Source organism: Zea mays, chromosome 9 (genome assembly GCF_902167145.1).
Source record: "Zea mays cultivar B73 chromosome 9, Zm-B73-REFERENCE-NAM-5.0, whole genome shotgun sequence".
In the NCBI taxonomy this organism is placed as follows: Eukaryota; Viridiplantae; Streptophyta; class Magnoliopsida; order Poales; family Poaceae; genus Zea; species Zea mays.
In genome coordinates this window covers 38664799-38736887 of record NC_050104.1, presented here as the reverse complement: position 1 = coordinate 38736887, position 72089 = coordinate 38664799, and the positions used below count along the sequence as shown (strand labels likewise).

General features: G+C 47.8%; 1 long non-coding RNA gene across 8 annotated transcripts; it reads left to right on the top strand.

Moving 5' to 3' along the window:
- The first annotated feature begins 56016 nt into the window (after positions 1-56016).
- LOC103638269 (uncharacterized) lies at positions 56017-60268 on the top strand. 8 transcript variants are annotated; one of them, XR_004852601.1, is made up of 9 exons: positions 56018-56292; positions 56841-56955; positions 57049-57239; positions 57345-57699; positions 57898-58151; positions 58232-58443; positions 58810-58902; positions 59508-59612; positions 59695-60265. It is a non-coding gene; the product is annotated as an uncharacterized lncRNA (long non-coding RNA). The 8 variants fall into 8 exon arrangements; XR_004852599.1 differs by having other exon boundaries at positions 57898-58156; XR_558662.4 differs by having other exon boundaries at positions 56017-56292; positions 57345-58151; positions 59695-60268.
- Positions 60269-72089: the final 11821 nt, after the last annotated feature.

Sequence of the window (72089 nt, the reverse complement as noted above, 5' to 3'; positions counted from 1 at the left end):
GACCTCCCGACGCTCTTGCTTGCGGTGCCGAGCCGAGGCGTTCGCCGCTGCCCACCGTAGATCATGAAGCAGTCGCAGACCTCGGGGAACTCTCCTGCCTGGTGATCTTCCTTCTTATCGTCGTCGTGAGCCCTGCCACCCTCCGCGGGTGGCCCGGCCTTGTGAAAGTGGCGCCGAAGCATGGCGCACTCCTCAAGGGTGTGTTTAACGGGCCCCTGATGATAGGGGCGCGGCTCCTTGAGCATCTTGTCGAAGAGGTTGGCACCTCCGGGAGGTTTCCGAGGGTTCTTGTAATCGGCGGCGGCGACAAGGTCCGCGTCGGCGGCGTCGCGTTTCGCTTGCGACTTCTTCTTGCCTTTCTTCTTGGCGCCGCGCTGAGTTGACACCTCAGGGGCATCTTCCGGTGGACGGCCCTGGGGCTGCTTGTCCTTCCGGAAGATAGCCTCAACCGCCTCCTAGCCAGAGGCGAACTTGGTGGCGATGTCCATCAGCTCGCTCGCCCTGGTGGGGGTCTTGCGACCCAGCTTGCTCACCAGGTCGCGGCAGGTGGTGCCGGCGAGGAACATGCCGATGACATCTGAATCGGTGATGTTGGGCAGCTCGGTGCGCTGCTTCGAGAATCGCCGGATGTAGTCCCGGAGAGATTCTCCCGGCTGCTGTCGGCAGCTTCGGAGGTCCCAGGAGTTTCCAGGGCGCACGTACGTGCCCTGGAAATTGCCGGCGAAGGCTTGGACCAGGTCGACCTAGTTGGAGATCTGCCCCGGAGGCAGGTGCTCCAACCAGGCGCGAGCGGTGTCGGAGAGGAATAGGGGGTGGTTGCGGATGATGAGGTTGTCATCGTCCGTTCCACCCAGCTGGCAAGCCAGCCGGTAGTCCACGAGCCACAGTTCCGGTCTCGTCTCCCTCGAGTACTTTGTGATAGTAGTCGGGGTTCGGAACCGGGTCGGGAACGGCGCCCGTCGTATGGCGCGGCTGAAAGCCTGCGGAACGGGTGGTTCGGGCGAGGGACTCCTATCCTCCCTGCTGTCGTAGCGTCCCCTACGCCTGGGGTGGTAGCCTCGGCGCACCCTCTCGTCGAGGTGGGCCCGACGGTTGCAGTGATGGTGCTCGTTGCCGAGGCGACTCGGGGCCGCAGGCGCCGTGTTGCGCGTGCGCCCGGTGTGGACCGAGGCTTCCCGCATGAATCGGGAAGTCGCGGCGCGATGTTCCGAGGGGTACCCCTACCTTCGGGAGGCGGAGCTTTCGGCCCGTCGGACCGCGGCGTCCTCCAGGAGATTCTTGAGCTCTCCCTGAATTCGCCGCCCCTCGGTGGTTGATGGCTCCGGCATCGCGCGGAGAAGCATTGCCGCTGCAGCGAGGTTCTGGCCGACTCCGCTGGAGGTGGGTGGTGGCCTTACCCTGACATCATCGGCGATGCGGTGCTGGATACCCTAGGGTAGATGACGCACTTCTCCGGCCGGAGGTTGGCCCGCCCATTCCTGCCCGACGTCCCGGCGGATCGGCTCAAGTGTTCCTGCTCCCTCGTCGAGCCTGGCCTGCACCCCACGGATTTGCTCGAGCTGTGGGTCATGACCCCCCGCCGGAACGGGGACTACAACTAGCTCCCGTAGGATGTCAATGCGAGGCACAGGCCTAGGGAGATCACCGTTCTCCGGCATACCAAGATGGTTGCCTTCGGAGGGACCCCTTAGATCGATGTGGAAACATTCACGACTTGGGCCGCAGTCCTCGTCGCCGAGGCTGCGGCTACCGTCGGAACAGTCGGAAAGGCAGTAGTCACACGCGGTCATAAAGTCTCGCATGGCACTGGGGTTACCAAGTCCGGAGAAATCCCAACAGAAGTCGGGCTCGTCATCTTCCTCGGACCCCGAGGGCCCATAGGTCGAGACGTCCGTTAGTCGGTCCCAGGGTGACCGCATACGATGCCCCAGAGGGTTTGGACTCGCCTCTACGAGAGCGTCCACCAGAGCGAAGTCGCTTGGCGGGTCGAGGCTGAATCCAAAAGGCGTGAGATGGGAATCGGTTGGTACCTCTTGGTCGACGGGCAGTGACGAAGTCACGTCAGGGACTGACTGCACCGTCGTCTCAGGTACGAGGGTGACGCCCAGCATGTCCTTCGCGAGCGTGCTGGCGTCGTCCGTTTGCTTGGGATTGGCGTGTTGCGGGGAGACGGCGTTCGTCTTCGCCTCAGACGCGAGGTCGATGCCCGATGTGCCCCCCGTTGGGGCGCCGGCGCCGTCGACTCGCTCGACAGCCGACGAGGTGCCGCCTTCTGCTTGGCCTTGGTTGCCCCGCCTCCTCCTCCGTCGGCGGGGGAGGGGACGGGGTGAGCTCGAATGTTGTTCTTCCACCACGCGGGGAAGACATCGTCGATTCCGCCGCCGGTGGGCGGGCTGTCGGCCGCCATTGTCGCTATCGCACGACGGGGGAAGGAGTATCATGTCGTAGCTGCCGTCGAGGGACATGAACTCAAGACTCCCAAAACGGAGCACCGTCCCGAGCTGGAAAGGTTGCTGGAGACTGCCCATCTGGAGCTTGACGGGAAGCTGTTCGTCAACACGCAGCAGGCCCCTACCTGGCGCGCCAAATGTCGGCGTTTCGAAACCCGGGGGTCCCTGGACCGACGAGTAAATTGTCGCCGCGTGCCCCAGCCCAGATGGGTCGGCGCGAGACGGAGCGCGAAGGGGGGAGGCAGCCGGAGGGAGACGGGCGTGAGAGGTGGAATCCCGCGGCCTTCGTGTTTGTCCCGCGCCCATGTCGGGTGCGCTTGCAGTAGGGGGTTACAAGCGTCCACGCGGGAGGGAGCGAGCGGCCTCACGCGAGCGCCGTCCCGTCCTTCCCTGCGCGGCCAACCCTCTGTAAGAGGGCCCTGGTCCTTCCTTTTATAGGCGCAAGGAGAGGATCCAGGTGTACAATGGGGGGTGTAGCAGTGTGCTAACGTGTCTAGCGGAGGAGAGCTAGCGCCCTATGTACATGCCATGTGGCAGCCAAAGAGGTTTTGGCACCCGGTTCGTGTGGTGTCGTGGCCGTCGGAGGAGCGCTGGAGCCTGGCGGAAGGACAGCTGCCAGGGCTGTCGAGTCCTTGCTGATGTCCTCTTGCTTCCGTAAGGGGGCTGAGAGCCGCCGTCGTCATCGGGCGTGCGGGGCGCGATCATTACTTGTCTGGCGGAGCGAGCTAGACGGCACGCCGGTCTTGTTCCCCGTAGCCTGAGTCAGCTTGGGGTAGGGTAATGATGGCACCTCCTGTTGACGTGGTCAGTCCGTGCCCTGGGTTGGACGATGTGGAGGCTCCTCCGAGGTCGAGGTCGAGTCTGTCTTCTGAGGCCGAGGTCGAGTCCGAGCCCCCGGGTCGGGCGAGGCGGAGACCGTCGGCTGAGGCCAGGGCTGAGTCCGAGCCCTGGGGTCGGGCGAAGTAGAGTTCGTCGTTCTTCGGGGCTGAGCCCGAGTCTGAGCCGTGGGGTCGGGCGGAGCGGAGTTCGTCGTCTTCCGGGGCTGAGCCCGAGTCCGAGCCCTGGGGTCGGGCGGAGCGGAGTTCGCCGTCTTCCGGGGCTGAGCCCGAGTCCGAGCCCTGGGGTCGGGCGGATAGGAGTTCATCGTCTTCCGGGGCTGAGCCCGAGTCCGAGCCCATGCCCTGGGGTCGGGCGGAGCGGAGTTCGCCGTCTTCCGGGGCTGAGCCCGAGTCCGTGCCCTGGGGTCGGGCGGAGCGGAGTTCGCCGTCTTCCGGGGCTGAGCCCGAGTCCGAGCCCTGGGGTCGGGCGGAGCGGAGTTCGCCGTCTTCCGGGGCTGAGCCCGAGTCTGAGCCATGGGGTCGGGCGAAGCGGAGTTTCCCATGGAACCTAGGGCCGAGCTTGGCCGCTGTCAGCCTCACTCTGTCGAGTGGCACATCAGTCAGAGCGGCACAGGCGGCGCTGTCCTTTTGTCAGACCGGTCAGTGGAGCGGCGAAGTGACTGCGGTCACTTCGGCTCTGTCGACTGGAGGGCGTGCGCAAGTATAAAGGTGTCAGGCCACCTTTGCATTAAATGCCCCTGTGATTTGGTCGGTTGGCGTGGCGATTTGGCCAAGGTTGCTTCTTGGTGAAGACTGGGCTTCGGGCGAGCCGAAGGTGTGTCCGTTGCTGGAGGGGGGCCTCGGGCGAGACGTAGATCCTCCGGGGTCGGCTGCCCTTGCCCGAGGCTGGGCTCGGGCGAGGCATGATCGCGTCCCTCGAATGGACCGATCCTTGACTTAGTCGCACCCATCAGGCCTTTGCAGTTTTGTGCTGATGGGGGTTACCAACTGAGATTTAGGAGCCTTGAGGGTACCCCTAATTATGGTCCCCGACAACTTGCTACCAAGTTCCTTGTCAGCCGACGCCAGTGCAGATCCCACTGCCGCACGCCCGTCATACCTGCTCTGCTTGCTGCTTCGTGCGTCGCTCGCTAGTGCCACACCGTTGAGCCGGCGTTCGTTCCCTCAGCTGCTGCCGCGCCGATCGCCGTTGTCGTATCTCTTTGCATGCTGCTGTCATGATACTACGCCGAGGTCCCTGCTGCGCGCACGATCTCGCCTACGACATTTCTCACGTCGCGACTCGCGACATCGTTTGTTCAGCTCACCATTACTGTCGTGTCGTGCTGCTCTCCATTTGCGCGTCGTGCCATCGAAGTTGCGCCTAGTTCGTCGAAGACCTCGCGGACATTCTCCTCTACGCCTAGGCTCATGTCTGCCTGCTCGTCGGTGTCTCGCTTCGCTTTGTCGTCGTTCAGCTCGCCTCGCCATCGATATTCTTTGCGCGCCAGAGCTCTCTGTTCGCTCGCGTGACGAGCAAATCCGCCCTCGCTCTCTACTGCCCAGCATCGAACGACGTCCGTGTTCGACGCTAGGAATCCTACGTCCTGACTGTGACTTCGCATCGTCATGACCAAGGTAGAAGACAAGATTTATTTTTGCTATCTACCCCTTTGTCGACCCCTTTAATTTTGATCTAGCCCCGCACTAATTTATTTTAAATAAAATAATATTTAGCAAATTAATAATTGTTTTGTTAACCTTTATAAGTATGTGATAAACCTATTTAATTATGCGTTTTTAGTAGTTTGCGTGCTCTCGTAAATTAATTTAAATTATGTTTTCTGTAGTCAATTTATGGGTAGTTTTCTAATTATGAAGCTAAAAAAATTGTAGTTCACCTTTTTTAATAAACATACTAGATAAATAATTATATAATTATCTTTTTAAGATTTGATTTCAAGTATTTCATATTAAATATGTGTACGCTAGATATGGATCTCTAATATAGCTTTATCGGCGTTTTGACCCCGGGGGGTCCCTGGACCGACGAGTAAATTGTCGCTGCGTGTCCCAGCCCAGATGGGTCGGCGCGAGACGGGACACAAAGAGGGGAGAATAGTAAGGGGAACCCGCGGCCTTCGTGTTGTCCTGCGCCCAGGGCGGATGGATGCGCTTGCAGTAGGGGGTTACAAGCGTTCACGTGGGAGAGAGAGAGAGCGAGAGCCTTATGCGTCGGCTCGTTCTCCCGCGGGGCCAACCTTCTCGTACGAGAGCCCTAGACCTTCCTTTTATAGGCGTAAGGAGAGGGTCCAGGTGTACAATGGGGGGTGTAGCAGTGTGCTAACGTGTCTAGCAGAGAGGAGCTAGAGCCTTAAGTACATGCCGTCGTGGCAGTCGGAGAGGTTTTGGCACCCTGTTCATGTGATGTCATGGCCGTCGGAGGAGCGCTTGGGCCCTGTGGAAGGACAGCTGTCGGGGCTGTCGAATCCTTGCTGACGTCTCCTTGCTTCCGTAAGGGGCTGAGAGCCGCCGTCGTCATGGAGCACGCGGGGCGCCATCATTATTTGTTTACCGCCAGATGGGACGCCGGTCTTGTTCCCCGTAGCCTGAGCTAGCTAGGGGTAGGGTAATGATGGCCCCCCTGTGACGTGGTCGGTCCGAGCCCTAGGTCGGGCGAGGCGGAGGCTCCTCCGAGGTTGAGGTCGAGTCTGTCTTCCGAGGTCGAGGCTGAGTCCGAGCCCTGGGTCGGGTGAGGCGGAGACCGTCTTCCGAGGCCGAGGCTGTGTCCGAGCCCTGGGGTCGGGCGAGGCGGAGTCCGTCGTCCAGCGTCGAGGTTGAGCCCGAGCCCTGGGGTAGGGCGAGGCGGAGACCGTCTTCCGAGGCCGAGGCTGTGTCCGAGCCCTGGGGTCGGGCGAGGCGGAATCCGTCGTCCAGCATCGAGGTTGAGCCCGAGCCCGAGCCCTGGGGTCGGGCGAGGCGGAGACCATCTTCCGAGGCCGAGGCTATATCCGAGTCCTAGGGTCGGGCGAGGCGGAGTCCGTCGTCCAGCGTCGAGGTTGAGCCCGAGCCCTGGGGTCGGGCGAGGCGGAGCTTCCTATGGCGCCCGAGGCTGGACTTAGCTGCTGGCAGCCTCACTCTGTCGAGTGGCACAACAGTCGGAGCGACGCAGGCGGCGCTGTTTTCTTGTCAGGTCGGTCAGTGGAGCGGCGAAGTGACTGCGGTCACTTCGGCTCTGTCGACTGAAGAGCGCACGTCAGGATAAGGTGTCAGGCGATCCTTGCATTAAATGCTCCTGCGATACGGTCGGTTGGCGTGGCGATCTGGCCAAGGTTGCTTCTTTGTGAAGACTGGGCCTCGGGCGAGCCGAAGGTGTGTCCGTTGCTTGAGGGGGCCCTCGGGCGAGACATGAATCTTCCGGGGTCGGCTGCCTTTGCCCGAGGCTGGGCTCGGGCGAGGCGAGATCGTGTCCCTTGAGTGGATTGAGCCTTGACCTTAATCGCGCCCATCAGGCCTTTGCAGCTTTGTGCTGATGGGGGTTACCAGCTGAGATTAGGAGTCTTGGGGGTACCCCTAATTATGGTCCCCGACAGTAGCCCTCGAGCCTCGAAGGGAGTGTTGATACTCGCTTGGAGGCTTTTGTCGCACTTTTTTGCAAGGGGACCGGCCTTTCTCGGTTGCGTTTCGTTCTGGTGGGTGCGCGCGAGCGCACCCACCGGGTGTAGCCCCCGAGGCCTCGGAGGAGTGGTTTGACTCCTTCGAGGTCTTAGCGCGTTTCGTGGTGCTTCGGCCGGTCTGGTTGTTCCCTCATGTGAACTGGCCGTAGCCCGGGTGCATAGTCGAGTCCCAAGTTCTCGGGCTGGTATGTTGACGCTGTCAACGGTTTGGCCGGAGCCGGGTTTGCGAGAGCAGCCCCCGAGCCTCCGCACAGAGCGAGAGGACGGTCAAGGATAGACTTAACTTTTTTCATACGTCCTTGCGTCGCCTTTCCGCAAGGAGGAGGGGGGGGGGAAGCGCCATGTTGCCCTCGGAGGGCGCTGAACATGGTGTCTCCAGTGAGTTGCTAATGGGTAATCCGAGTGGACGCCCGTGCCCCATTCGTTAGGGGTCGGCTAGTGGCCCGGAGGCGCGCTCCAAAAGTACCTGCGGGTGATTCGCCGGACCCGGTCCCCTTTTGACGGGGTCCGAGGGCTCGATGCCTCCCTCTGGTGGGATTCCGTTACAAAATCGTTCCCGTCGGTCTCGGAAATGTCCTAGGGTACCTCGGGAGCGTAGCCCGAGCCTTGGTTATGTATCGAACGTACCCAGGGTCATCCCTCGCTCTGCGTGCTCTGAGGCGGCTGTCGAACCCTTCGGGGGCCAGCCTACGAACCCCTGATCAGTAGTGGGCGTGGAGCCCGAGTGGCCTGAGGCGGCCGTTGAACCCTTCCGAGGGGCTAGCCTTCGAACCTCTGACCAGTAGTGGGCACGAAGCCCGAGTGCTCTGAGGCGGCTGTTGAACCCTTCCGAGGGACCAGCCTTCGAACCTCTGATCAGTAGGGGGCTCGGGGCCCGCTTCCTTCGCAGAGAAGGATCCCTTTCGAAGTATCCCCTTTCCCGGTCCCTGTAGCAAGAGAGAGAAAGAGGAAGTGGAAAAGGATACGAAATCGAATGACGTTGCGCACCTTTTTTGACGCGGTCATCATGGCGGAGGTGAAGCGTCGCCTGCTTTGCCTGCCAAAGGTGCCGCCTATCCTGCCGCAGAGTTAATGCGACGGGACGAGTGGTTCGCGGGGCAGCCATTGTGCGTGCGCGAGCCGTTCGAGGAACAGAACACGGGCGCGTCGTCTTCTCGCCGTGGGAGAGGGTTCTCTCGCTGTCCCAGGAGGGGGCGTGAGCTTGCTGAGGACTTGACTGCTGCTTCCTCCCGCCTGCCACCGCCATTACTGCCGGCCCATTTCTGGCCGTATCGACCATCGCGCCTTCTCCTGCGGCTGACTGACCCATGACCGATGTGCTTGGTTGGCACTGTCGGGTCATGCGCAGGGTCACCTCGAGTCATGGCACCGGTTCCGCAGTCAAGGAGGCACGGTATTGGCGCGAGTGGCGGTGTAGTTTCTCGCACGTAGTAACCGGCTCGCCGGTTACATGACATGTGGGCCTAGGCCTCCATGCTGGACGCGTCGAAGTCGAAAGGGTGCGCCCCCTTGGTGCGGTTGCATGTCGCCTGCATGGCGGTCCGCCCTTTCACCCGCTGGTCCGGGCGATAGTGGAGGAATGCTTGTAACCGCTGGGCTGTTGTGCGCTCCGCGCACGGCGGTTCGGCTTCTTCTGTCCTAGGCCAGCTTGCATGACGCGTGGGACCCAGCCCCCGTGTCGTAGGGGGAGGACCTTGGAGCGTGTTGGAGAAGACTCAGTCCGCGCCGGCTGAGGACGCAAGTGGGGAGAGTCGCCTTTAAAAGGAGGGTGACCCCCTTGGATGGCAATCATGTCTTCGCACTCTCCTCATGCATCGCGCCCTTCCACCTTCCGAGCCCCCGGATGGGGAGCGCTCGCGTTGCTTTCGTCTTGTCGTCGTTGGAGGAATGCAACTTCGCGGAAGTTGGTACATTTCAGCCATCGTTCGGCTTCAAGGATTTTCATCAGGCAGCCCGGCTACATCCCCTCGCCGGTGGTCACCCAAGACGGTGACCACCAGTTTGATGGTGGGGAGAAGCAAGCCGGGCTGCGGCCTCTGCCCCTCCCTCAGCTTCAAGGATGTCCATCATCAGTGCTGGGGAGGGGAGTGCGCTGAGTTGGGGCCCGTCTCCGCGCGGGCAGCGGCCCGCTCCTTCCCTCAGTGATCGGGGGGAAGGGCGTTCGCCGTCCGTGGCGCTGGCAGCTGCCGCGTGTCTGGCCCTCCGGCCTGAGCGGCTTCGACGCTGCTTCCGGTGCCACCTCCCACCGAGGCATCCGAAAGAGGTTTCTCCGCCAACGAGATAGTTGGTGCCACCCGCGGACTGACCTCCAGCTCTACGGCCTTGGTAGCTTGTCCTCGCCCCTCGAGTGGGGACATGGGCGAGGGCCTTGTCGCAGCAGCGTTTGCCCTGAGGTCATCGCTGCTGCTGTTTGGTCGCCCGGAGCGGAGGTCGTTGTCGCTGCTGCAGGAGCGGGCGTCGGCGAGCCATCTGGGGTTTTGTCGCCCCACAGGCCCTCCAATGTTGGGGGTTGTTCGTACCTGCGGGGGTGGAACCGGAGTTCCGTTTGTAATGGCACCTTGAGTGCCAGGGTTTGTTCATTGTGGCTGTCGGGGCCTGAACATGTAGGTATTTTTGGGTGTAATACCATGTCGTTTCCTCATTTTGAGCACTAGAACTCGCCTGTCGGCTAGCCGAACCGCTTGACCAAATGTGAGTTGCTCTGTGCGGAAGGTGACGAGTGAGGTATCCGTATCCCGGAGGCGTAGGAATCCCTCGGCTCAGTCGGCCTTACCACCCGAGGCTTCACTTACTTAGTCTAAGAAACCCTCGGCCGCTCTGCGGTGAGCCGGGGCCGAGGGCAGTAGTGTCAGCGTGGACAGAGACGGAGTTGGCTCGAAAAAGGAAGCTTCGTCGGCCGGGGCTTGGCCAGGTCATCCACTGGCGGGACCAACGCCGGAGTGGAGTTGTCGAGGCCACGAGCCGGGCTGGTGTCCTCGGGGGACAGTTGGCTGAGGCTTCGGGGCGGCCGGCCGAGCCGTCTGCTCGGGCCGGGTTCCTGGAGGAGACCCTGGCGGCGATGGCCCGGGCGTGGTGCTGACGTCGTCCTTCGGAGCGGAGATCCTTCGCTCGTGTTGCCGTCCGAGGCTCGATCGGACTTCGTCGAAGGTGGAGTTGACGCCGAGGGTGCTGCTGCTCCCCCTCCATCGACGTCTGAGCCTGTAGGATCGGTTCGCCTGTAGTATGCATATGTTTTTTGCGGCCGCCGAGGCCCAAACATACTGTCGTCACGTTGTAAAGCTGCGTTTCTTTTCCTCTTGTTTCGAGTATCAGGGCTTGCTCGTCGGTAGCAGAATCGTTTATCCGAGATAGAGTTACTTCTCACGGAAGGTGATGAGTGAGGTATCCGTATCCCGGAGGCGTAGGAATCCCTCGGCTCGGTCGGCCTTGCTGCTTACGTGTACTCTTGCTCGTCCGCGGGATTCTATTATCGACGTAGCCGAGAAAACCAGAAAAACCGTTTCGGCAGAAAGTCTTTTGAGCGTTAAGGCTTGTTCGGTCAGCAGGATCGCTCATCCGAACGCGAGTTACTTCTCGCAGAAGGCGATGAGTGAGGTGTCCGTATCCCGGAGGCGTAGGAGTCCCTCGGCTCGGTCGGCCTTGCCTGCTTACGTGTACTCCGTCGTTTTCATGATCCCACTACCGAAGTAGTCGAAAAGCACGAAAGATATTCTGGCAGAAAGACTTTTTCCGAGGAAAATTTTGACGCGGAGGGGGTTCCCCCCTTCTAGCCCCCGAGGGAGGGTCGGGCTTTGCCGAGGCAAGACTGACCCTTCCTTGATGGTTAGACTTCATATGTAAATGAGGTATATGAACGACTTGAAAACATCTTAAGGGTAGAAGCGACGTAGCTGTCGGATGTTCCAAGCGTTGCTGTAGACCTCGCCTTGACTGTTGGCCAGCTTGTACGTCTCGGGCTTCAAAATCTTGGCGATGACGAACGGCCCTTCCCAGGGAGGCGTGAGCTTGTGCCGCCCTCGGACGTCTTGTCATAGTCGAAGCACCAAGTCGCCCACCTGGAGGTCTCGGGACCGAACCCCTCGGGCGTGGTAGCGTCGCAGGGACTGCTGATACCGCGCCGAGTGTAGTAAGGCCATGTCCCGAGCCTCTTCCAGCTGGTCCAGTGAGTCTTCTCGGTTGGTTCGATTGCTTTGGTCGTCGTACGCCCTCGTCCTCGGGGAACCGTATTCTAAGTCTATGGGCAAGATGGCCTTGGCCCCATAGACTAGAAAGAACGGTGTGAAGCCCGTGGCTCGGCTCGGCGTTGTCCTCAGAGTCCAGACCACCGAGGGGAGTTCTTTCATCCATCGATTGCCGAACTTATTGAGGTCGTTGTAGATCTGTGGCTTAAGTCCTTGCAGAATCATGCCGTTAGCACGCTCTACTTGCCCATTCGTCATGGGGTGAGCCACGGCGGCCTAGTCCACCCGGATGTGGTGATCCTCGCAGAAGTCTAGGAACTTTCTGCCGGTGAACTGGGTGCCGTTGTCGGTGATGATGGAGTTTGGGACCCCAAAGCGATGGATGATGTTGGTGAAGAACGCCACCGCCTGTTCGGACCTGATGCTGTTTAGGGGTCGGACCTCGATCCACTTCGAGAATTTGTCGATGGCGACTAGCAGGTGCGTGTAGCCCCCGGGTGCCTTCTGCAAGGGACTGACGAGGTCCAGACCCCACACAGCAAACGACCAGGTGATGGGTATTGTTTGCAGAGCCTGAGCGGGTAGGTGCGTCTTCCTTGCGTAGAATTGACACCCTTGGCAGGTGCGGACAATTCTAGTGGTGTCGGCCACCGCGGTCGGCCAGTAGAAACCTTGTCGGAAAGCGTTTCCAACAAGGGCTCGAGGCGCTGCGTGATGACCGCAAGCCCCCGAGTGTATTTCTTGTGAGAGCTCCTGACCTTCAGCGATGGATATGCATCTCTGGAGGATGCCAGAGGGGCTGCGGTGGTAGAGCTCCTTCCCATCCCCTAGCAAGACGAATGACTTGGCGCACCGCGCCAGTCGCCGAGCTTCGGCTCTGTCGAGGGGTAGCTCTCCTCGGTGGAGATATTGCAGGTACGGGGTCTGCCAGTTTCGATTAGGCGTGACCCCATTCCGCTCTTCCTCGACGCGCAGTGCCTCACCCTCGGGGGCCGAGGGTGCCTCGGGCAGGGCCGAGACCTTCTCGGGCTCGGGCGTGTCGTCGGTCTTGACTGAGGGTTGATGTAGGTCCCGGGAGAAGACGTTCGGGGGAACCGTTGTTCGTGCCGAAGCTATCTTCGCCAGCTCGTCCGCAGTCTCGTTGTACCGCCGGGCGACGTGGTTGACCTCGAGCCCGTAGAAGCACAGGGTTGGCAAGCCATTCGGGATGGAATACCTCTTTAATGAACCCTGCGGCCATCAGCTTGTGGATCTCCTCGCCTATGGCTCTGCGCTTTTCTTCGTCGAATCGGCGCAGAGGCTCCTTCACGGGTCGGGCTCCAGCTCGGATATCCAGCGAGTGCTCGGCGACATCCCTCGGTATGCTAGGTATGTCCGAGGGACTCCACGCAAAGACTTCGGCGTTCGCGTGGAGAAAGTCGACGAGCACTGCTTCCTATTTGGGGTCGAGCTCGGAGCTGATCCGTATCTGCTTGGAGGCGTCGTTGCTGGGGTCGAGAGGGACGGATTTGACCGTCTTAGCTGGCTCGAAGTTGCCGGCGTGGCGCTTCGCATCTGGCGCCTCCTTGGAGAGGCTCTCTAGGTCGGCGATGAGTGCCTCGGATTCGGCGAGGGCCTCAACGTACTCCACGCACTCCACGTCGCATTCGTACGCGTGTCGGTACGTGGGACCGACGGTGATGACCCCGTTGGGGCCCGACATTTTGAGCTTGAGGTAGGTGTAGTTGGGGACGGCCATGAACTTGGCGTAGCATGGCCTCCCCAGTACTGCATGGTAGGTTCCTCGGAACCCGACCACCTCGAACGTGAGGGTTTCCCTTCGGAAGTTGGAGGGAGTCCCGAAGCAGACGGGCAGATCGAGTTGTCCGAGGGGTTGGACGCGTTTCCCGGGGATGATCCCGTGAAAAGGTGCCGCACCTGTCCGGATCGAGGACAGATCGATCTGCAGGAGCCCGAGGGTCTCAGCGTAGATGATGTTGAGGCTGCTGCCTCCGTCCATGAGGACCTTGGTGAGCCTGACGTTGCCGATGATGGGGTCGACAACGAGCGGATATTTCCCCGGGCTCGGCACGCGGTCGGGGTGGTCGCCCTGGTCGAAGGTGATGGGCTTGTCTGACCAGTCTAGGTAGACTGGCGCCGCCACCTTTACCGAGCAGACCTCCCGACGCTCTTGCTTGCGGTGCCGAGCCGAGGCGTTCACCATTTGCCCACCGTAGATCATGAAGCAGTCGTGGACCTCGGGGAACTCCTCTGCCTTGTGATCCTCCTTCTTGTCGTTGTTGTGGGCCCTGCCACCTTCCGCCGGTGGCCCGGCCTTGTGAAAGTAGCGCCGAAGCATGACGCACTCCTCAAGGGTGTGCTTGACAGGCCCCTGATGATAGGGGCACGGCTCCTTGAGCATCTTATCGAAGAGATTGGCACCTCCAAGAGGTTTCCGAGGGTTCTTGTACTCAGTGGAGGCGACAAGGTCCGCATCGGTGGCGTCGCGTTTCGCTTGCGACTTCTTCTTGTTCTTCTTCTTGGTGCCGCGTTGAGTGGACGCCTCGGGGACGTCTTCCGGCTGGTGGCCCTAGGGCTGCTTGTCCTTCCGGAAGATGGCCTCAACCGCCTCCTGGCCAGAGGCGAACTTGGTGGTGATGTCCATCAGCTCGCTCGCCCTGGTGGGGGTCTTGCGACCCAGCTTGCTCACCAGGTCGCGGCAGGTGGTGCCGGTGAGGAACGCGCCGATGACGTCCGAGTCGGTGACGTTGGGCAGCTCGGTGCTCTGCTTTGAGAATCACCGGATGTAGTCCCGGAGAGACTCTCTCGGATGCTTGCGGTAGCTTCGGAGGTCCCAGGAGTTCCCAGGGCGCACGTACTTGCCCTGGAAGTTGCTGGCGAAGGCTTGGATCAGGTCGTCCCAGTTGGACATCTGCCCCGGAGGCAGATGCTCTAGCCAGGCTCGAGCGGTGTTGGAGAGGAACAGGGGGAGGTTGCGGATGATGAGGTTGTCATCGTCTGTTCCACCCAGCTGGCAGGCCAGTCGGTAGTCCGCGAGCCACAGTTCCGGCCTCGTCTCCCCCGAGTACTTTGTGATGGTAGTCGGGGTTCGGAACCGGGTCGGGAACGGCGCCCGTCGTATGGCCCGGCTGAAAGCCTGTGGACCGGGTGGTTCGGGCGAGGGACTCCGATCCTCCTTGCTGTCGTAGCATCCCCCACGCCTGGGGTGGTAGCCTCGGTGCACCCTCTCGTCGAGGTGGGCTCGACAGTTGCGGTGGTGGTGCTCGTTACCGAGGCGACCCGGGGCCGCAGACGCCGTGTTGCGCGTGCGCTCGGTGTGGACCGAGGCTTCCCGCACGAATCGGGAAGTCGCAGCGTGATGCTCCGAGGGGTACCCCTGCCTTCGGGAGGCAGAGCTTTTGGCCCGTCGGGCCGCGGCATCCTCTAGGAGATTCTTGAGATCTCCCTAGATACGCCACCCTTCGGTGGTCGATGGTTCCGACATCGCGCGGAGTAGTATTGCTGCTGCAGCCAGGTTCTGGCCGACCCCACCGGAAGCCGGTGGCGGCCTTGCCCTGACGTCGTCAGCAATGCGGTGCTGGATGCCCTGGGGTAGATGACACGCTTCTCCGGCCGGAGCTTGGTCTGCCCATTCCTGCCCGATGTTCCGCCGAAACTGCTCAAGTGTTCCTGCTCCCTCGTCGAGCCTGGCCTGCATCTCGCGGATTTGCTCGAGCTGTGCGTCCTGACCCCCCGCAGGAACTGGGACCACAGCTAGCTCCCGAAGGATGTCAACGCGAGGCGCAGGCCTAGGGGGATCGCCGTTTTCTGGCATACCAAGATGGTTGCCTTCGCCGAGACCCCCTAGATCGACGTGGAAACATTCACGACTTGGGCCGCAGTCCTCGTCGCCGAAGCTGCGGCTACCATCGGAACAATCGGAGAGGCAGTAGTCGCATGCGGTCATGAAGTCCCGCATGGCACTGGGGTTACCGAGCCCGGAGAAATCCCAACAAAAGTCAGGCTCATCATCTTCCTCGGAACCCGAGGGTCCGTAGGTCGAGACGGCCGTCAGTCTGTCCTAGGGCGACCGCATATGGTACCCCGGAGGGTTGGTACATGCCTCTATGAAGGCTTCCACCGAAGCGAGGTCGCTTGGTGGGTCGAAGCTGAATCCAAAAGGCACGAGATGGGAATCGGTCGGTACCTCTTGGTCGACGGGCGGTGACAAAGTCGCGTCAGGGGCGGACTGCACCGTTGTCTCAAGTATGAGGGCGACGCCCAGCAAGTCCTTCGTGAGCATGCTGGCGTCGTTCGTCTGCTTGGGGTTGGCATGTTGCGGGGAAACAGCGCTCGTCTTTGTCTCAGACGCAAGGTCGAAGCCTGACGTGTCCCCCGCTGGGGCGTCGGCGTTGTCGACTTGCTCGACAGCCGACGAGGTGCCGCCTCCTGCTTGGCCATGGTTGCCCCGCCTCCTCCTCTGTCGGTGGGGGAGGTGACGGGACAAACCCGGATGTTGTTCTTCCGCCATGTGGGGAAGACGTTGTTGATTTCGCCGCCGGCGGGCGGGCTGACGACCGCCATTGTCGCTGTCGCGCGGCGGAGGAAGGAGTATCATGTCGTAGCCGCCGTCGAGGGACATGAACTCAAGACTCCCGAAACGGAGCATCGTCCCGGGTTGGAAAGGTTGCTGGAGACTACCCATCTAAAGTTTGACGGGAAGCTGTTCGTCAACACGCAGCAGGCCCCTACCTGCCGCGCCAACTGTCGGCGTTTCGACCCCGAGGGGTCCCTGGACCGACGAGTAAATTGTTGCTGCGTGTCCCAGCCCAGATGGGTCGGCGCGAGATGGGACACAAAGGGGGGAGAACAGTAAGGGGAACCCGCGGCCTTCGTGTTGTCCTGTGCCCAGGGCGGATGGATGCGCTTGCAGTAGGGGGTTACAAGCGTTCTCGTGGGGGGGGGGAGAGAGAGAGCGAGAGCCTTATGCGTCGGCCCGTTCTCCCGCGCAGCCAACCTTCTCGTACGAGAGCCCTGGACCTTCCTTTTATAGGCGTAAGGAGAGGGTCCAGGTGTACAATGGGGGGTGTAGCAGTGTGTTAACGTGTCTAGCAGAGAGGAGCTAGAGCCCTAAGTACATGCCGTCGTGGCAGTCGGAGAGGTTTTGGCACCCTGTTCATGTGATGTCGTGGCCGTCGGAGGAGCGCTTGGTTCCTGTGGAAGGACAGCTGTCGGGGCTGTCGAATCCTTGCTGACGTCTCCTTGCTTCCGTAAGGGGCTGAGAGCCGCCGTCGTCATGGAGCACGCGGGGCGCCATCATAATTTGTTTACCGGGGCGAGCCAGATGGGACGCTGGTCTTGTTCCCCGTAGCCTGAGCTAGCTAGGGGTAGGGTAATGATGGCCCCCCCTGTGACATGGTCGGTTCGAGCCCTAGGTCGGGCGAGGCGGAGGCTCCTCCGAGGTCGAGGTCGAGTCTGTCTTCCGAGGTTGAGGCTGAGTCCGAGCCCTGGGTCGGGCAAGGCGGAGTCCATCTTCCGAGGTCGAGGTTGAGTCCGAGCCCTGGGTCGGGCGAGGCGGAGACCGTCTTCCGAGGCCGAGGCTGTGTCCGAGCCCTGGGGTCGGGCGAGGCGGAGTCCGTCGTCCAGCGTCGAGGTTGAGCCCGAGCCCTAGGGTCGGGCGAGGCGGAGACCGTCTTCCGAGGCCGAGGCTGTGTCCGAGCCCTGGGGTCGGGCGAGGCGGAGTCCGTCGTCCAGCGTCGAGGTTGAGCTCGAGCCTTGGGGTCGTGCGAGGCGGAGACCGTCTTTCGAGGCCGAGGCTGTGTCCGAGCCCTGGGGTCGGGCGAGGCGGAGTCCGTCATCCAGCGTCGAGGTTGAGCCCAAGCCCTGGGGTCGGGCAAGGCAGAGACCGTCTTCCGAGGGCAAGGCTATGTCCGAGCCCTGGGGTCGGGCGAGGCGGAGTCCGTCGTCCAGCGTCGAGGTTGAGCCCGAGCCCTGGGGTCGGGCGAGGCGGAGCTTCCTATGGCGCCTGAGGCTGGACTTAGCTGCTGTCAGCCTCACTCTGTCGAGTGGCACAGCAGTCGGAGCGACGCAGGCGGCGCTGTTTTCTTGTCAGGTCGGTCAGTGGAGCGGCAAAGTGATTGCGGTCAATTCGGCTCTGTCGACTGAAGAGCGCGCGTCAGGATAAGGTGTCAGGCGATCCTTGCATTAAATGCTCCTGCGATACGGTCGGTTGGCTTGGCGATCTGGCCAAGGTTGCTTCTCTGCGAAGACTGGGCCTCGGGCGAGCCGAAGGTGTGTCCGTTGCTTGAGGGGGCCCTCGGGCGAGACGTGAATCCTCTGGGGTCGGCTGCCTTTGCCCGAGGCTGGGCTCGGGCGAGGCGAGATCGTGTCCCTTGAGTGGACTGAGCCTTGACCTTAATCGCGCCCATCAGGCCTTTGCAGCTTTGTGCTGATGGGGGTTACCAGCTGAGATTAGGAGTCTTGGGGGTACCCCTAATTATGGTCCCCGACAAGCTTAATTAAGTGCCCACATAACTAAAATGATAGATTAAATTTAGTTGAACATAATTTCCTTTCAAATGATTTAGATCATATGTTCCTAAATTGATACTAAATATAATCAATAGATTAATTATCTTTTCTTATAATTTATTAATTAGACTTATATTTCAGTTTGTCCATAACTAGTAAAATAAGCGTGATTAATCTGTTCATCAAATTGAATCCATATTATTTGTATATATCACTTAGTTTTTCCTAAAGGATAAAATAAAGGAATTAGTGCTCATTTTCTTTTTATAATTCAAATGTTAGTTTATGTATTGATTATAAATATAGCTTTCTTGATAATAACATAGGCTATGTAAAAGTGGAGATAATTAATTGTTTCATTATCTCTTACATAAAATATATTTAAGCCATTTGTATTCTTAATAAAAATATAAAGATAATATTTGGTTTAATCACATTTTTCACATAAAACCTAGTTAGGCTTATATCTTAAAGTTCTTTATAAATAAATGTTTTAGAATATGTTTCATATTGCTTCATAAATTAATAATGTATTTCATAATGTATTAACCTCATATATACAACATATATCTTCTCAAAAAGGTTTAATATTGTTATAACGTGTTTTATCATCCTATAAACCCTTAATCTTAGTCATATCACATATGACGTTTTATAAAAGATTAAATTGGTGAACCTAATATTTGTATATTTTAATTAAGATATTTATAAACTCATGTCTTGTTTTATAAAGTATAGATCACACATTTTTTAAAAGAATACCTTTTTAATTCTAACATTTCGTGTAATGTTTTTGAAAAGTGAATACTCTTTTCGTTAAGCTTTCTTTTAGCTTTGCGTATGGTGAATGTTGTATGTTATTGAGTGGTGTTTGTTTCCTCTTGTTTGTTTGTGTGATATTCAGTGGTTGATCTAGTAGTTAAGAATCAAGATCTATTCCGTGGAAGAGTCTCAAGTTATCAATAGGCAAGGCAAGTGGACTTCTCCCTCTGCATACTCTGTTTGATCCCAAACAATATATTTAATAAAGTTTATTCTTTGATATATATGCATAATTTGATGGGTTACCTATTTAGATACACCTAACCTTTCCAACCTTACTCCTTGTTTAACCTGGGATTATGATCTAATCAAGTAGCTATGCTATTGCTACAACTTTAAATTTATACAGTCACTCCTGTTTATGATATTAATGTTCAAAATGGTAAGTTTACATTATTGTTGCTAATCCGACAATTAAGCAAGATCATATGATTTAATTGGAACATGGAGTGACCACCCTGGAAAACAGTGCTACCATGAGGGTGGTATGAGACGCCCTTGGCTAAATAACTAGGGAAATCTTATGTTGGGTGCTGGTTGTGGTCGACCAGAACAGGGGCATCTGGCAAGCGCTTATAGTTCTGGTTCAGGCAGATTGGATACGAGCATAGTTCCCAAAGCTTTGCCCTACAGACTGGTCTATAAGTTTGTAACACCCTGAATTTGGGGGTATAAAATTTCTTTCCTAATATTCACCAAATTCAGGTGTTACTATCTCTTTTCTTTACTTTCCTTTTCTTTTTCCCAATATAGTGAAGAATTATTTTACTTTATATCAATTTGTAAGACCAGTAAAGTGAAACCCTAGGGGATGCTTTGATTGTCGCATCATGCTGGAGTGCATTTATTTTCTGTTTAACGTATTGTCTTGGTGTGTATCCATTTAATTGGGTGCTCTTTCTTGTGTATAATTATGAATAGGAATAAAATAAAAGAATAAAAAGAGAAAAATAGAAAAAGGCCATGCTTCCCCAAATTCCTTAGCTAGCCCAGCCCCTCACCTCTGGCCGGCCTGAGCGCGCGGCCCAGCTCCACCTCCTCGCCAGCAGCAGCGCGCGCTTCGCGCCCGGCCCACGCCGCACTGCTTCCCCCAGCCCATCCCACGCCGCACCGCGCCCCTGTTCCTGCGGCCGTGGCCCACCTTGTTCCCCTAGCGGCCCAGCCGGTTGTGTAGAGCGCCCCGCAGCCGCGCTAGCGGCCCACCAGGCCATTCCCCCACCGCTGCACGCGCGAGGCCCACCCTTCTTCCCTTCACTCGCGCGCCCCTAGCCCAGCACGCTGCGCGCGCTCGCCCAGGCGCCTGCGCAGTCGCCCGTCCAGCCGCCATGACCTGGGTCCCACCCACCTGGCCGCCCCTCCACGGCTCATCTTCTCCAACCGCTCCCTCCGCTTTGTACGCACGTAGAACTGCTCGCCCAGCAGCCCTCTCGCTTGTCTCACCGTCGCGCACCCACGGAGCTGCCGACCTCTAGCCGAACCGCCCCTCCCAGCCCGCGCGACAGCGCTGCCCAGCGCCCTCGTCCTCACCGGCGTCCAAGCTCACCTCGCCGGAGTCGTCGTTCGTCACCGTGGTGAGCTCGCGTCCATCCTCCCTTCTCCCCCGTTCCCTTTCTCCTTCTTCCCCGGCGTGGCTTGCGCTCAACACGGTAGTGCGACCTAGTCTGCGCGCCCTCCCTCCTTTCCCCGGCGAGTCCGCGGCGCGCAGCGTGCTCCTGCGCGAGGCTAGTCTCGCTGCCTCGGCGCGGTCAGGCGTCGCAGCCATGTCGACCGGCCAGCAGCGCGAGGCCGAGCCCACCGGGTCACCCAACCCCTCCCTCGGTGCGACGGCCAGCGCCCTCGTCGGGCGAGTCCGAGGTCGTGTCCCGCGCGCGGCGACCAGCAGCCCCTGTCCTCCCCTTCGTGCACGAGTCCGCGGCTCAGCTGTCCGAGGCACAGTCCCTGGGAACTCGACGCCAAGCCCCTGCTCTCCTGCTCGTCATTACCCTCCCGTCCCTCGGCCAGCGTCCTGGTCGGCTTCGGCGAACAACCAGCGAAGTCGTCCCTGTGCTAAGCCTCGACGTCGCCGGTTCTGAGTGGTCGTTGCGCAACCTGCACGCCCTCGATCCAACCCTTGTGCGCGTCATTCGTTGTTCGTCGTCTAGCCATACACGTATCCTCGCTCGTCGAGTTGGACAACACGCGTCTACCCCTATGCATGGCCCCCACATGGCGCGATTCATCGAACCACGCGCACTGCAGCCCCAAACACATCCTCGCAGCTAGCGCATACTCATGTTCGCCTGCGCGTAGCCTGTCGTCGAGGCTCCGATGATGTCCGTCCCCCCTCGTACGCGTTTGTCTACCCCCACCCCCGTCTACCCCGTCTACCCCCTGCACGTGCGCGCGTTCGCGCCGTTCACACGTGTCGTTGTTGTCGTTCGTGTGCGCGGTCGGTGCGCGCCGTCACCGTCCATTTGCGCTTTGTTGCGCACGCTATCCGCGCACTTTAGTTAGTTGTTTCGCTATAATCGTTCATGCTTACTAATTAATTGAATAATTGATAATAGCTTACACAAATAATTTATGCTGACTAAAATCAACTTAGAAAATATAGTATTGCTTCATCATATCACCTATTTAATTAGTTATTTACTTATTCAATGCTCGTTGTTTACGTTGTTTCGCGCAGTCACACGCGTCATTAAATCCGTTACGACCCTTTTCGCGTTAAGTTAATTTCATAACAACATCGTCAACATATTAATAATGTTATTTCATCACGTCACAAGTCTATATTATTTGATTAGCTATTAATTCTGTTTTATAGTTCTTAACTCGCGCTTTTATAAATAATGGTTAACTTGATTAATACCAACTTAAGTGCTTCTTCCTTTAATTCGTGTCTAGTATAAGCACGTTATCTATTAGCGAGCGTCGCGTGTTGTCGCGCACATTATTTCGTGTATTAGTCGTGTGCCGTGTGCGCGTCATCGTGTTGTTCGTGCCGTAGCGGTGTCGCACGTGCTGTTCCACACATGGTGGCGTGCTGATTCGCGCGTCATTCGTGTTGGTCGCGCACGCTGTTTCGTGTGTTGTCAGCGTGCTGTGTCGCGCGTGTCCACGCGTCGTTCGCGAGTGCCACGCGTGCTGTCCGCACACATTGTCGCTCGATGTTCGCGCGTATCGCATGTTATCCGCGTGTGTGATTAAGCCGTTTGCTTATAATCACTCATGACAGTTAATTAACTATCTATATAATCGTCCACTATTAAGCTAGTAAGTTAGTCATAACTATATAGTAGTTTTAATCTACATTTGATGTCAATCAATGTAATTGTGTCGAATTAAAAGTTCTAACTAATACTTTTTATCGTAAACGTTATAACTTCTCGACCGCCGCGTTCCTTATCCTCGCGTAACCGTAGATGCGCTCTCTATCTTATATTGCTTGCTTTTATGACATTTTATATTGTATGGTGTAATGTTCTTATGCGTATATATATGTTTGTTTGTTTGTTCCTGTTTGTATTCGCTGTGCGTCGCGAATAGACTACGATCCGACTCTGAGCTTCGAGGAATCGACGATCAAGCTTCGGCGACTGAAAGGATCACGATGCCCAAGAGGGGGGGGGGGGGTGAATTGGGCTTTCCTAAAAATCAACACTAATTAAAAGCTAAGCAAGAGCCCAATTTCACCCCAACAACTAGCACTAGGATAATAATACTAGAAATACAATAATGCTAAGACAATACTTCAAATACTTGCTAAACAAATACACAATGTAAAGTGCTTGAATTAAGTGCGGAATGTAAAGCAAGGTTTAGAAGACTCCTCCAATTTTTCTCGAGGTATCGAAGAGTCGGCACTCTCCACTAGTCCTCGTTGGAGCACCCGCGCAAGGGTATCGCTCCCCCTTGGTCCTCGCAAGAACCAAGTGCTCACTACAAGATGATCCTTTGCCACTCCAGCGCGGTGGATCCCTCGAGACTGCTTACAAACTTGAGTCGGGTCACCAACAAGATCTTCACGGTGATCATCGAGCTCCCAACGCCACCAAGCCGTTTAGGTGATGCCGATCACCAAGAGTAACAAGCCGTAGACTTTCGCTTGACCAAGAGAAGCCTAATGCAAGTGGTGTGTGCTCTAGGTGGCTCTCGCTAGCGCTAATGAGGAACAAATGCGGGATTAAGATTCTCTAATCTCCTCACTAGGCTTTTGGTGCTTGCAATGCTCTAGCAATGTGCTGGAATAAATGTGGGGTGCAAGACATTGAATATGGTGGGTGGAGGGGGTATAAATAGCCCTCACCCACCAACTAGCCGTTACAGGCATTTTACTGCGCACGGGCGCACCGGACAGTCTGATGCGCCACCGGTGCGCCACCGGTGCGCCAACGGTCGTTTCCAACGGCTAGTTCTGACAGTTAACCATTGGACTCATGGCACACCAGACAGTCCAGTGCACTATCCGGTGCACTGTCTGGTGCGCGACTATAATTCACTTCTGAACCAGTCGCGCTCGGGTTTTGCTGCCCGGGGAGGCCTTCCCCTGGGTCAGCCTGGCCAACCTGGCAGATGGTGCACCGGACAGTCCGGTGCACCAGGGCCAGAAACCCTACTTCTTGTTTTTCAGCTGATTTTCAAATTGGTTTTCGTTCTAACTTGTGAGTGAGTTCTAGAGTGACACCTAGCACTGTATGTGAGTGTGATTGTGCACCAACACTACACTAAAACTCTCTTGGTCAAACTACTCATCGACAACCCCTCTTTATAGTACGACTAAAAGAGAATAAAAGACCTAACTAAATCACGAGTGTCCACATCTCCTTGACACTCGGACTCCATAGTCCTTCACCTTTTGTTTCATCGTTTTAGCCGTCGCTTCGAGTTCTTATCTCCGGGATTGTTTTCACCGTTGTAGTACTTCTACCTGTAGTGCGACCTAACTTACCATTTGTCTCTGCAAAACACACGTTAGTCACATATAACATTACGTTGTCATTAATCACTAAAACCAACCAGGGGCCTAGATGCTTTCAATATCCCCCTTTTTGGTGATTGATGACAACCCTACAAGATTTGTGAGAGTAGTTTGTTTTGAAGTTTCCGTCAATAGAAAGGATGGTTAGTTATACTCAGTAATCTTTGACAGAAAGAATGTGTACCATGATAATAAGAATGAGCGCATACACATCATAAGATTCTTGTTCATATAAAAGTGAAATTAAATCAATGAATCAAGAACTAGAAGACTGGTGATAAAATATAATGTGAAAACATAATACACACAGTCAATCATAAGCATCGAGAGTATATATAGAGTTTGTGAGCCAAAAGCACCAAGCTAGTACAGAGAGTAACAAGCACATATATTACATCAAAATGACTCTCTACTAGCTCCCTAACTCCCCCTAGCTCTCACAACTCATATCTCTACCCCTTTGGCGTCAAACACCAAAAGGGTACCCGAACCTACACATCTGAAGCGGGAGGAGGCGGCGGGGGCGCATCCGGTCGCGGTCGAGGCAGCAGAGCGAACGCTGGCTGGAGGTCAGAGTCAGTCTCGGATCCAGGATCTGCTGTAGAAGCTGGAGCTGGTACTGACTCGGACTGAGGCCGCGCTGCAGAAGCTGCCGGAACTAAAGTGGTCACAGATACTGCCACAGCAGTTGTGGTAACAGCAGAAGCTGGTGGCACTGGCGGCTGAGGGCAGACAGAGCTGAGAACCGGTGACCTGAAAGCCAGGGTGACCGGCCGGAGCGGAGAGGAAGAAGGACCAACAGAAGGAAGAGGGGGTCCCGACTGAATCGCTGGCACAACAGGAGCTTGAAGCAGAGGAGGTGGTGCAGACTGAACCGGGGGAACCGAGACACCAGAATGCTGTAGCATAAGAGCCATGAATGCCCTGCTCTCAGCCCGATCCTGGAGAAGCTGCTGCTGAAGAGAATCCTGTCTGTCCTGTATGGTCTGAAACATCGAGTGCATCCTCTCGGATAACTGCTGATGGGCTGCTGCCTGGCGGGTCTGCTCGGCTACCAAGTGAGCCTGCTGCTGAGTGAGTGTCTGTAGAATCGAAGCAAGCACAGGGTCAATAGCAGGAGGGGCAGCAGGGGTAGCACGAGAACTCCCAGCCTCATGATCATGTGAGCGTGGAGGCGTAGGTGGAATCCCAAAATCATCATCATCATCATCAACTGTTGCATCCTGAGCTTCGAACTGATGAAGAGCAGCATCCTCGGCCTGAGTGTCAAAAACCGGAGCAGAAGCTGGCACAGGATCCTCAGGCGCTGGACGGTAGGATCCAAAAACAAGGCGTGAGGCCTCAAGTGTGCCCTGGAACTATGGAGGCCGAATCAGTTGAGCAAAAATGTGGCACAAGTAGTGAGCATATGGCAGATGACGACGAGCACACATACCATCCAATACGGTGTCCTCGATCTCACAAATAAGGAAATCAACAACATCAAACTCAGAGAGACCAGGGCACCAAGGAGCCAGAGCTGGATATGTGTGGTAGCCTCCCTGTATTCCATCCGCGGTAGAAGTGTCCGCCTCATAAGCTGAAAAAGGAACTTGGCTGCTGTAGTAAAATCTGCCGGTGAGCGTCGCGACCCATCTGAGAAGGGCGGTCGGAACAGAGCCGCGACATGAGCTGTACTCGGAGCTACACCGCCGTGAGGGCGATGAGGAGGGTCAGAGGAGCCGTAGCATAAGCTGTGAAGTTGAGTCGATGACTCACGAAATTCAAAGAGCTGGCGAATCTGGCTGGCAGTAATAGTGACATCCTCTTGCTCAAAACGAAAACTCATCCAGTGATGATCTGGGTCTATCCATACAGTCGCGTAAAAAACTCGGACCCACTCCTCAACATACCATACGCTGGTAGTCAAAAGAGTCAGAAGGCCAGGCAGATATGTGAGGTGCACCTCAGAGTCAGCACCGACGGCTAGCAGAAAAGCTGGAAGGTCCAAAAGCCGGTGCACTCACAAAGCAATCTGTGCAGACATCTGTGCCCTGAAGAAAGATTCCTGAATCCTGGTGCTGAAGAGGTCAACTGCAGCAGGGTCCCTCTGAGCCGGTAACCAAGACTCCACGGGTACGTATCTGAACCTACGTACCCGTGCCGCTGTAGCACGCTGAAGGTCAAACAACCTAGGATCCGCAGCCAGAGGTCGCACCTCAGTCTCATCGCGCTCCCGGAAGCGAGCAGGTGGGATAGGTGGAGCAGGAATAGGAGCGGGAGGAGGAGCAGTGGAAGCTGGTGTAGTGGAGGTGGTGGATGGCGCAATAGGGGTGACAGGAGCAGGCAAAGTGGGAGGTGGAGTGGAAGCTGAAGCAGTGGTGGTAGTGGAGGAGTGAGGCCGGGAGGCGAGACGACGAACACGGTACGCAATCTGATCTGAAGGAGTCTGAGGCTGATCTCCTAGCTCGGCCTGCTCAGCGGCTGCTGCTGCCGCTGCTCGGGCTGCTCTGTCCATACGCCGCTTCTTGCGGCCTTCGTGCTGCTCCAAGTATACTGTCTTGCCCTTGACCTGCCTGAAGGGGCAACGAGGATCCTCATCATCGCCTCCCCTGGCGCCGACACATTCTTCGTGCGCGGCATCCTGACCTGACGACTGCAAATGAGAGAGAGAGGCTAAGCACAGGTCGATAATATCCGATAGAGTATCAAAGGAGGAGATGTCTACCTGGAAAACTCACACGACAGGTGGAAATCCAGGCAAGACAGGAGACGGCTCACAAACAGGCAAGGTCACTGAAATGACAGAAGAGGTGAGCACGTATTAGTCACATAGTCATAAGTATATGAAATGTGAATAAATACATACACAGAGAAATATGGCACAGAAAATGAGAGATAAGGCGATCGAGAGGTCAAACGACGTGAAAACGGCGTTTGAACGATAAAAAGTGCCATAGGAGGTTTGGAATTCAAATTGAGGCACGAAATGACGTGGAATTGAGCTGATACTTCACGAATAGGTTTATATTGGTGAATATGAGTGAAGTGTGTGCTTGGTTTGAATTTAGGCGAAGAAAATGAGATTTGGGCACTCGGCTCGGAAACAATCGCTCGAAACGGGGAATTTGGTGAAATTAAAGCCTGGAATATCGGATGGGTGTGAAATTTTGCGAATATATTACTGGAGGTGTTGTGAAGGTGCCTGAAAAATTTGGGTTCAATTTGAGTATTTTTGGCTGGTTTGGGCATTTCACCGAGCATGTGATGTGCGAGGATTTAGGGTTTTGGAGAAATGGCTATTTGAGGCTGTGAAACCCTCCCTAAGGAGCTAGAAACCTGCAGGGATACACAATGGGCACAGAGCAACATTTCACACCACATGGATTCACAAAATTGGATAGGAAATTGAGTTGGGCACAAAGGGGTGGAAAGGAGTGCTTACTGCAGAGACAGACATAGAGGAGAAGAAGAGATGCAGGGGGAAACAAGGCTGCTCATGAGAGAAAAAGCAGGCGCAAGCATGGAAGATCGCCGGAGCACGGTGGTCGCCGGTGAGAGGACGTCGCTGGCGAGGGAGAGGAATCGCCAGAGAGGCAGAGAGAAGCCAGAGATAGAGAAGAAGTGGTTGGCCTCGGGCGCGAGGTGAGGAAAAGTTTTTTTTAAAAAACGAATATGGGCGCACCGGACAGTCTACAGTGCCTGTCTGGTGCACACCGGACAGCGCACAGTAGCTGTCCGGTAACCACCGGACAACGCACAGGAAAATGGATTTTGAGCGCGCGGCTGCCGGTGCACCGGACATTGCACAGTGCAGTGTCCGGTGCACACCAGACTGTCCGGTGAGCCCAGATAGAGGGAAAAATTGGATTTTTGAATTTTTCTATCTAGTTCCCAACCAAACCAAATCCCAACTTATAAACACACAAAATAACACTTGTTGAGGCAGGTATTGGCACCCTCATATACTTTTCTCATAATTTTCAAAATATTTTGCCATAGGCTAGATAATTTTTAGAGAAAATAGGCAAATGGTGAAATTTGCATTTTGGCCTTGCACTAGGGGTTTTCATGAGTGATTTGAGTTTTGAATACACCCCCTAAGTGAAGTACCTCATGCATATTTCAAGAACCAATAATTGCATAAAAAGTAAGAATTCAAGTGCTAAAAGCTTAAAACTAAGACTTGTCAAGTTTGATCTGAGTTAAGCTTTTTCACTCGCTTTGTTGGCGGTTATCTCAACTAGGTTAGACAAGCCCTAGATGCAATACAAGAAATTTAAACATGCAATGCAAGCTTGACAACACCATTTGACATCTTACATAAAATTTCTAAGATCAAGAATATTTAGTTCATTCCTCAACATGCAAAAGCGGGTCTTATCAAGTGGCTTAGTGAAAATATCCGCTAATTGATCTTCCGACCTTACTCCTTCTAAAATGATATCTCCTTTAGCAACATGATCTCTAAGGAAGTGATGACGGATATCAATGTGCTTGGTGCGAGAGTGTTGTATAGGATTATTAGCAATTTTAACAGCACTCTCATTATCACACAACAAAGGTACCTTTTCTAGAACTACGCCATAGTCTAGAAGAGTTTGTTTCATATACAAAATTTGTGTGCAACAAGCACCTGCGGCAATGTATTCCGCTTCGGCAGTTGACAAGGCAACACTATTTTGCTTTTTGGATGTCCATGAAACTAGTGATCTACCAAGTAGATGGCATCCCCCAGAAGTACTTTTCCTATCAATTTTGCAACCGGCATAATCCGAATCGGAATAGCCAATTAAATCAAAAGTAGCTCCTTTGGGATACCACAGACCAACGCTTGTGGTGTGCCTGAGATACCTAAGAATTCTCTTAACAGCGCGAAGATGAGCTTTCTTAGGATTAGATTGAAATCTAGCACACATGCAGACACTAAACATAATATCGGGCCTAGATGTGGTAAGGTACAATAAACTACCAATCATAGAACGGTAGAGAGTTTGATTAACCGGGTTACCTCCCTCATCTAAGTCGAGATGTCCATTTGTTGGCATGGGGGTCTTGATTGGTTTGCACTTCTCCATGTTGAACCTTTTCAACAAGTCTTTGGTATACTTCTCTTGTGAGAGAAAGTTACCATCTTTCATTTGCTTGACTTGAAAGCCGAGGAAGTACTTTAGCTCACCAATCATTGACATCTCGAACTCCTTCGACATCAACTCACCAAATTCCTTGCAATGATAGTCATTTGTCGAGCCAAAGATTATATCATCAACATATACTTGACAAATGAAAATATCATCGTTATTTTTCTTTGTGAATAGAGTTGTGTCGACGGTCCCGATCTTGAAGCCCTTTTCGATGAGGAAGTCGCGAAGGCGCTCATACCAAGCCCTTGGAGTTTGCTTTAGCCCATATAGCGCCTTGGACAACCTGTAAGCATGGTTAGGATATCTAGGGTCTTCAAATCCAGGTGGTTGCTCAACATATACAAGTTCATTTATGAAACCATTTAAAAATGCACTTTTTACATCCATTTGATAAAGTTTTATATCATAGCATGATGCATATTCCAGTAGGATACAGATGACTTCTAGTCGAGCAACTGGTGCAAAGGTCTCTCCAAAATCTAAGCCTTCAACTTGAGAGAATACCTTTGCAACAAGTCTTGCCTTGTTCCTTACAATCACACCTTGATCATCTTGTTTGTTTCTGAACACCCACTTTGTTCCAATGATTCTTGCATCTTGTGGGGGCTTCTCCAGGGTCCAAACTTCGTTACGGGTGAAGTTGTTAAGTTCTTCATGCATGGCATTCACCCAGTCCGGATCCTGTAGCGCCTCATCTATACAAGTAGGCTCAACACAAGAAACAAAGGAGTGATGTTCAATAAAAGAAGCATGTCTATGTGATCGAGTAATAACCCCTTGTGAAGGACTCCCGATGATTTGGTTTTGAGGATGAGCTTGAAGTAGTGATGAGTTTCTCCTGTCAACCACTTGGGAAGAAGATCCTGGAGCATTAACATCTTCGACTTGTACTCTTGCTTGTTCATGAGAGACAAATGTATCTTCATTTGCATGCCTCTCATCTTTTTCATCATCTTGTGGTACATTTGATGAAGAAGGCCTGTCAATGTTTTGCACCTCTTCTTCATCTTCTTTTGGTTTGATAGCTCCAATTGGCATGTTCTTCATTGCTTCCCTAAGTGGCTCATCGCCTACATCATCAAGATTTTCATGTGCTCCTTGGGAGCCATTAGTCTCATCAAATTCCACATCATATGTTTCTTCTACCACGCCAGTGGCATGGTTGAATACTCGATATGCTTTGGACTTTAATGAATAACCCAAAAGAAAACCAATATCACAACGTCTTTGAAACTTCCCTAGGTGATGGCATTTCTTGTAGATGTAGCATTTGCACCCAAACACCCGGAAGAAGGAGACGTCTGGCTTTTTCCCATTTAGCAGTTCATAGGGAGTCTTCGCAAGTAGCCGGTGAGGAAATAGCCTGTTTGATGCATAACATGCAGTGTTGACAGCTTCGGCCCAAAACCTCTCCGGTGTGTTATACTTATCAATCATTGTTCTTGCACGTGTGATCAAGGTCCTGTTTTTCCTTTCAACAACTCCATTTTGTTGAGGTGTGTATGTTGCAGATACTTCATGCTTGATCCCAATTTCATCATAGTACTCATGAATGTTGGTGTTGTCAAATTCTTTGCCATTATCACTTCTAATCTTCTTGATCTTGCAATCAAATTCATTTTGTGCTTTCTTGGCAAACTTCTTGAATATAGATGCAACTTCAGATTTGTCATGGAGAAAGAACACCCAAGTGTATCTTGAGAAGTCATCAACAATCACTAGACAGTAGAGGTTGCCACCGGCACTTAGATAATTTGTAGGTCCAAATAAATCCATATGAAGTAGTTTCAGTGGCCTTGATGTTGACATGAAAGCTTTAGTAGGATGTGTATTAGCAACTTGCTTTCCAGCTTGACATGCACTACATGGCTTGTCTTTTTCAAACACCACATCCTTTAATCCTCTAACCATGTCTTTCTTTAATACCTTCTTGAGTGTGCTCATCCCAACATGTGCAAGCCTCCTATGCCAAAGCCATCCAAGTGAAGCTTTGGTGAAAAGGCAAGTTCTTAAGTCTGCATCTTCTGAAGTGAAATCCACTAAGTAGAGGTTGTTGTATCTAAATCCCTTGAACACCATTGATTCATCATCCATCTTTGATACAATAACCTCTGTTGGAGTGAATAAGTATTGAAGTCCAAGATCACAGAGTTGACCCACTGATAATAAATTGAAGCTCAAAGGTGCAACCACGAGAACATTTGATATTGATAAATCATTTGAAATTGCCACCTTGCCAAGTCCTTGCACTTTTCCTTTTGAATTGTCTCCAAATGTGATTTTATCTTGTCCATCAACATTCTCATCAAGTGAGGTGAACATCCATGGGTTGCCTGCCATATGTTGTGTGCATCCACTGTCAATAACCCAATGGCTCCCACCGATCTTGTAGTTCACCTACATCCATAGACAAATCAAGCTTGAGTTTTGAGGGCCCTATATTGCATAGGCCCAGTGACTCTCTCAATCAAGGACTTTGCAACCCAGATTTGTCTAGGTCTACTCTTGTTTGGTGGACCTAGGAATGTAACTTTGACCTTTCCATTTGCAACCTTTCTTAGAACATAATGAGCATTGAAAGCAAATGGTCTTGAGTGCTTAGGCAAGGGAGTTGGTGGTTTGGCTTTGCAGTTGTGGGCAAAATGACCTTCATTTCCACACTCAAAGCATTTGATAGGCTTGTGAGTCTGCTTAGGCTTGTATTGAGTAGTAGCTTTCTTTTGCATAAAAGCATTGTATCCAATACCACTCTTGTTGTTTTTCATGACAGTGTTCATAAGCAGCTCATTTTGGAGGTATTGACCCTTGTTGAACTTTTGCACACTTGTTGCAAGATGTTCATTTTCACTCTTTAGTTTCTTGACCTCATTTTAAGCCTTTCATTATCCATTGCCAACTCATTGTTGAAATCATTGTTCTCAATAGCAACCTTTCCTCTAGTAGTTGCATCAGTCAAGTATTTCTTCAATTTTTGGTTGTCTTAAGTCAAGACTTCAAATTTTTCAGTCAATTCATCATGTAGACTAGTTTGCTCTCCTTGACTCAAATCATCACATGAGGTTGCTACATCAATCTTAACAACAGGGTTAATAGCCTCATGTGTTTTGCAAGATAAAAGTTCATTTTGAACAAGAAGATTGTCATGATCAAATTTAATCTGAGTATAGTCTTCCTTGATTTTTACTAGTCTATCTTGCAACTCCCTATTAGCTTCATTTAATTTGTCACATTTATCCTTAGCATCTTTTAGGGAGGTTGTGAGCTCATTTACAGTTGATGACATAGTTTTATTTTCTTCTTTTATTTCATCACTAGCTTTCATAACTATGTCATATTTGGCATTTAAAGATTCATTTTCATTTTTCAACCTATCACATTTAGCTTTTGACTTTCTAATAATTTGTGTATATTCTTTAAGCAAGTCAGCTAGCTCATCATATGAAGGTGAAGCAAATTCCTCATCACTATCACTATCATCAGTAATATCAATATCATTTTGTACCTTCCGTTCACCTCTAGCCATGAGGCATAGGTGAGAAGTCGATGATGGCGATGGTGGTGGTGAAGAGAAGTCCCCGGCGATGGCGGCAACTTTTTCATCATTCTCTTCTTCACTTGAAGAAGATCCACTTGATGACTCAATGTCAGTGAGCCAGTCACCAACAATATATGCAATATATGCCTTTCCATTTTTCTTCTTGTGGAACCTCTTTTGCTTCCTATCCTTTCTCTTGAAGAATTTCTTTTCCTTCTTTTCATCATCGCTGTCATCTTCTTTCTTGCCCTTGAACTTGTTCTTCTTGGGCTTGTTACATTGATGAGCAAGATGACCGAGCTCTCCACAGTTGTAGCAATCCATCTCAGAAATGGGCTTTCTTTTGTTGGAAAAGAATTTCTTCTTTCTTGAATCAAATTTGATGCCTTCTCTGTTGAGCTTCTTCAACATCTTGGTGGTCTTCCTTACCATCAAGGCAATGTTAGCATCAAGGTCATCATCACTTGAGGACTCTTCCTGAACTTGTATTTTTGCTTTTCCTTTTCTTTCTTGATTTGCTTTGAGAGCCAAATCCTTTCTTTTGGAAGATGACTCATCTTTGTCGTTGATGTGCATGTACATCTCATGAGCATTGATCTTTCCCAAAATCTGTGTAGGTGTGGTAACTGAAAGATCCATTTGATGTAGCACAGTGACAATGTGTCCATATTTGTCTATTGGGAGGACACTGAGAATCTTCCTCACAACATCCGGTTGTGAGATTTGAGTAAGCCCCAATTCATTTACTTCCTCTACAAGAATATTGAGACGTGAGTACATAGCATTGGCATTTTCATTAGCAAGCATTTCAAAAGAATTTAACTTTCTCATAGCAATGTGATATCTCTCCTCACGCTCACTTCTAGTTCCTTCATGTAGAGCACAAATATCCATCCACAAATCATGAGCATTTTTATGATTTCTTACTCTATTGAACACATCTTTGCAAAGGCCTCTAAAAAGGGTGTTTTTGGCCTTGGCATTCCATTTTTCATAATTAAACTCATCACCTACAAGATTTGTGCAATCTCTAGGTTCGGGGAAGCCTTGTGTGGCGGCTTTATAGACACCAATGTCTATAGCCTCTAAATATGCTTCCATACGAATTTTCCAATAAGGAAAATCGTCACCATAAAAAACGGGAGGAGGTCCATCCCCACCGGACATCGTAACTCTTAGCGGTTAAGCTAATCTAAGAGCAACAAGGCTTTGATACCAATTGAAAGGATCACAATGCCCAAGAGGGGGGGGGGTGAATTGGGCTTTTCTAAAAATCAACACTAATTAAAAGCTAAGCAAGAGCTAAGCAAGAGCCCAACTTCACCCCAACAACTAGCACTAGGATAATAATACTAGAAATACAATAATGCTAAGACAATACTTCAAATACTTGCTAAACAAATACACAATGTAAAGTGCTTGAATTAAGTGCGGAATGTAAAGCAAGGTTTAGAAGACTCCTCCAATTTTTCCCGAGGTATCGAAGAGTCGGCACTCTCCACTAGTCCTCGTTGGAGCACCCGCGCAAGGGTATCGCTCCCCCTTGGTCCTCGCAAGAACCAAGTGCTCACTACGAGATGATCCTTTGCCACTCCGGCGCGGTGGATCCCTCGAGACCGCTTACAAACTTGAGTCGGGTCACCAACAAGAGCTTCACGGTGATCACCGATCTCCCAACGCCACCAAGCCGTCTAGATGATGCCGATCACCAAGAGTAACAAGCCGTAGACTTTCGCTTGACCAAGATAAGCCTAATGCAAGTGGTGTGTGCTCTAGGTGGCTCTCGCTAGCGCTAATGAGGAACAAATGCGGGATTAAGATTCTCTAATCTCCTCACTAGGCTTTTGGTGCTTGCAATGCTCTAGCAATGTGCTGGAATAAATGTGGGGTGCAAGACATTGAATATGGTGGGTGGAGGGGGTATAAATAGCCCTCACCCACCAACTAGCTGTTACAGGCATTTTACTGCGCACGGGCGCACCGGACAGTCCGGTGTGCCACCGGTGCGCCAACGGTCGTTTCCAACGGCTAGTTCTGACAGTTAGCCGTTGGACTCATGGCACACCGGACAGTGAACAGTCACTGTCTGGTGCACTGTCCGGTGCACTGTCCGGTGCGCCACTATAATTCACTTCTGAACCAGTCGCGCTCGGGTTTTGCTGCCCGGGGAGGCCTTCTCCTAGGCCAGCCTGGCAGATGGTGCACCGGACAGTCCGGTGCCCCAGGGCCAGAAACCCTACTTCTTGTTTTTCAGCTGATTTTCAAATCGGTTTTCGTTCTAACTTGTGAGTGAGTTCTAGAGTGACACCTAGCACTGTATGTGAGTGTGATTGTGCACCAACACTACACTAGAACTCTCTTGGTCAAACTACTCATCGACAACCCCTCTTTATAGTACGGCTAAAAGAGAATAAAAGACCTAACTAAATCACGAGTGTCCACATCTCCTTGACACTCGGACTCCGTAGTCCTTCACCTTTTGTTTCGTCGTTTTAGCCGTCGCTTCGAGTTCTTATCTCCGGGATTTTTTTCACCGTTGTAGTACTTCTACCTGTAGTGCGACCTAACTTACCATTTGCCTCTGCAAAACACACGTTAGTCACATATAACATTACATTGTCATTAATCACTAAAACCAACCAGGGGCCTAGATGCTTTCAGGCGACCAAATGACCTAGCTCTTCGAGTTCCACGAAGTTAAAGACCCTGAGCATCTGTTTGGTGAAGGCAAGTGTCCTCTGACCTATTATGTCCCATTTACTTTATAATTCATCAACCCGCATACCATGATCAACCTAAGGATTGACTAGCTTTGTATTTACCTTGTCCTTGATTACCTTTTGGGTAACTATGGTTAGCTTCATGCTATTGCTTTACTTTAATCAATGAACATGATGTGAACACTTATGATACGATGTTGTCTCTATGATTATGATGTTGGACTGGTGATACTTTAGGGGGCTCGAGCGGTTTCTCGAGTGCCTCTCCGTAAGGACCTGTTCGTTGGATGACCGCCCGAGAAAACAGTGCAACCATGAGGGTGGAATGAGATGCCCTTAGCTGACTAATTAGAGGAACTAGGGTGTAGTTCGCTTCGCCGTCGTGCTGTTAATGGGGCTCAGTGTATGCGGCTCGCTCTGCCAAGGTTGGTTCGCCTCTTGGGGAGGAGTGCGGTGCATTTAGGAAACCTAACGGGCGGCTACAGCCTCAGAGAATCTTTGTAAAGGCTTCGTAGTGAATCCCTGGCCATTCACCTCGGTAGTAAATAAGGGTCTTGCAAGCCCGGGCTAGAGAGGGAATCACAGCTTGTGGGTAAAGTGCGCAACCTCTGCAGAGTGTTATGAAACTGTATATCAGCCGTGCTCGCGGTTATGAGCGGCCAAGGGAGCTCCATGGATTAGAGATACTTTGATCAGAGATTGTTGGTTTACAGGTGGTGATGAGGATGATGGTTTTTGATTATGATTATGGTAATGGTAAGTGGTATTCTTTCCATTTGGAAAGGGTACTTTGGGTTAAGAACTTGGATTAATGCTAAAACCTGGCTTTCTACTAGTAATAATAACCTGACCAACTAAAAGCAACTGCTTGACCTAACCCCACATAAAGCTAGTCCAATACAGCCAAACGAGACATTTGCTGAGTACGTTGATGTGTACTCACCCTTGCTTTCACAAAACACCAGATTGCCTTTGGTGCAATCTATGCTCAGGTAAAGAAGAAGGCGTCGAGGCTGATCTCCAGGAGTTCCAGGACTTCGACGAGTTCGAGGATTAGTCTAGCGACCTCCCCCCAGTCAGCTGCCTGTGGTGGGTTGTTTACGTTGTCTACGTTTCGATTCTGTGTACTTTGATTTATATTATGTAAATGGCTCTAGTCTATAATATTATTACTTACTCTTTATTGTAATTTGAAGCATTGTGCTATGATGAGTCATTTATGTAATCGCTGTGTACGTGAATTTCTGATCCTGGCATGTACATGGTTCGCATTCGGTTTACCTTCTAAAACCAGGTGTGACATAAGTGGTATCAGAGCCGTGCTGACTATACGACCACTAGCCTAGAGTAGCATTGGCCGTTTTAAGGACTCATTGACTATTACTTCACCTCATCCTTGATTCTGCTTCAAAATGTTAGTCACCTCGACTAATTCTATGTTGTGCTCCTATATGCCTCCTTGCCAAATTATTTTATTCTGTATGGTTTATACTTCTCTCAATCTATTAGATCTGATCTCACTCTTGTGCTTGCGATATTTTTGTAGATGCCCCTTACCATGACCTTCTAGTCTCTTGGGATTCTTTCCTCTTCCATCATTAAGTTGCTACCATTTGACAATCATTATTCCCTTGGTGTTGACATGCTGCATCTTTTGGATTCTTTCATACCCTTATCCCTTAATTCAAACACTTAACCCTAAAAACTCTATTGCCTATTTAAACATTCCAATTTATATTTTCATGACCTTCCTGTCTTTTGAGATCCCTTCCTACTCCGTTGTTAAGTCATTATCTAACAACAATTTTTATTACCTTGGTCTTAGTATGCTCGTATCCTTGGAATCTTGCATACTCTTATTTTTATATAAATGCTTACTTTATACCCCAATGTTTGTTTTGTTTAAAACATTTCAATTTACATGCCCTTGACACCCTTGTTTCTTGACGATCCATGAGCAATCATTTTATTTTGCATATCCTCGGTGATCTTGTTGTTCCCATATAACATCCCTTGGTAATGATTTTTTTACTTCAATAGTCTCGTTGGAACCATACCTATCTTACCCTTGATTGTTTTCTCCACTTTGCCACTTCATGAGTCTTGCCTTAACTCTATCCTTGATTATGCTTTCATGATTATCATCTTTACCCTTGCCAGTTGCCATCTTTATATCTTACCTTGATGCTTATATTATACCCGTCCTTTAAAACCTTCTCTCCTCCATCTCAATTTTATAGTGGTGTTTTACCTATTTCCCCTTGGTCGTATTCTCTTCCTTGTCACGTACGAGTTTTTAACTCCATCCTTTGTTGTGCTCCGGCTGGGTATTACCTTTACCTTTCTCATCTCTTGATCTTACCTTGGTGATTACACTTTTCCCGTTTTCTAAGACCTCCAATCTCCTATTCCAATTTGAGAGCGGTGTTTTACCTATCTTACCCTTGGCAATATTCTCTTCTTTACCGCATGAAAGCCTGGACGTAACTCTATTCTTTGTTATACTCATACCACTAGCACTTCAATGCCTTCATCTTTTCTCTCATACCCTTGTCTATTATCTCCTTTGACCCTTGCAATACTGATATCTTTTACCTAAATGCTTACCTTGAACTTATCCTTTAAAAGCCACCCCTTCCTTTCAACCCAGTTTGAGAGCTGTGAGATTACCTATCTCTCCCTTGATTTCTTTTCACTCCTTGTCGCCTTACAAGTTTTGTCTTAATTCCATCCTTTGTTGTGTTTGTATTTGCTATCACCATCACCTTGTCATCCATCGATCTTACCTTAATACTTATCCTTATGCTTGCTCTTTAAAAATCTCCTCTCTTCCACCTCAATTTGAGAGTGGCAATTTACCTATCTGGCCCTTGGACGTATCCTCTTCTTTTCCACTTGTAGGTCCTGTCTTAACTCCATCCTTTGTGGTACTTATATCCTTTGTTCTTATGCCCATTTACCTCCTCTCTTACATTCTCGTCCATTATCACCTTTAACCCTTGTAATATCTATACCCTTACCTTCATGCTTACTTTGAACCTACCCTTTAAAGCCTCCTCTTTTTTGTCCCCATTCGAGAGTAAGGCCTCACATACTTCACCATCGATTGCTCCCCCTTCTTTGAAACCTTGCAAGTTTTGTCTAAAATACATTCATTGGTTGTGTGTTTGTTTGTTACAACCTTAACCCTTGTAATCTCTCGATCTTTACCTTGATGATTATCATGTACCTGCATTTTAAAGCCGCCTCTCCCATTTCATTTCAAGAGTGATGTCCTACTCGTCCCGCTCTTGTTTGTCCCCTTTTCCTTGGTCATGCTGCAAGCCTTGCCTTAACTCGATCTTTTGGTGTGCTTTTGCCGGTTACCTCCCTTACCTTTGTAAAATCTAGATCTTTCCATGATGCTTATCCTATGCCTACCTTTTGAAATATCATCTTTCCCATCTTGATTTGAGAATGATGTTTTACCTATCCTGACCTTGGTTGCATTCTATCCCGGTCGGTTACAATCCTTGCTTTAGCTCCATCTTTTATTATGCTCATGCCCTTAGCCTGCATGTATTATTATTCTCCTTGCCTTTCGATGGCCTTAGTGTAGTTTCCCCTTTGTAAGGAAAGACCACCATCTAGTTAACATTAACATGTAGCAACGAGATGCCTGTTGTTGTATGCTTGTGCTGTTTGTCTTAGTGTGATGACTGATTTGCTTCTTTGTGATGAGTGTTGATGTGTGTTGTGGCCCTTGGTCCACAATGACATCAGTTCACTAGCTGAGTGCCATAGAGTTAGGTAGCTGGGTGGTCTCCCTTTTCTCTCTTTAATCCATCTATGCTTACCTTTTCTATCTATACCCTTCCCTCTTGCACCTGTCCGATTGGCATCCTACAACCCCTCTTAATCAGTCAAGATCAGAGTTGGCAGCATCTTCACCAAGTGCATATCAATGCTCCTGTTAAGGGGGTTAGCCGCTAACCCCAATGAAGACCATGCGATCAACATCAACCAACAAGATCAGAGTGGCGCAGCGGAAGCGAGTGTGGGCCCTAACCCACATGTTCAAGAGATCCTCAAGAATTATATCGATTGGTCTCGAGCATCTGAAGGTCAAAGCAACCAGTCCGCAAGTTAAAGCTGCCAGAGTCAAAGTTGAGCCGAAGAAGCTGTAAACAATGATAAACCAATCCTGTTTTCTTGTCGGCCTCCCCTTTAATCTCGAGGGAGAGATTCTGTTAAGGGGGTTAGATTTGTAACACCCTGAATTTGGGGGTATAAAATTTCTTTCCTAACATTCACCAAATTCAGGTGTTACTATCTCTTTTCTTTTCTTTCTTTTTCTTTTTCCTAATATAGTGAAGAATTATTTTACTTTATATCAATTTGTAAGACCAGTAAAGTGAAACCCTAGGGGACGCTTTGATTGTCGCATCATGCTGGAGTGCATTTATTTTCTATTTAACATATTGTCTTGGTGTGTATTCATTTAATTGGGTGCTCTTTCTTGTGTATAATTATGAATAGGAATAAAATAAAAGAATAAAAAGAGAAAATAGAAAAAAGGCCTTGCTTCCCCAAATTCCTTAGCCAGCCCAGCCCCTCACCTCTGGCCGGCCTGAGCGCGCGGCCCAGCTCCACCTCCTCGCCAGCCCGCCAGCAGCAGCGCGCGCTTCGCGCCTGGCCCACGCTGCGCTTCTTCCCCCAGCCCATCCCACACCGCACCGCGCCCCTGTTCCTGCGCCCGTGGCCCACCTTGTTCCCCTAGCGGCCCAGTCGGTTGTGTGGAGCGCCCCGCAGCCGCACTAGCGGCCCACCAGGTCATTCCCCCACCGCTGCACGCGCGAGGCCCACCCTTCTTCCCTTCACTCGCGCGCCCCCAGCCCAGCGCGCTGCGCGCGCTCGCCTAGGCGCCTGCGCAGTCGCCCGTCCATCCGCCGTGACCTGGTCCCACCCACCTGGCCGCCCCTCCACAGCTCATCTTCCCCAACCGCTCCCTTCGCTTTGTACGCACGCAGAACTGCTCGCCCAGCAGCCCTCTCGCTCGTCTCACCGTCGCGCACCCATGGAGCCGCCGACCTCTAGCCGAACCGCCCCTCCCAGCCCGTGCGACAGCGCTGCCCAGCGCCCTTGTCCTCACTGGCGTCCAAGCTCACCTCGCCGGAGTCGTCGTTCGTCACCGTGGTGAGCTCGCGTCCATCTTCCCTTGTCCCCCGTTCCCTTTCTCCTTCTTCCCCGGCGTGGCTTGCGCTCGGCATGGTAGTGCGGCCTAGTCTGCGCGTCCTCCCTCCTTTCCCCGGCGAGTCCGCGGCGCGCAGCGTGCCCCTGCGCGCGACCAGTCTCGCTGGCTCGGCGCGGTTAGGCGTCGCAGCCATGTCGGCCGGCCAGCAGCGCGAGGCCGAGCCCACCGGGTCACCCGACCCCTCCCTCGGTGCGACGGCCAGCGCCCTCGTCGGGCGAGTCCAAGGTCGTGTCCCACGCGCGGCGACCAACAGCCCCTGTCCTCCCCTTCGTGCACGAGTCCGCGGCTCAGCTGTCCGAGGCACAGTCCCTGGGAACTCGACGCCAAGCCCCTGCTCTCCTGCTCGTCATTACCCTCCCCGTCCCTCGGCCAGCGTCCTGGTCGGCTTCGGCGAACAACCAGCGAAGTCGTCCCTGTGCTAAGCCTCGACGTCGCCGGTTCTGAGTGGTCGTTGCGCAACCTGCGCGCCCTCGATCCAACCCTTGTGCGCGTCATTCGTTGTTCGTCGTCTAGCCATACACGTATCCTCGCTCGTCGAGTTGGACAACACGTGTCTACCCCTATGCATGGCCCCCGCATGGCGCGATTCGTTGAACCGCGCGTGCTGCAGCCCCAAACACATCCTCGCAGCTAGCGCATACTCATGTTCGCCTGCGCGTAGCCCGTCGTTGAGGCTCCGATGATGTCCGTCCCCCCTCGTACGTGTTTGTCTACCCCCCACCCCCGTCTACCCCCGTCTACCCCATCTACCCCCTGCACGTGCGCGCGTTGGCGCCGTTCGCACGTGTCATTGTTGCCGTTCGCGTGCGCGGTCGGTGCGCGCCGTCACCGTCCATTTGCGCTTTGTTGTGCACGCGATCCGCACACTTTAGTTAGTTGTTTCGCTATAATCGTTCATGCTTAGTAATTAATTGAATAATTGATAATAGCTTACGCAAATAATTTATGCTGACTAAAATCAACTTAGAAAATATAGTATTGCTTCATCATATCACCTATTTAATTAGTTATTTACTTATTCAATGCTCGTCGTTTACGTTGTTTCGCACAGTCGCGCGCGTTATTAAATCTGTTACGACCCTTTTCGCGTTACGTTAATTTCATAACAACGTCGTCAACATATTAATAATGTTATTTCATCACGTCACAAGTTTATATTATTTGATAAGCTATTAATTTTGTTTTATAGTCCTTAACTCGCGCTTTTATAAATAGTGGTTAACTTGATTAATACCAACTTAAGTGCTTCTTCCTTTAATTCGTGTCTAGTATAAGCACGTTATCTGTTAGCGAGCGTCGCGCGTTGTCGCGCACATTATTTCGTGTATCAGTCGTGTGCCGTGTGCGCGTCATCGTGTTGTTCGTGCCGTAGCGGTGTCGCGCGTGCTGTTCCACACGTGGTGGCGTGCTGATTCGCGCGTCATTCGTGTTGGTCGCGCGCGGTGTTTCGTGTGTTGTCAGCGTGCTGTGTCGCGCGTGTCCGCGCGTTGTTCGCGAGTGCCGCGCGTGCTGTCTGCACACATTGTCGCTCGATGTTCACGCGTATCGCATGTTATCCGCGCGTGAGATTAAGCCGTCTGCTTATAATCACTCATGAAAGTTAATTAACTATCTATATAATCGTCCACTATTAAGCTAGTAAGTTAGTCATAACTATATAGTAGTTTTAATCTACATTTGATGTCAATCAATGTAATTGTGTCGAATTGAAAGTTCTAACTAATACTTTTTATCGTAAACGTTATAACTTCTCGACCGCCGCGTTCCTTATCCTCGCGTAACCGTAGATGCGCTCTCTATCTTATATTGCTTGCTTTTATGACATTTTATATTTTATGGTGTAATGTTCTTATGCGTATATATATGTTTGTTTGTTCCTGTTTGTATTCGCTGTGCGTCGCGAATAGATTGCGATCCAACTCCGAGCTTCGAGGAATCGACGATCAAGCTTTGGCGACCAAATGACCCAGCTCTTCGAGTTCCACGAAGTTAAAGACCCTGAGCATCTGTTTGGTGAAGGCAAGTGTCCTCTGACCTATTATGTCCCATTTACTTTATAATTCATCAACCCGCATACCATGATCAACCTAAGGATTGACTAGCTTTGTATTTACCTTGTCCTTGATTACCTTTTGGGTTACTATGGTTAGCTTCATGCTATTGCTTTACTTTAATCAATGAACATGATGTGAACACTTATGATACGATGTTGTCTCTATGATTATGATGTTGGACTGGTGATATTTTAGGGGGTTCGAGCGGTTTCTCGAGTGCCTCTCCGTAAGGACCTGTTCGTTGGATGACCGCCCGGGAAAACAGTGCAACCATGAGGGTGGAATGGGATGCCCTTAGCTAACTAATTAGAGGAACTGGGGTGTAGTTCGCTTCGCCGTCGTGCCGTTAATGGGGCTCGGTGTATGCGGCTCGCTCTGCCAAGGTTGGTTCGCCCCTTGGGGAGGAGTGCGGTGCATTTAGGAAACCTAACAGGCGGCTACAGCCTCAGGGAATCTTTGTAAAGGCTTCGTAGTGAATCCCTGGCCATTCACCTCGGTAGTGAATAAGGGTCTTGCAAGCCCGGGCTAGAGAGGGAATCACGACTTGTGGGTAAAGTGCGCAACCTCTGCATAGTGTTATGAAACTGATATATCAGCCGTGCTCGCGGTTATGAGCGGCCAAGGGAGCTCCATGGATTAGAGATACTTTGATCAGAGATGGTTGGTTTACAGGTGGTGATGAGGATGATGGTTTTTGATTATGATTATGGTAATGGTAAGTGGTATTCTTTCCGTTTGGAAAGGGTACTTTGGGTTAAGAACTTGGATTAATGCTAAAACCTGGCTTTCTACTAGTAATAATAACCTGAGCAACTAAAAGCAACTGCTTGACCTAACCCCACATAAAGCTAGTCCACTACAGCCAAACGGGACATTTGCTGAGTACGTTGATGTGTACTCACCCTTGCTTTCACAAAACACCAGATTGCCTTTGGTGCAATCTATGCTCAGGTAAAGAAGAAGGCGTCGAGGCGGATCTCCAGGAGTTCCAGGACTTCGACGAGTTCGAGGATTAGGCTAGCGACCTCCCCCAGTCAGCTGCCTGTGGTGGGTTGTTTACGTTGTATACGTTTCGATTCTGTGTACTTTGATTTATATTATGTAAATGGCTCTAGTCTGTAATATTATTACTTACTCTTTATTGTAATTCGAAGCATTATGCTATGATGAGTCATTTATGTAATCGCTGTGTACGTGAATTTCTGATCCTGGCACGAACATAGTTCGCATTCGGTTTACCTTCTAAAACCGGGTGTGACAAAGTTGGTTACGTTAGGTGTGCTTTATGCAGTTTGACCATTTCTAGCATTTGCATAATGAGGACTCTAGGGAAAAGCCTCGTAGTGAGACCCTTGCCATTCGCCTCGGAAGTGAATACGGGTCTAGCTAACCCGGGCTAGAAGGGAATCGTGACTCATGGGTAAAGATGCGCCACCTCTACAGAGTGTAAAACTGATATATCAGCCATGCTCACGGTTATGAGCAGCCTGGACTCCTCACATGATAATCGAACTTGAAGATGGAAATAAATCGAGATCCGATGATCTGCCAATGGTTTGCTTAAGTGGTTTCACTTAATTATTTTTGATATACTCTTATACCTTTGTTTAATGAGAATACTTGGGATTCACACTTATTAGTAGGACATGTGTTGTTAATAAAATGTTGACCAACTAAAATGCCAATTGCAGTAAACTTTAGCCCTACCATGTTACCTTGCATTTCCCCCACTTGTTGAGCCCCAACCATAAGTGAGCTCACCCTTGCTTAAATTTTGATCAAAAGTTTGCAGATGAAGTTATGTTGCTGAACTCCAAGGATGCTAGTCTAGTGATACCCCCGGTCATCTTCCTGTGGATGGATGTCCATGTTTCGCTGTACTTTGATGAATATAGGTTAAGACATTTTGTCTGTTTGAAGTGTAATATGTTAATATAATCGTTATTTACGCTTTTATGCATTGTTCTTTTGATATATTACACCTGTGACGTCAACATATGTGTGCAAATAAATCCTGACACACATATGCTATGCATCCGGCTCTGCCCTCAGAAACGGGTGTGACAGAAGTGGTATCAAAGCAATGTGACCGTAGGTCGCTAGATTAGTTAGAAATGGAAAGCCCAGTCAGTCGTTCAAAACTTGACTTAATTGTCTCCATAAAAACTTACTTTATATCAAAACTCGTCTCTTTTATCTTCAACCCTTCTTGTCTGGTTCTTTGTCTATCAAAAGGTTCTAATGAGAAGCATTGCAAGATGATCAAGCTAGGATTGCGGAACTTGAAGCGAAGTTTGCCAGAAGAAACCCTTTCGAAGCTATCGACGATGCCCTATTCTCTGTCTTATCCCCACTCCGCAAGAAGTTTTGTTATGGATCCTTTGGATCCATTACCAGACTTCTTGGTTAGGTTGATAGGATTGTTCTTTAGTATTAAGATTTTCGACTAGATCGGTAAGGGCGATATTATATCATAGTGGTTTTGTAATCCCTAATATTGCTATATAACCCTTGACTTCTTATACTTTTGTTTTCTTGCCATTGTATTGCCATCCTTGCGCAATATCTACCTTGATATACTGAATTCTTTGTCTCCCTACTCCTACTTGATAATGCCTCTCTATTTTGTCTTCTTGATAATGCTTTCTCCCTAACTCACTTCATATCCTTGGTTGTATCATTTATCCTCACTTTAATAGTTCATGGTTATCTTATTTCTCTCTTGGCCACCAACAAATATGTCTTGTCTAACCCCTTGCTATTTCTTACCAGACTCCTTGACTTTATAATATCTTTCTTATTCCAAACCTTGTCTCACCTTTTGTTTTGGTTGAATGAGTAGAATTGGATTGTGTTGTGCTGGTTTGCTTGAGTTCATTGTCCTTTGTGTTCATGTTTGATTTGCTTCTTTGAAATGATTGTTGGTGTATTGTGTGACTTTTGTCCACAATGACATCAGTTAGCTAGGTAAAACCTTAGATAGATGGGTTTTCTCTGCTCTCTATAATCTGTCTTTGCTCAACCCTTTCGTCCCTTCCATTCTTCCATACCCATACAGATGTCAGACCTTGGAATGTCAACTACAAGTGATGTCATTAAATGCAAAGAATGCAGTGTGTTGGCAAGTCAAAACAACACTATAAATAAAACAGCTGATGAACAGACATTCAAGACACAAAAGGATACACAACCAAACCAACAGACAAGTGACCTTGGAACATGTTGTTGTTGTGAGTACTATGGAATTCCTTGTCACCAAATCAATGCAAATGAAAGTGAAACTACAAAACAGAAGAACCAGATTTTATTTTCTGGCATAAAAGACAGATGTCTCCCCCTGAACAACTAATAGCAGAGTCTCTCATACCTAATGCACTACCAGTTGATGAATTGCAAAGTATTCCAAAAAGGAAACATCACAAGGATGCCCAGCCCCAAGAAGAAACACAGGAGTGTTACATTGATGGATGGACTATTACTTGCACACAGTTTCAGCCTCGTGGTCACATTAGGTCCAAAAACAAAAAGGGAAACATGGAAAAAGTCAAGAAATAACTTCAAGAAAAGCTTGCTATCAATGCAGACGTGAAGGTCATTACTTCCGTAATTGTCCTGAGAAGAGTTCACTATAGATCACCTCTGAGATGAAGCTATCTCAGTCTTCAGACATGGAATATGAACAAAAATGCACAGAAACTTCCACCAACAACATAAAGACAACTCCACCATGTAACTCATGAAGTCATGCCTGCTTTGGCTGTGGTGATACCGACCATATTTTTAATAGTTGTCCTAAGAAAGATGTGGAGATCAATAAGGTCCAAAAGAAAAGACAACACCCTCAAACTCATGCAAAGAATAAACAACGGAAAAAGTCCATAGGAAGGATAAGTTATGCAGTGACAGGAACCATTCCTTATGAAAATGCAGTAATTTTTGGAACACTCGTCATTCACACAACTATCGCCACCGTGTTGTATGATCCTCGTACAACACATTCTTTTATCAGTGCTCAGTTTGCAACAAAGTATGATATCTTTAAGTGTCCCTTGAGATCAAGGATGACCATCAGTGCACCCGAAAGAAAAATGTTAGTAAACTACATGTGTCCAAATGTAAGTGTTAAAATCAATGGGATAGATTTTCTAGCTGATCTTATAGTGATATAATCAATGGGAAAGGATGTGATTCTTGAAAAGAATTGGTTACAAAGAACTAAGGCAGTAATCCAACATACTGAGAGAACCATGTGTTTGGAAACCCCATCTGGAGAAAGAATAGTAGTTGAAGACAATCGACCTCCAGCTCTGATTGGTGCATCTGACAAGGAAGAATAATACATCATTTAGCTAGGAGTATGTCTCACGAAGAAAAAATGTCAAGGTGTTGCCCCTTTCAAGATTTGTAATTTTGCTAAGTGATATATGAATAAATTTGGAGAATCTCTCGCACCTATTGTGTTTTGCCTCTTTATAAAGAAAATAAAGTATGGTGTCATATGCTATATGCAAACAATGTGATGCTCTATTCTAGCTAGTTGCCCTAAAATCCCGCTCAAGTATTTCTCTCAATTTGTGCTCAAAGAAATACTCTTGGATCAGAAGGATGATTTGGATATCATGCTCTGAAATCTATAAAGTTCAAAAGATCTTGGTTAAGGATTATAACACTTGTACACTCTTGTAGCATGATGAAGCTAGGCGGAATCGGAAATCATCCTTAACTAATCTTATCTTGGAAATCGAAAAGTTGTGTTCGCTCTTTATCTTAATGTCATACAAGCCTCTTATACAGTCTGTCTCACTAAATCCTTTACCCTCTGACTAGATGATGAACCCCAATGGAAATGAAGTAAATAATGCCAACGATAATACTCCTACCTTAACGACTATGAACGAGAAAAATGAGTCAGAGAGATATTTGATGAACGGAATGAAGAACAACAAAAGGAATAGAAAAATGTTTGGATACATGATTAGTCCACCTCAACCACAAGCAAAAGCCACGAAACACATGGATACCCAAACAGAAGAATCAAGTCAGGCTCAGCTATATAAGATACAAACACCCAGTCAACCCTCACCCCCTGTTGGTCAAGCAAAGTTGACTCGCAAAGAACTCAAAGCAAGAGCTTTCTACTACTGCAAAAATGAAGGACATATTATTCGCCAATGCCCTAAGACACGATTTGACTGACTAGAGAAGAAGACTGCAAAGCAAGACCCAAGCTATAATCCAGAAGATCAACCGATTTATAAGTACGATGATTAGTATATATTGCAGAATGAAGAAACAATAAGTTCTTTACATTTAGAAGAGTTAAAGTGTGAACCAAGAACCTACGAGTAACCATATATCACCATTGTTTTCTTGCTAGCCTTCCCTAATCTCGAAGACGAGATTCTTTTTAACGGGGGTAGATTTTGTAACACCCTAAATCCATCTATTAAAGTTAACTTAGTTTATATTATTAATTTCCAGTAAAAAGAAAAATATTTATGTTTTTAAATAATGAAATGGTGATATAAACAAATTGAACAATTTCTTGATAAATAAAATTTATCAAGTGTTTATGCATCCATTTTTTAGAATTATTTTTTGTTTGTTCATAAAGCGCAATGGTTTCATTTTAATTAATTCTTCGTGTGTAAAGCCCAATTTATTACAAAATAATAGATTTTGGTCTAAAAATAATCATTCCAATAATGGAGTATTTCTTAAGTATAAAATATTATTTAGTTTTTTTGAATTTATTGAAATATTTGAATATATATATATATATATATGCTTCAAGAAAAAAATAAGAAAAACAAATACAAAAGAAGGAACGCTTGGTTCTTTTTCCAGGGCCAATCCATGTTCCATGCTCGACATTTTTTTAGAACTAGCACTCGCTTCTCTCTTCTTTCCCTTGTCTATGCGCAGTGGACCCCACCTGACAGGTCTTTTCTCCCAGCCGATGCCTTCTTCTCCGGTTCGTTGGAAACTTCGCCGTCAGCACCATTTCTACTCGCTAGCTTCTTCTCGATCGGCCATTCAGCTTTGCAAAGTGGAGTAACCAACGTCGCTCAGTCAAATTAACGCCACGTCGCGCTGTTTCCCTTCCTTCCCATTAACGTGTTGGATCTTTTATGGGCTTAGCCCATTTATTAAATAAACTCTATGGTGTGTAATAGTGTAGAATACCAATAGTACTATATTGGAAGTCCAATGGTCTTTTAGCTTAACTTGTATGGTGGGAATTATTTCAACTAACTTGAGAAGTCAAAAAACGGACAAGGGCATGCCACACGCGCGCGCGCCGCCGCCGGGCCAGGCTCGAGCGTGGCGTGGCGTGCAGGCGGCGAGCGGGCGTGGTGTGGTTGTGTTGATTTTTAGCACTCATTAACCGCGGGAGTTTCAACTCCGGATTAAGCCTTTCAGCTGCGTGTCTCTTCGTCAGCTGCATGCGAGACCTTTGTCCTTCAGCTGTCCGTCTCCTGGCGTGCCGCATGCGACCCTTCTCCTTCAGCTTCCCTCTGCGAGAGGTTAAGTAGAGGAGAATCCCTGGCACTTGGTACACGAGAACAGAACCATTTCAGAGTCACAACCCAGCCGCAAGTGAGAGTATTCCCGTCTCGTGACTCTGCGCGCACAGAGCAGCGAGAGGGTAGTTGCCTCCGAAGCCCTTGCCGTTCGAGACCTTGCACGGGGGATCGGCAATTAGGTTTTTGGAAACGTCTACGCGACTGCCCAAAACATCTTCTTCCTGGCGACATGACAAACTCTCGGGTTAAGCCTTTCAGCTGCCTGTCTCTTCGTCAGCTGCATGCGAGACCTTTGTCCTTCAGCTGCCCGTCTCCTGGTGTGCCGCATGCGACCCTTCTCCTTCAGCTTCCCTCTGCGAGAGGTTAAGTAAAGGAGAATCCCTGGCACTTGGTACACTAGAACAGAACCATTTCAGAGTCACAACCCAGCCACAAGTGAGAGTATTCCCGTCTCGTGACTCTGCGCGCACAGAGCAGCGAGAGGGTAGGTGCCTCCGAAGCCCTTGCCGTTCGAGATCTTGCACGGGGGATCGGCAATTAGGTTTTTGGGGAGCATCTACGCGACTTCCCAAAACATCTTCTTCCTGGCGACATGACAAGGGAAGCTGGACAACTATCTGGATCATCAGAGCGCATGTAAGGGTATGATCAGTTTATTTCCTTACTGTTTTACGTTCTGCAGATTATATATGTTTCATATATTCATCTGTGCTGTTTTATATATAGCAATGATTTTATCTTATCTGTTCTGTCTTATTATAATATGATAGATCTGTCTGTTTTAATTTTACAGTCATGCTGTTTATGTTTCTATCTGTTTATTTTCAATTGTTCAGTCAGTTTATATGTTTATCGTATTTATATGATTCATATGCTTTGTGTTCTCATGATCCATATTTTTATGGATATATTTGAGATCACAATTTCTATGGTTAATTATCTTTTATATGTCATCATCATAATTTTAATTTATGGAATTAAAATGATACGGAAAATGCCTATAATTCTAACAATCCAAAAACCTAAGGTTAGGCATTTTTCTGTCAGAGGTTTTGCTGCTGTGCTAAAGCCTGATCCTTTTGGTGGTAAAAACTTCTTGATCTGGAAAGCTAAAATGGAATTGTGGCTTACTGCAATGTCTTGTTTTCATGCCGCTGAGGGCAAGCCTGTCAACTTAACTCCTGAGGATGAGGCTAAGTTTAAGGCTGAAGACAACCTCTTTCGAGGAGCAGTAATTAGCGCACTTGATACTAAATTCCAGAAAAGCTATATCATCCTACAGGGAAAGAGCTATGGGATGCACTTGTTGGAAAGTTTGGAGTAACTGATGCTGGTAGCGAGCTGTATCTCATGGAGCAGCTGTATGACTACAAGATGGTTGAGAACTGATCTGTAGTGGAACAGGCTCATGAGTTTCAGGCACTAGCTAAGGAACTCGAACTTTTTCCTTGTCCTTTGCCTGACAAGTTTGTGGCTTGCGGTATAATCACAAAGTTGCCACCTTCTTGGAAGGACTTTGCTACCTCTCTCAAACATAAGAGACAAGAGTTCAATGTGGAAGAGCTCATTGGTACTCTTGATGTTGAGGAAAGGGCTAGAATAAAGGACAATGGAAAAGGTGTGGAGACCTCTACTGCTAATGTGGTGCAGAAGAGAAACTCCCGCAAGTTCAACAAGAAGAAAAACCAGAACAAACAAGAGAATACAAATAAACCTGTTCAAACAACATAGTTTAAAAAGAAGAACAACAACAACAAGGGAAAGGGAGGATGCTTTGTCTGTGGCAGTAATCAACATTGGGCTAGAGAGTGCCCTGATCGCAAGTTCACACAAGACAAGAAATCAGCTAATGTTGTAACCACTGAAACTGAAGATGGAACATCGGGGTATGGTAACTCTTTACCATTTGTTCTCTCAGTTTGTAATTCACCTGAGTGGTGGATGGATAGTGGTGCAAATATTCATGTGTGTGCTGATGCCTCTATGTTCACTTCATATCAGGTCGGGAGGTCTGGTGCCTTGTTAATGGGAAATGGGTCGCGTGCTCATGTTCTTAGTGTTGGTACGGTCATTCTGAAGTTTACTTCGGGAAAGACGGTGCCATTGAAGAGCGTGCAGCATGTGCCCTCTATCAAGAAGAATCTCGTTAGTGCTTCGATGCTATGTCGAGATGGATACAAAGTTGTTCTTGAGTCTAATAAATGTGTTGTGTCGAAACATGGTACTTTTGTTGGTAAAGGATATGACTGCGGAGGCTTGTTCCGCTTATCCCTACATGATGTGCGTAATAAAATGGTTAATTCTGTTCATTTTTCTGATGAGTCAGATTTATGGCATTCACGTTTTTGTCATGCAAGCTTTGGCTGTCTTATGCGGTTAGCAAATCTAAATCTAATTCCAAAATTTAATTTGGTCAAAAAGTCTAAGTGCCATGTGTGTGTTGAATCAAAACAACCCCGCAAGCCTCACAAGGCTGCTGAGGCGAGGAGTTTGGCACCTCTAGAACTTGTTCATTCTGATCTGTGCGAGATGAATGGAATTTTGACCAAAGGTGGTAAAAGATACTTTCTCACTTTTATAGATGACTCCACTAGATTTTGCTATGTGTATCTCTTAAAAACAAAAGATGAAGCGTTCAATTATTTTAAGACCTATAAAGCTGAAGTTGAGAACCAACTTGAGAGGAAAATAAAACGTTTAAGGTCCGATCGAGGTGGAGAATATTTCTCTAATGTGTTCGATGAGTTTTGTGTGGAACATGGTATTATTCATGAGAGGACACCGCCATTCTCACCACAATCCAATGGGATTGCTGAAGGGAAAAACCGCACTCTAACAGATTTGGTGAATGCCATGTTGAGTACAACAGGATTATCCAAGGCATGGTGGGGTGAGGCGATTTTGACAGCGTGTCATATCCTGAATAGAGTTCCAACAAAGAACAAAGAGATCACACCATTTGAGGAATGGGAAAAGAGAAGATTAAATCTCTCATATTTGCGCACTTGGGGTTGTTTGGCTAAAGTGAATGTGCCAATCAACAAAAAGTGTAAACTTGGGCCTAAAACTGTTGATTGTATATTCCTTGGGTACTCTTTTCACAGCACTGGGTATAGGTTCTTAATTATAAAATCTGATGTGCCTGATATGTATGTTGATACTATCATGGAATCAAGAGACGCAACATTTTTTGAGAATGAGTTTCCCATGAAGAATACACCTAGTGATACAAGTCATGAGACTATAATTCCCCATGAGCACGAACTGTCGATTCCTATAGATCATGCTGAGGATTGTCATGTGCACATCCCTGAGGCTATAGTCACTCGAAAGAGCAAGAGACAGAGGGTTGCAAAATCCTTTGGTAATGACTTTATAGTGTACCTTGTGGAAGACACACCAACTACCATTAGTGAGGCATATTCCTCTCCTGATGCTGACTTATGGAAGGAAGCAGTAAGGAGTGAGATGGAATCTATTATGTCTAATGGAACTTGGGAGGTCGTTGACCGTCCTTATGGTTGTCAACCTATAGGTTGCAAATGGATCTCCAAGAAAAAGCTTAGTCCTGATGGTACAATCGAGAGGTACAAGGCAAGGCTTGTGGCCAAAAGGAGGGTGAAGATTTCTTTGATACCTACTCACCAGTGGCTCGATTGACTACAATTCGCACATTAATAGCCATGGCAGCCTCTTATGGTCTTATCATTCATCAGATGGATGTTAAGACAGCTTTCCTAAATGGAGAGTTGGATGAGGAGATCTATATGGATCAGCCAGAAGGGTTCATTGCGGATGGTCAAGAGAACAAGGTGTGCAGGTTGATAAAATCATTGTATGGCCTAAAACAAGCACCTAAGCAATGGCATGAAAATTTTGATAATACCCTTACAGCTGCTGGCTTTGCTGTAAATGAATCTGACACGTGTGTGTATTATCGGTATGGTGGGGGTGAGTCTGTTATGCTGTGCCTTTAAGTTGATGACATCTTGATCTTTGGATCAAATCTCAATGTGATTGAGGAAGTTAAAAATCTTCTATCGAGCAATTTCGAAATGAAAGATTTGGGAGAAGCTGATGTCATTCTAAACATCAAGCTTGTTAGAGAAGCTAATGGTGGGGTAACTTTGTTACAATCCCATTATGTGGAAAAGGTATTGCGTCGCTTTGGTTTTAGTGATTGTGATCCTGCTCCAACACCTTATGACCCTAGTGTGCTATTGAGAAAGAATCGGAGAATAGCAAGGGATCAATTGACATACTCCTAGATCATTGGCTCGCTCATGTACCTTGCAAGCGCAACAAGGCCAGACATCTCTTATGCTGTGAGTAAGCTGAGTCGGTTTGTGTCGAAACCAGGAGATGATCACTAGCGTGCTCTTGAGAGAGTGTTGCGGTATTTGAAAGGTACTATGACATATGGTATTCATTATACTGGAAACCCAAAAGTGCTGGAAGGCTATTTTGATGCCAACTGGATTTCTGATGCTGATGAGCTTTATGCCACAAGCGGATATGTGTTTCTGTTTGGAGGTGGCGCTGTTTCTAGAAAGTCTTGCAAGCAGACTATCTTAACGAAGTCTACAATGGAAGCAAAACTCGTAGCATTAGACACTGTTGGGGCTGAGCCCGAGTGGCTTCGTGATTTCCTATTGGATTTACCAGTAGTTGAAAAACCAATACCGACTATTTCCATGAACTGTGACAACCAAACTGTGATTACAAAGGTTAATAGTTCTAGGAATAACATGAAGTCTACAAGGCATGTTAAGAGGAGATTGAAATCTGTCAGAAAGCTGAAAAACTTTGGAGTTATAACGGTGGATTATGTCCACACATCGAATAATCTGGCAGATCAATTCACTAAGGGTCTATCACGCAATGTGATAGAAACTGCATCGAGGGAAATGGGTATGAGACCGATGTGAAATCTACTCTAGTGGTAACCTGCTCTATGTGATCGGAGATCCCGTGAAGTAGAGTGGAGAAACAAGCTAGGAGTAGGTTGTGAGGAAAGATCCCTTCTTTAATTCATTTATGATGCACATCTTTCCTATCTGTAAGGCAGGATGGTATTTACCTTAATGTATTCCAAGAGTCTTATAAAGGTGAGATGTCCTACAGAACATCTTCTGAGGAATACACCTATATGAGTCAGACTGCTGGTCACAGTCTATGGGCTTGGGTAATCCCTAAATACTCATGAAAGGCACTGAAGTGTGACTTATATGCTTCTAAACAGCGGGAATACCCTTTTGCAGCCTAGTATCAGCAAAGGATTTGAGTGAATCTCACTTCGCACAAAACTGTCAATTCAAGGCTTAGTCCATTGTTCAGTTGTGAATGGGTGAAACTCTCATTCTAGATGGATGTTCAACTTAACAGTCTCCATAGAAACACCAGTATATCAAAGGATTGTGATTCTGATACTTCATCATTACAAACCCTAGAGTTTGGTGGGGATTCACTACAACCTTTTATGCCTTCTATGACGAATATACAATGACACCATACACATTTGTCACAAATTAGTTCTGTTTATGACGTTTTATGAGAGCTAACCCAACATAGTGACGCAAAAAAATTCTTCGTCATTAAAGTCGTCATAATTTGGAATAATCAGATCTTTGTGACGATATTTAATGACAGTACTGAATTGTCATAAGAGCGAATCGTCACAATACCCTTTTATGCCATAACCGTGACGATATAGTATGTCATATCATGTTTTGTCATAACTTTTATTATCTTAATACAAATAATAATGTAAAATCTATTTTTACATGCACAAGTATTTATGTGCATATTTGGACGCATATATCGTTGCTCTGTTTCAAAATTACTTTAAAAACGCCTGGACAAGGTTCGAACTTAAAACATTTCAAATACAGAAAATGTTCCAAACCACTGGTCGTGCTGCCGTGGTGGCCCTCGGACATGGTGACGCCATTGTGGGTGCCCCTAGATTTGGTCGCGCTGTCATGGGAGAGAGAGATCCATGGGATTGAAGTCCCAGCAATGGAGGTCACGGCCTTTGTTAGGGGTCGTCGTTGAGTAGATTTCTTTGACTTCGGGTGAGCTCCATGTCCATGGCACACGGGTGGGGAGACAGATCGATGGGTAATGTAGATGACGACTAAGAAATGTGAGCCATATGCTATCTTGTATTGACCAGAAGCGAACGAGGACACAAAAGTACAATACATTAAAATCCAAGCTTTATTCAAAATGAAGGACTCATCGCAATGGTTACAGTCCTGTTTATCCCTATGGTCTTAAAAGTTCGATCCTAGGTGCTCCTGTTTTTTGAATCTTTTTTGAAGTGACAAAATTTTTTATGCTTTTTGTATGAAGATCTAAACAATATTTGTGTAGTTGAAGATCTAAATATTTTTTTATAGTTTTGTATAACAACCGGGAAAATATTAACAAAGAAATATGGCCATGGTGTAGGCGTACGATGAGTCTCCACTTAGGCCCTGTTTGACATAGCTTCAACCCCAAGAAATTTGGTAGAGCAGGTCATTAGGTACCCCAGAAAATCGTGGAGAGTTATAAGCCATTAAAAGATATTTAGATAAGTCATTTTATTTACTATTTAGATTTAAAATATTTTTTACAACTATTTAAATTGATATTATAAATTATAGCTACACGGTGGAGCTAGAACCTTAAGTCATCCCAAACACCCTCTTAATTAAAGTTTAGTCTATGTCACTTCAGATCGCCACATCTATCACTTTGAGTCATGGTGTTGCATACTTTACCATATTTTGAACAAAAAATATTTACTAAGTTTTACCATGTCCATTTTCATCCACCGTGAGATAAGTGGTCACGGTGTAGACGTACGATAAGTCTCCACTTAATTAAGCGGTGTTTGGTTCTAGAGACTAAAGTTTAGTCCATGTCACATTAGATCGTCACATCTTTCACTTTGAGTAATGGTGTTGCATACTTTAACATATTTCAAACGATACATCTTAACTGAGTTTTACCATCTCCACTTAATTAAGGAGTGTTGGGTTCTATAGAATAAAGTTTAGTCCATATCACATCCGATATTTATTTAGAGCTATATAATTATTATATAGTATAAGATCAATATATGTACTAATTAAAAAGACAAAATACTTTATTATCATAGTGTGGAGAAAAAAGCAAAAAATGTTGCAGCTTAAGCAGGACAGCCAAATTATTTAAATGTTCCTAAACCAAATTCTTTAAACGTTCCTAAACTATTTGTTCCTAAACGTTCATAAAGTAAGATTCGTGAGGGTCCCTTTATATTAGTAAAGATTTGTCCTATATTTGTGCTCCAAACTTTACATATATTTTCCATCTTAGATTACGTTTCCCTTCAAATTATATTGGTAAGTATTTTATTTTCCCAAAATTACCGGTGTAGACACAGCCTCCAATATCGTATACTCCATGCCTCCCATCACGCCTCATCCGCCTGATTCATCGCAGGTGTGGGAAACATGGTTGCTGTCGGCGAACGGCGTTAACAGCCGCACCTCCGTTCCTCCGGGCGTGCCTCCGTTCCTCCGGCTGCGCCCCCGCTCCTCCGACCGCCCCCGGTACCTCTGGTTGACCTCGCCCCCATTCCTCCGGCTCCGCTTCGTGTTCTCCGGCCTCGCCCCTGTTCATCCAACCTTCGGTTCTAGCCCCTCGTGAAGGTAGGCCAGCCTGGGTATGTAGAATTTGGATGTCAGTTTCCTTATATTCCACATCGGTTGCATTCGACCCGTGCATAAGGGTGTGCAACCAGTTCATTGGAACATGGCCCCAAATTTTACTACATTAGCTCATTTAGGATTGGAGGCATACTGTTTTATCACTTGCAGTTCAATTTTTTTCCAAGATATTGATTCACTTCGTGGCTGCAGTAGCCTACGTCATTATGTTCATGACGTTTCTCCTTTTAGTCTTTAGATCACAATCACTCACCCACCCTCAACAATTCGTCAATTCACTGATGAACAATCTGTAATCGCCAAAAGTCAGGAGGGGCTGGCCGAAAGCAACTATATAGCATAGAGGGTCAGACAGCAGTAGCAATTAATCTTCTTTCAATTTTAGTCCAATTCTATAATCTATGTTTCTATTATTTTTATTTCATATGATCTATGATGAATAAGTATAACTTGAATAGTGAATGTGTGCCTGGCTGCATATATATTGCTCTAGTATACCTTCTTTAGACATATTTTTATATAATACCTAGGTCGACCGTTGTATCTAATGGTCGTTGATCCGGTGACCTCCCCCACAACAACTCTACCCAAAGACTACGATGGCTCTAGGGAAGAGGTCCACATGGACCTCACGGAAACCCGAAGGTTATTTACTCTTTATGGCAATACCTTCTTTATTTAATATTTATTTTGTTTCAATATTGTATGCCTTTATTTTACTTTGTGTTACATTAACAGAACTTGTGCCAACTGATTACGAGAAAATAAGGGCTATGAATATGATGAAGAACAATCAATTGTTTCAACGGCTAGGCCTTGGACAATTGAAATCACTGGTGACTGCTACAGCTGCAAACAACAAAGAAGACTGTCCTCAGCAATCAGAGAGTTTATATGATGGTGAAAACACTGACAATTCTAATGAAGAGGTCACTACAGTACTTATTAATTCTTAGCTTCTCAATTATCTATCTTTAGTTTTGGGTTCACAATGAATTTGATATGCATATCCTTATTGTATTCTACATATTCAGGAATCCCAATGTACTAACGGTGGTTGTGCCAACATCTCCAATGATGGTGATCAGATCTCAACAAAAGTAACAAGAGGAAATAAAATAATTGTGGCACCTACGGAGGAGCGAACAATTAGAGTCACTAGGCAAAGAATTGCTAAAGTAAACCAAGAAAATAGCCACAACCTGTCTATTCATAAACAACTCAGTTCATGTCCTGCTACAAACCATGATTCGATAGAAACTCTTGTTGTTCCTACACAACCTAGTTCAAATGCCACCATAAACAATAACACAACACATAACGTAGATAATGCTATAGAGCCTAATTCTCTGATATAGGAGGAGAGTGATAACCACAATGCAGTTGAAGGTAACTAAACATTTTAACTGTTTAGACATTGAACTATCCTTGAGCAAATAACTTTTATGTTTTCCAGCATTAGTTTAGGTAACTAGTATAACTTAAATTTGAACAAAATTACTCATATGTTTTTGTATGATTTATGGCAACTAATTCTTAGTTATATGCAGCATCACACATATCAACAAGTTTTTGTGTCCTGACCAGGAACAATAGATATCATACCAAGGAGAAAAAGTATGGGCTAACAACTTGAATCGTTAAGCAGAGGACTAGGAATGAAGATTCCAATCCAAATTACTGAAGGGAGCAAGAGGCCAGAGCCACCCATTCAAGCTGCTAAGTTTGCATCAGAGGGGGGAATCACATTGAGGCAGCACATTCCAATATTTCACCACTGGAAGGAGTACAAGAAGAAAGAGAATGAACCTACAATAAGAAACTATATTGGAAAAGATATTGTAAGGTACTTTTACTCATTTGTCAAGTTACATTTCATTGACATTTTCAATTATCGTTGAAATTGTTTCTACTTTACTAGGCTCAATTCACCTTGGACAATGATAGCAAGGCAGTGGAAGATGCATGTCTAGATATGCTAAAGGGTGGACAATGCCAAATGAGGTATAGACTAAAACAAAAGTATTTCAATGGGATACCTGCTAATCAAGTGAGGACTACATCACCTATTTCAAGCATGTCTGATGAGGACTGGAGAAAGTTGGTGGAGAAGTGGTCTACCCAAAACACAAGGTTTTTGCAATAAATCTTCACTAGCTTGCATTGTACTATCTTTAATGCTTGAAGTGAAATCATGGATATCCTTATGAATTTTACCTTTCCTATTTTGACATTTCGTCCCAAATAATTTATGTCCACATTAAGTGTCTACCTTTTAGATAATGGAACATTGATCTAGCTTTTGCACCATCCTAGGTGAGTGTAGCCAATAAACAGTACATATAGTTCAGATTCTGCAACATAACTAAAAACATCAAATAAAGTAGCACATAGAGAAAACCAATACAATAATTAAATAATGTAGACTCTGAAAACTGCTATACTATTTCACACTACTTATTGTACATATTATTTCTAACATGTTGATTTAATGTACAGGATAGTTGTATGAAGAATAAACTTAATCGTGAAAAAGTACAGTATCAACAATGCATAGGATCCCAATCATATATTGCAAAAGCTTATTTACTGGTAAGAAAATCATCATTGGTTACTGAACTGCATAGTTGACAAATCTCTAATTGTTTAATGCTGCCAATAAATTCAATTTTAACATCTCTATTTACTCATAAAGTTGTCCCCTAATTTATTGGTAAGAAAATGAGCATTGGATGTCAGAGCAGTTTCCTAGGCCTTCAGAGAAGTTTGACTAGCTTTCAGTCAATATGTCCACAATTCTATGTTGTAAATTATAGATCATTTTGATAACAGTAGCAAATATGTCTTCTAGTTTTATTTATTGGAGTTTGCTTCCTCTGTTCATTATGGCTGCATTGCAACTAGTACCTCAGGGAAAGCAGCCCAATGCCAAGCTATAGAGAAAGCAGCCTGCTGCTATCCGACAGCATGCTGCCATCACTGTCTTTGATCTTTTTAGATGATGAATTAGCACTGCTCATATCTACTAGAAATATTATTTCATTCAACCAATTTAGTACTGTCCATATCTAAAATGTATTGTAAATCTTTTAGCAAATGTTCAATCTTCAATAAATGTCATATTGAAATTTATAAATCTGACTTGTACATTATGTGTCAAGGTCTCTATTCTCACCGGATTCATTTTCTCACTTTAGAAAGAAGAGAAATATAAGGATGCTGAACCGAGTGCAATAGATCTTTTCAAGGACATGCATTGCAGCAAGAAGAAAGGTTTTTCTGAAAATGTAAAGAAAGCAATTGTGAGTACTCGTTTGCTTTTATGTTTGTTCTGAAAAATTATAACTACGACTATGTTATACTAACAAATAATATTTATAATAGGTTGACATGGAAGCAAGGGTGACAACACCAGTTGAGGATGGACAACAACAAAAGTCTCCTATAGAAGTTGTTTCTGAAGTGCTATGGGGCTCCAGTTTATTTCTACAGAATGTTGGTCTGCAAGATAACTCCAAGAAAAGCTCCACAACAACTGTTTTTGCTAAGGTTCAAGAACTTCATAATCAATTGGAGTCTGAGAGGCTAGAAAAAGATGGGCTTCAAGAAGAAGTAGAAACCTTAAAGGCTCAGGCACAGGCCTCAAAGGAGACCATGGACAATATGAAGAGATCGATGGAAGAAAATAACAGTCTCCTCCGTCAACTGTTGAGCTTCAATCGAAGCCAAACGTCCCCATCTTAAGTCTGCTATAGTATCATGTTATATTAGTTCTGGATTCAGGTTTTATAAATTTGGAATATGTTTAAAACTTTCATACTTTGAGTTGAAGTTATAGGATTTCCTTTGTATTTTAAGTTACATGATCTACAATCATATGATTTGAAGTTATAAAAGTATCTCTTGTATGAATTGTGTGAATGTTGAACTAAATAATTCAATGTTTTGGTTATTAGCATGTGATTTCATAATATTCCATGACGCTATGAATTGATCACGCCTTATGATGAAAAATCCGTCATAAATATATCGCAATGTCATCGTACTTTGTGATGAAAAAAATCGTCACAATTATATTGCCACGTCAGCTGCCACCTCATTGATATTTATGACAAACATTTTTGTCACATCATTTTGCCACATCATCTGCCATGTGGCATGCCACGTAATAACATCTGTGACGAATGAAATCGTCACAACATTTTCGCCACATCACCTACCACGTCAACTGCCATGCCATCTCGCCACGTAATCAGCCACGTGGCAAGGCACGACTACATGAATTGTGACGTATTTAGACATAATTAGTGACGAATTTGAGTGTCATAGAATTAGTGACGTTTGTAGTTTGCGTCATAAACTATTATGACGCTTTTTTGTTATTCGTCATAGTACTCCATTTAACACGCACCTTCTGTGACGATGTAATTTTCGTCACAATGATGTCACCAACATGTAAGGTATGACAAAAATACTGTTGTTTGTGATGTAATGTTAATGTCACAGAAGGTATAAAAGGTTGTAGTGATTGTTGGATCTTTTATGGGTTTGGCCCATTTATTGAATAAACTCTATGGTGTGTAATGGTGGAGAATACCAATAGTACCATATTGGAAGTCCAAGGGTCTTTTGGCTTGACTTATATGGTGGGAATTATTCCACCTAACTTGAGAAGTCAAAAAACGGACAAGGGCATGCCACACGCGCGCGCCGCCGCCGCCGGCGGCCGGGCCGGGCTCGCGCTCGGGCTCGGGCGTGGCGTGACGTGGCAGGCGGCGAGCGGGCGTGGTGTGGTTGTTTTAATTTTAGCACTCATTAACCGCGGGAGTTTCAACTCCAGGTTAAGCCTTTCAGCTGCCTGTCTCTTCGTCAACTGCATGCGAGACCTTTGTCCTTCAGCTGCCCGTCTCCTGGCGTGCCGCATGCGAACCTTCTCCTTCAGCTTCCCTCTGCGAGAGGTTAAGTATAGGAGAATCCCTGACACTTGGTACACGAGAACAGAACCATTTCAGAGTCACAACCCAGCCGCAAGTGAGAGTATTCCCATCTCGTGACTCTGCATGCACAGAGCAGTGAGAGGGTAGGTGCCTCTGAAGCCCTTGCCGTTTGAGACCTTGCACGGGGGATCGACAATTAGGTTTTTGGGGAGCGTCTACGCGATTGCCCAAAACATCTTCTTCCTGGCGACATGACAAGGGAAGCTGGACAAGTATCTGGATCATCAGAGCGCAGGGAGGGTATGATCAATTTATTTCCTTACTGTTTTACGTTCTGCAGATTATATATGTTTCATATATTCATCTGTGCTGTTTTATATGTAGCAATGATTTTATCTTATCTGTTCTGTCTTATTATAATATGATAGATTTGTCTGTTTTAATTTTACAGTCATGCTGTTTATGTTTCTATCTGTTTATTTTCAATTGTTCAGTCAGTTTATATGTTTATCGTATTTATATGGTTCATATGCTTTGTGTTCTAATGATCCATATTTTTATGGATATATTTGAGATCACAATTTCTATGGTTAATTATCTTTTATATGTTATCATCATAATGTTAATTTATGGAATTAAAATGGTACGGAAAATGCCTATAATTCTAACATAACGCCAGTAGTTTCCTCTTCGTCGTGTCTGCTATGTGCCATTAATGGCTGAGACCGTTTCTTTGATTCATTAGCATTGTTCTTCAATCTGCATCAATGGAGCAACATATTCGACCGCGAATCTATCCCCTCTGCTCGGCCTATATAAGAACACCGCAAGCCGTGTCTTCCTTCCCCTACCGTGTCATGTTGTTTCTCCCATACGCGCTTGCTCTGTTTCCACGCCGTGTAGTGTTGCGGCGTCGCTCTCGCTGTAGTTCATGCACCTGTCGCGCTGTTGCGAAGACCACACCCACAATCGCCTCCTCGTCGTGACTGAGCATGCTCTGATCGTCTCTATTACTTGCCACCAAGTTCCTTGTCAGCCGATGCCAGTGCAGATCCCACTGCCGCACGCCCGTCATACCTGCTCTACTTGCTGCTTCGTGCGCCGCTCGCTGGTGCCACACCGTTGAGCCAGCGTTCGTTCCCTCAGCTGCTGCCGCGCCGATCGCCGTTGTCGTATCTCTTTGCATGCTGCTGTCATGATACTACGCCGAGGTCCCTGCTGCGCGCACGATCTCGCCTACGACATTTCTCACGTCGCGACTCGCGACATCGTTTGTTTAGCTCACCATCGTCGTCGTGTCATGCTACTCTCCATTTGCGCGTCGTGCCATCGAAGTCGCGCCCACTTTGCCGAAGACCTCCCTGACATTCTCCTCTACGCCCAGGCTCATGTGTGCCTGCTCGTCGTTGTCTCGCTTCGCTTTGTCGTCGTTCATCTCGCCTCGCCATCGATATTCTTCGCGTGCCAGAGCTCTCTGTTCGCTCGCCTAACGAGCAAATCCGCCCTCGCTCTCTACTGCCCAGCATCGAACGTCGTCCGTGTTCGACGCCGGGAATCCCACGTCCTGACTATGACTTCGCATCGCCATGAACAAGGTAGAAGACAAGATTTATTTTTGCTATCTACCCCTTTGTCGACCCCTTTAATTTTGATCTAGCCCCGCACTAATTTATTTTAAATAAAATAATATTTAGCAAATTAATTATTGTTTTGTTAATCTAAGTATGTGATTAACCTATTTATATATGCGTTTTTAGTAGTTTGCGTGCTCTCGTAAATTAATTTAAATTATGTTTTCTGTAGTCAATTTATGGGTAGTTTTCTAATTATGAAGCTAAAAAGAATTTTAGTTCACCTTTTCTTAATCAAACATACTAGATAAATAATTATATAATTACCTTTTTAAGATTTGGATTCAAGTATTTCATATTAAATATGTGTACGCTAGATATGGATCTCTAATATAGCTTAATAAGTGCCCACATAACTAAAATGATAGATTAAATTTAGTTGAACATAATTTCATTTCAAATGATTTAGATCATATGTTCCTAAATTGATACTAAATATAATCAATAGATTAATTATCTTTTCTTATAATTTATTAATTAGACTTATATTTCAGTTTGTCCATAACTAGTAATATAAGCGTGATTAATCTATTCATCAAATTGAATCCATATTATTTATATATATCACTTAGTTTTTCCTAAAGGATAAAATAAAAAATTTAGTGCTCATGTTCTTTTTATAATTCAAATGTTAGTTTATGTATTGATTATAAATATAGCTTTGTTGATAATAACATAGGCTATGTAAAAGTGGAGATAATTAATTGTTTCATTATCTCTTACATAAAATATATTTAAGCCATTTGTATTCTTAATAAAAATATAAAGATAATATTTGGTTTAATCACATTTTTCACATAAAACCTAGTTAGGCTTATATCTTAAAGTTCTTTATAAATAAATGTTTTAGAATATGTTTCATATTGCTTCATAAATTTATAATGTATTTCATAACGCATTAACCTCAGATATACAACATATATCTTCTCAAAAAGGTTTAATATTGTTATAACGTGTTTTTATCATCCTATAAACCCTTAATCTTAGACATATCATTATAAAAGATTAAATTGGTGAACCTAATATTTGTATATTTTAATTAAGATATTTATAAACTCATGTCTTGTTTTATAAAGTATAGATCACACATTTTTGAAAAGAATACCTTTTTAATTATAACCTTTGCGTGTAATGTTTTTGAAAAGCGAATGCTCTTTTCGTTAAGCTTTCTTTTAGCTTTGTGTATGGTGAATGTTGTATGTTATTGAGTGGTGTTTGTTTCCTCTTGTTTGTTTGTGTGATATTCAGTGGTTGATCTAGTAGTTAAGAATCAAGATCTAATCTGTGGAAGAGTCTCAAGTTTTCAATAGGCAAGGCAAGTGGACTTCTCCCTCTGCATACTCTGTTTGATCCCAAACAATACATTTAATAAAGTTTATTCTTTGATATATATGCATAATTTGATGGGTTACCTATTTAGATACACCTAACCTTTCCAACCTTACTCCTTGTTTAACCTGGGATTATGATCTAATCAGGTAGCTATGCTATTGCTACAACTTTAAATTTATGCAGTCACGCCTATTTATGATATTAATGTTCCAAATGGTAAGTTTACATTATTTTTGCTAATCCGACGATTAAGCAAGATCATATGATTTAATTGGAACATGGAGTGACCACCCGGGAAAAAAGTGCTACCATGAGGGTGGTATGGGACGCCCTTGGCTAAATAACTAGGGAAATCTTATGTTGGGTGCTGGTCGTGGTCGATCGGAATGGGGTCATCTGGCAAGCGCTTATAGTTCTGGCTCAGGCAGATTGGATATGAGCATAGTTCCCAAAGCTTTACCCTGCAGACTGGTCTATAAGTTGGTTACGTTAGGTGTGCTTTATGCAATTTGACCATTTCCAACATTTGCATAATGAGGACTCTAGGGAAAAGCCTCGTAGTGAGACCCTAGCCATTCACCTCGGAAGTGAATACGGGTCTAGCTAACCCAGGCTAGAAGGGAATCGTGACTCATGGGTAAAGATGCGCCACCTCTGCAGAGTGTAAAACTGATATATCAGTTGTGCTCACGGTTATGAGCAGCCTAGACTCCTCACATGATATTTGAACTTGAAGATGGAAATAAATCGAGATCCGATGACCTACCAATGGTTTGCTTAAGAGGTTTCACTTAAGTGTTTTTGATATACTCTTATACCTTTGTTTAATGAGAATACTTGGGATTCACACTTATTAGTAAGACAGGTGTTGTTAATAAAATGTTGACCAACTAAAATGCCAATCGCAGTAAACTTTAGCCCTACCATGTTACCTTGCATTTTCCCCCACTTGCTGAGCCCCGACCATAAGTGAGCTCACCCTTGCTTAAATTTTGATCAGAAGTTTGCAGATGAAGTTATGTTGCTGAACTCCATGAATGCTAGTCTAGAGATACCCCCGGTCATCTTCCTGTGGATGGATGTCCATGTTTCGCTGTACTTTGATGAATAAAGGTTAATACATTTTGTCTGTTCAAAGTGTAATCTGTTAATATAATCGCATTTATGCATTGTTCTTTTGATATATTACACTTGTGACGTCAACATATGTGTGGAAATAGATCCTGGCACACATATGCTATGCATCCGGCTCTGCCCTCAGAAATAGGTGTGACAGGGTAGAGTCAGACGATTCCCCGTCCAACAGACTAAGCACGAAGTCCATCTCAGCATCATCGGTGCTGGCTGGCATCTCAAAGTGAGTTTGCCTCTCAGCCTCAGGAAGACTCCGAAGTGGGGCAATCAAGGTTTCAATATCCTTGGGGGAGGGTCGCACTCTATGGTCCGGGCTACCATCACGAGCAGGAGGGTTGGAGACAAATTCAGAGAATAGTCTATCTGAAGGCAGGTTCCACGCAGAGTAAGCTAAAGGAGCACCAGCATTCGAGACCCTACCCCTCAGAATCATATCCAATCGGCTCAGCAAGTCCTCATCGAGAATCTGTCTGTTTGTGACTCGGGTGGAATCATTGATGCCGGTATACAAATAAGTGGGATAAACTCTGTCCTTCAAGGGTTGAATGTTTTTGAAGACAAAGTCAGCGACCACGGCCTCAGCAGTCAGACCCCTATCCTTCAACAAGCAGATTTTAGCAAGTAGCACTTTGGCCTCGGTTATCTCTGAAAAGGTGGGAGACTCTACCCAGCTAGGCATACGAACATCTGGTTGTCGACCTGACCAAGGGGGAGGGATTTTCCATGATTTTCCATGATGAACCACTCAAGACGCCATCCCTTAATGCTATCCTTGAGGGGGATATCGAGATACTCTACTTTCCTTTCCCGGCGAAGCTCTAAACTTGCGTCGCCAACAAGCTGATGCTGCCCTCCAGCCATCCCGGGCCGACAGTGATAGAGATACCTCCAAAGTCTGAAATGAGGGAGAATTCCAAGAAAAGCCTCGCACATATGTACGAAAATGGCAACTTGAAGAATAGAGTTAGGGTCTAAGTGTGTCAGATTTAAGTCGTAAAAATCAAGGAGACCGTGAAAAAAGGAGAGATGGGAAAAGCAAGTCCGCGGATAAGAAACAACACGTAGACAACATATTCATGGGTGTCCTCTGTCAGAACATTGACCCCGCGACAGATCCGCCAAGAACAGAGTTCCTTTGGCAGCTGTCGATGTTTTGGGTCCGACCGCACACCCGGGGTTGCCCCTCAAGGTGTTTTTAGGAGTAGGACGGTGTTACCGACTGTAGCTCGATGGTTCGTGTAGGGCGCACGAGAAACTGTTAACAATGGTGTACAGGTTCGGGCCTCTTAGAGATGCGTAACACCCTACGTCCTGGCGGGAATGTTTTATGTGGCGGATTACAAGGGAACTCTCTAGTGCGAGGAATGTAGAGAGTTGGGGTAGATGGCTGGGTAATGAGATCGATCGTTCTGAAGGGGTGCCCCCTTGGCCTTATATATTCGACCGTGGGGCATTACATGAGGATATGATAACATTATGCGCCTAAATGATAGTGAACCAATTGAGTCTATCTTCCTATAGTTCCACCGACCCATCCTAGCTTGGTTCCGTTATACGGGGTTCCAGCGCGGGAAGGTCGGGTCACTGTTGTGATTACTTGCTCGATGTCATTGGGCCGTCTGGGCTCGCACCGATCCGGCCTTACGTCAATCTGCTTCACTGGTCGTTCCTCCCCAGGCCCACGAAGGGATGACCTTACAATTTATTGGGCCCTTGGGCCTTTCGTGAGGTCTTTTATCCTTCCAGTGGACCCGGGGGATATCTGTCCCCCACAAGCCCCTGATCTTTGGGTTGATTTTGAAATAATCGGCCCAAAGATCCTAGGTCCAGCTTGCGGTCTTTGTTTGTAACATGAAGTGTTTTCTGGGTAATCTGGTAAAAACGATTTCTTACTGTCTCCTTCTGCTTTTATCACTCGAAAATTGGTGTTCTGTCTCAGACTCACGCTTCGGAGGTCAGTATTTCGTATTGTAGGACTTCGAACTTCATTGGGCGCACCAAAGGTGCACCCAATGGGTGTAGCCCCCGAGCTTTGAGTGAATTTTTTGAAAATAATCCACTCGAAGGTCTTCATTTCATGCCCTTTTTCTGAGAATCACCCTCTCTTCTTGCCAAATGCCTTAGAGGTCAGCATTATGTTATTGATATTATGCTTTAGAGGTCAACATATATTTTGTCTTTGAGGCCGAGTTCATGATCTGCCCATATCTTGCTAGGTAGTGCAATTTATTTGATCTGCAACTGATTGGACGTTCGATAGACGTCCCCTGGCTAGTCTTCATGTCGCTTCTGTCGATCAGACTTGTACCTCACCAGCTATATTTGGCTTTCCTTTGATCCTTGCTGATATCTCACTTTTGTCTTGAGGTATTCATTGCATGCACTGCGCGGATGTGACAATTTTGAAAAATATAGTGATAATTCCTGGGCGTCCCCCCCAATGGGTGTAGGCAAGGGACGGCTTGGTACGCTGAGTGTTTTAGCAAACTGCTTCTGAGTAGTAATTTGATGTGACCGCGGGTGTAATCATATCGCCCACGCAGTTGAGTGGAGTCCCAATGGGTGTTGTGTTGCGTGAAGCGGCGTCAGCTGCCAGACGTGTCTTCAGACGGTTTGAAGTGCATATTGAATTTTTGCGACTGTTCAGTGACCGTGGTAGGAGGTGAGCGGTTGCCTTCTTCTTCTATAAATAGTGCCTTTGCTTCTCCGGTTTTTTCACATCTTTTGCTGCTGTTTACTCTCCTCTTCTTCCCTCCACTGCCACCATGGGCAAGAGTAAGAAAGGTAGCGGTTCTTCTCCTCGCTCTGGTGACAAGCGCAAACGTGAGCCGACTCCTCCTTCGGAGGACTTCGGCGACTCGGAGTACTCGGAGGAGGAGTTCTCCTCCGAGTCCGAGGGATCTCCGGCTCCCGTCTCTCCCCCGGCGTCGTCTGATGATTCAGACAACTCCTAGGGGATTACCGCGGAGGTCTAGACCTACATCCGGGTCGTCGAGCGTTCCGGGCTCGAGGGCTCGGATGAGTCGGAGTACTCCTCGGACGAGGAGGACTCCTCGGACTCGTCCGAGGAAAGCAGCGGCGGCGATGGCGGTGATGACGGCGACGACGACAGCGGCAGGGGCGGCGATGGCTGCGGCAGCAAGGGCAGCAGCAAGGGCAGCAACAAGGCCAGTGGTTAGATGCCATTGGTTTTTTAAATGTTAGTATAGATTAGAAGTAGTATAATGAAATAATGTAGTAGTAGTTAGTAGTATAGAGTAGTGAAGTGTAATGTAGTAGTAGGGAGGTCATCAACTCATAACGAGTTGATTTGTAAGTTCTGTAGCTTCCCTTTATAATGAAAAGTGATTTCGCTCCACTTCTGTGTGTGTTATGTTGCTTTCTCGCTGTTCGCCAATCTTATCAATGCGCGAGGAGTATTTGTGATCATCGAATCACTTTTCTGATTGCCTTATTTGTAATGATAGCGCTTTGGTGGTTGTGGCCGAGTCATCCGAAATCCCGTCGTTGCTTTAAGAATGACGGCCGAGTTACGGTGGGCCGTGTCGGTGTTTTAGAGATAACGACCGAACGGTTGCTGATGATACCGGCGTTTTAGAAGTAACAGCCGAATCCTTTGGAGCTACCTTACCGATTTAGTGATAGCGGCCGAGTGATGGATGTGACATCGATGTTTTAGAGGTAATCAGCCGAGTGACTTAATGGCAATGTCGGCGTTTTAGAGGTAACAGCCGAGTGATTGACGGCAACGTCGGCGTTTTAGAGGTAACGGCCGAATGACTGATTGTGACGTCGGCGTTTTAGAGGTAACAGCCGAGTTAGAATAGGCCGTGTCGGCCGTTTTGGAAATAACGACCGAGTGATGACATGGCGCGCCAGCATTTTAAAAATAACCGTCGGGTGATGACTGGGCGCTTTCTGGAAACGATATCTGGCCCAGGAAAACCCCATATGTACTGCATTGTTGCGCGCCTCTGCTTTCCGTGCCCTAAGTTCTTGCTTTTCTGCATGCAAGCCTTCTTTGCGCCCATGCGATACTGCTTCCGCTCCGCTTGCCAGCAAGATTGAGATGGCGCCCAAGCGGAAAGCATCAAGTTCATCCGTTGCTGTCATTCCCCCCATCGATCCCAACAGCCAGTTGCCTTTCGCAGGTAACCATATGTCTGTTGTTTCTGAGTCTGATCTTCTCCATCTCGTGTCCATCGGAGTTCTTCCTCCGAAGGAGCTCTGTTCTTGGCGGATTTGCCACGGGGTCACTGTTCCAACAGAGGACACCCACGAATCCGTTGTTTATGTTCCTTTTCTTCTCCGCGGTCTTGCTCTTCCGATTTCCCCCTTTTTCTGCGGTCTTCTTGATTTCTATCACTTGAATCTGACCCATCTGAACCCCAATTCTATTCTGCAAATCTCCATCTTTGTTCATTTATGTGAGGCTTTTCTTGGCATCCTGCTACACTTTGGACTGTGGAAATATTTGTATCACTGTCGGCCTGGGATGGCCGGAGGACAACATCAGCTGGTGGGGGGCGCGAGCTTGGAGATGCGCCGCGGAAGGAAGACTGATTATCTCGACATCCCCCTCAAGGACAACATTAAAGGATGGCACTTGGAGTGGTTTATCGTTGAGAATCACGGAAATTCTCTCCCCCCACGGTCAGGGAGACAGCCGAATGTTTGCGCTCCTAGCTAGACCGAATCCCCCACAGACCAGGATGTGGCTGAGGCAGGAGTTCTGCTAGTTGAAGTTGGAGTGTTGAAGGAGAGGGGTCTGACTGCAGAGGCTGTGGTTGCTGACTTTGTCTTCAAGAATATTTAGCCATTGAAGGACAGGGCATACCCGACCTATCTGTACCGAGGCCTAGCTAACTCCACCCGGGTCACCAATAGAAGAATTCCTGCTGTGGACTTGGTGAGCCGGCTCGAAATGATACTTAGAGGCAAGGTATCAAATGTTGGTGCCCCTGTTGCCTACTCGACCTGGAACTTGCCTCCTTCCAAGGCCTTTACCCATTTCGTGTCAAATCCTCCTGCTGGTGATGGCGGTTTGGGCCTTAGAGTGCGACCCTCTACCGAAGAAGTTAGTGCTTTGGTTGCTTTGCTTGAAGAAATTCCTGATGATGAATGGCATGTTCACTTTGAGGTGCCTTTGGATCCCAGTGATGCAGAGATAAGTGCTATGCTTGATATGTTAGCCGAGGATTCTTCTGATGCCGCTCCTGCTGGAACATTGGTGGTGGCGCCTCTCCCAGAAGCTAGTAAAGCCTTGGATATTCAGAGGCCTATCAGTGTTCGCCCGAAACGCGCTTGCCGAGCCAATCAGCCCGCTTCTCCTGCTGATGGGCAGAAAAAGAAGAAGAGACGTCTTCGCCGAGTGTCTAGCTTGGATCGGGATGCTGGTCCTTCGGCTCCTGCTGCTAAGGAAGTGCCCGTGCCTGAATTTACTGAAACTAATCCCAATGGGTGTGACCCATCTGACGCTGACCCCAATGGGTGTGCTGTCCGTGTTGCTGATGAAAATGAGGAGGAAGAAGAAGATGAAATCCCTCTGATTCAGAAGAACAGTCGGCGCTACATAGCTAGTGGGGAAAGTAGTGGAGTTCCTTCTCCTGCTTTGTCTGCCCTCATTGGTCTACAAGAATTATCTCTGGCAAACTTTGATCAAACTATTGAAGATATGGTTCCAGAGGATCTGTTATCAGAACTAGCGGATGGTGACGCGATGGATGTTTGTGCTGATGTGCTCGACACCGGGTTGGGGTCATCCCGGGCAGCGTCCTGCACCTCATCGACCTTGGAGCGCGGTCTTGAGGGTCAGGAAGCTGACTTGGATTGTCCTGCTCCCATGGAAGTGACTGAGGGACCTTCAGCCTTAGAGGTGGCTGCTACAGAGAACTCGGCCCTCAAGGATGGTGTTGGCGCTCACCCAGCCCCCGAGGGTGTTGCCAGGGATGATTTGGCTCGGATGGGTAGCGCAAGTTGCGACCCAGCCCCTGAGGGTGTTGCCGGATATGATCCGGCTTGAATGGGTAGCGCGAACTATGACCCAGTCCCCGAGGGTGTCCGAGCGGGTTCTCCCTCTTGTACTTCCATGGATGTTCACGTAGGGTCTTCTCCTCCACACTCTGGTTGCATGGTGGTAGCCCAAGCCTTTGGTCAAGGAGTCGCTTTAGAGGCTAGCGTACCTGACGACAAAGTTTTGGGTTCTGCTGATGACACTGAATTGGTTCCTGCTGATTCATTGCAAGTTGCTCCAGGTGGTGATCCTTCGCCGAGCCATCAGTTGATCTCTCACGATTTAGGAGTCCCCTCATTCTTCTCTAACCTCTAGGTATTGCGGTTTATCCTAGTCTGACTTTTACACCGGATAAACTGCTGTTATTATACTCACCAGTTCTTAATGTCAGGCATTGGTGGACGGGATGGCTAGTCAGCTGAAGTTGCAGGGTGCTTCTGTTCTAGAAGGAGCTTTGTCTCTGGCGCGTTGGAATCCGGTGCTGCTTCAGCAGCGTGTTTCTGACTTAGAGGCGGCGAATGCTGGTTAGAGCTCTTCTGTTTCCTTTTGGCTACTTTATTAAACTGCTTCTTACTTTAACTCTTTTGCTTGACTGTTTCTCGCTAGATATGGTTCGGTAGTATTCTGTTCTTGAAGAAAAACATTCTCAAAGTCAGACTGAACTGGTCCGGCGGTGCTCTGATCTTGAGGAAAAGTATTCCCAAAGCCAGACTGAGCTGGCCCAGGTTTCTG